General features: G+C 37.7%; 1 protein-coding gene across 1 annotated transcript; it reads right to left on the bottom strand.

Moving 5' to 3' along the window:
• Nucleotides 1–4,728: 4,728 nt before the first annotated feature.
• Nucleotides 4,729–36,083, bottom strand: LOC149164058 (transcription initiation factor IIF subunit alpha-like). The gene is made up of 9 exons (XM_089431943.1): nt 35,870–36,083; nt 35,435–35,593; nt 35,010–35,155; nt 34,454–34,815; nt 31,004–31,119; nt 28,170–28,304; nt 23,779–23,994; nt 23,341–23,565; nt 4,729–5,182 (listed from the first exon to the last, which is right to left on the bottom strand). Exons 1-9 carry the CDS (start codon nt 36,038–36,040, stop codon nt 5,093–5,095), a joined length of 1,620 nt encoding a protein of 539 aa, XP_089288069.1. The 5' UTR covers nt 36,041–36,083; the 3' UTR covers nt 4,729–5,092.
• Between the last annotated feature and the right edge of the window lie 24,975 nt (nt 36,084–61,058).

Raw genomic sequence — 61,058 nt, 5'->3', positions numbered from 1 at the left:
CATATTATTTTGCTCATAAATTTGACATAAAACCGAAAAATTTACATGTTACATCACAAACACCATAAAAAACTATGCCCATGACAAAAATGATGAACAATTGTTTTTAAATTATGAAGTTGAAACTAATACAACAAAACTAACTAATTCAACAACAGATCGGGCCATCAGGGAAGGAGGTGTTAGGCAAGTGTATGAAGTCACCTACATTGGGGGCCTATGAACACTTCAGAGTGGTAGGGTGGTGCTTGGGCGAGTTGTGGCTCACTAGGGTGTTGAGATATCCATTCAATTGATTACTGAAGAAACTAAGGCATTGGGGCGTCCTTCCAATGGGGACTAGAGAATAATGTTTTTCTAGAATTCTAGGAAGTTATTGTTTTCATTTCAGTTGGGGCTGAAGATTAAAAAAAATATTAGAAAAGCGCTTGGTAGTTTTTGACCTGGAGGGGGTTTTCAGCCTAAAATCCTTGTGCTTACTGTGTTATTTTATTTATTGTTATTACTGCATAAACATTAATAATAATTGAATATTAGCTAATGCTCTGAAAAGATTTAAAAGCGCTAATTGTTAAGGAACATTGATTCACCCACCCCACCCCCCCAAGTGTTTCCAACAATTGGAATCAAAGTTTGGTTTCTTCAATAGCAGTCTAACAACTGAAAGGAAATCATGGAGTATGCTAAGAACATAGTTCATTTGTTCAATGAAAATAACTATGCACTTCGAAGTGGAAGAATGCAAGTTCATTTGCTGGTGCAAGGATACGAAGTATGGGAAATCGTTGACAAAGGCTTCACACCAACCCAAGATGAACAAGGTAGGAAAAATATGGTATATGATGGAAAGGCTAAAGATCTTATTATCAGTGGGCTTATCGAATCTGTTTATCTTAATATATTGAGTTGCAAAACTGCTAAAGAGGTATTGGGCAAGCTTGAAAATATATATGTAGGTGACTCAAAGGTGAATGAAGCAAAGCTTCAAATTTTCAAGGCAAATTTGAGCAACCCAAAATGAGGGAAGATGAAGATATTAACCAAGTTGATTCATGACTTGGTCGGTTCGGCAACAAACTGGTCGGACTGACTGAGCCCGATATAAACCAATCTGACTCGTAAGCAGAATAAAGATTTAAAGAAAAAAAAGGGAAGAGTGTGAACTCCATTTTTTTTTGTTTTACTAAAGCCTAGCCCCTCTACCACGCCTATAAAGGTAACCCAACCCCCTCATATTTCCTTGCAGCTATCACCATTGCATTTGTGTGGAGTTTGTGAGTAGTTGGACTTGGTTTTTTTAGCAACATTGAGAAATTGGTTTTTGGAGCAACATTTTCCATTGTGTAGTTGGTTTTTGGAGAAGCGATAGTATTGTTTTGTTGTAGAAGCCAATTTTAGAGTCTCCTTGGTTATGTGTTTTTGTTCTAATCTCCATATAAAACATAATAAATGTATTGGGCAGTGCACTAGGTTTCATTTTGATATAATAGATATATTCATGAGCATATTTTGATCATATTTTGTCTTCTCTCTATTACTCTAATGTTTTCAGTTTGGAAACATGAATGAAAATCTTTAAAAATATGTTTTTCATTAAAAACTAAATATTTAATGTACTTTTTTATAAAGATAGAGCCATTGGAATCAACTAGTCCAAGACGATACCAAGTCGGAGTCTGAGTTAGAGTTAACCCTCAGCAGGATACGAATCTGAGTCTGAGTTTTAAAACATTGGTCCATGGTACACTGTATGGTTGACTGATTGACTAAAGTGGATTTCTATTCGAAAGATTGGGCCAACTAAGATGGCCCCAACTAGTTCAACAATTACCTACTATGTTTAAAAGTTACATATGGTGTAATGTATAAATACTTGGGGTTAATTTTGATTATCAAAGTTGACCGTATTTACAGAATATATATTACCAAAAAAAAATAGATCGTCACACACAAGTACATATAGATGATCTCTCGAGGCGCAAACCTATTTTTTGAGTGCAAAGCTTGATGAAAGGTTCGTAGCTCGAGAGATTTGATCCCTCTCGGCACTTGATAGATGTGGTGTTAAAATGGATCTAGGCTGGTTTTCAGTCGTGTGCAGTCATACAAAATTTGCTAAACATCTAATTATTTTGATCATTTTAAATATGCTAAATATGTCTAAGATTAATTTGGTCAATTTAATTTAAAATTTGCTTAGTTATCTCAATTTGTTGAGATGAAAGACTGTTAGTAACTTGAATGATGAAAAATGAGGAAATACAAATTTTGAGTGCAAAGTGTCAATGTAACAATTTTGATATATAGAAAATGTGAATACTAAGATATAGTCAATTACAAACAATAATCTGAAACTATTTTCTTCTACTGTTCCTATTGTCACACTTATTAGTTTTTCCATTTTCTCATATCAGTCATATGAAAAGATTAGTTGGAATCATAGGCCATTCAAATATTTAACTCGAGCTATTGTAATAAACGACATACCTTGTCTCTATTTCTCTCCAATATCAATAGTAGTTTTCTCGAAATTCAATCATTGTGACTTTAGGGTGTTAAACCCCAAATAATTTTCAATGGTAGTTATTTTCTATTACCGAGTTTAAATGCAAAGTAATTAACAATGTTGAATGATGGAAAATGGGAATAATAAGAATATACCAAATTATAAATATTTTATAGTTTCAAGAAGCAAACATTTTATTTAGGATGAAAATTCAAGTATTGTATTTATGGTTAAATATTTTTTATGTGCTTACACTGAGAAAGAATGTATATGTTTTGGGGGGAGAGACAAAGGGATAGAGACATATATGGGGGGGAAGGAGCAGAGAGAGAAGAAGAGAGAGGCAAAGACATGGAGGGAGAAAGAGATATAGATATGGAGAGAGAAATGTTAGAGAGAGAGAGAGAAGAGGAAAAGATATATATATATATATATATATGGAGAGAGAGTGTGTTTGTTTAGGGGCTGAGATAGAGAGATAAAGAAAGAGAGACAATGGGAGATATAGATATAGATGGAGGAGCTAGAGATGTGCTTACACTGAAATCAATGCACACTACTAATCTAATTACTTTGAAATTAATGAAATCAGAAATCAACATCTACACTAAAATCAATATATCTAGTGCAAAACAACAAATAGGTTTAGAAATCAACATCTATACTGAAATCAATGCATTTAGTGGAAGCAGTCAAATAGGATTAGAAATCAATATCTACACTGAAACCAATGAATCTAATGCAAGCAATCAAATATGAGTAGAAATCAACATCTATGCTAAAATCAATGCATCTAGTGCAAACGATCAAATAGGATTAGAAATCAATATCTACACTAAAGCCAATGCATCTTGTGCAAGCAATCAAATAAGAGTAGAAATCAACATCAACACTGAAATCAATACATCTAGTGTAAGGTATTATATAGAATTAAATCGATATCTACATTGAAATCAATGCATATAGTGCATCTGATCAAATAGGATTAGAAATCAACAATCACATTGAAAATCTTAAATATTCATGACTTTCTAGATCTAACTTCTATGTCTGTATTTGTCTTTGTGAGACTCTTTCTTCTTCCCTCTCTCCACTTTCCATTATGTGTCTACTTCCCTCCCCCTCTCTTTCTCTCTCTTCCCCTCCCTCTCCTCTGTCTCATTCTATCTACCTCTCCCTAACTTTCTCTATCTTTCTCTTCTTTCCTCTGCCCCCCTCCTATCTATATTTATACCTCCCTCCATCTCTCCTTATTTGTCTCTCTATCTCAACCCCCTAAACATATGTCACGCACTCTCTCTCTCTCTCCCCATATCTATCTATCTATATATCTATCTCTCCCTCTTCCTTTCCCTCTCTATCTCTTCCCCTTCTCTCTCTCTCTGACTCTCCATCTCTCCCTTGTCACTCCCTCTCCACCTTTCTCTCTCTATGTCTTTCTTCCCCTTCCAACTCTATCTCTCTCTCCCCCTCTCTCTCAAGTCCTCTCTCTCCCCTTCACAACATAAAATAATGTAAACTTTGAATACCACATTATATGTTATTGTCCATTTTGTGATACCCCTATAAACAATATTTTCAACAATTTTACTCAAGTATTTAGTGAAAGCTAATTTGTTTAAATAAAAATAATTTCAAAGTTACATAACCTTTTAATTAAAAGCAAAAACCCATGAACAACCGTCAACAGAAAATAACCATGGGGCTGTTACAACTCTGCCATTGTAGCATATAAATTGATATATTCAAAATCTCAGCTAGCACAATTAAAAGCAAAAACCCATGAACAACCCTCAATAGAAAATAACCATGGAACTGTTACAACTCTGCAATTGTAGCATATAAATTGATGTATTCAAAATCCTAGCTAGCACAATTAAAAGCAAAAACCCATGAACAACCGTCAATGGAAAATAACCATGGAGCTGTTACAACTCTGCAATTGTAGCATATAAATTGATATATTCAAAATCCTGTCTAGCACTGTCGCTTATTTTGAATCATTCTTATGTGGTGGATATTGAAGCAATACCAATTGATTCAATTTTGAAAAATCTAATTCTACCTTATTCACCTATTTGTAGTTTAAGAATCATGAATTGATTGTTTTTATAATTTTTCCCAAAACAAAATTCATAATAACATGAATTTAGCCTTGGTATTGAATCAGTAAGTTTGAATAAATAATAACATGAATTTAGCCTTGGTATTGAATCACTAAGTTTGAATAAAAAGTTGACATACAACTTCTAGTCCAAAACTCCAAAATTATATAATAGGCCAGAAATTTTTTAACTAACCTTCGACACTTAATTTCCTCATTTATCAATTTAAATTATAACTCTTAATTTTCTCATTTTATCATTTTAAATTCGAATAGCCTACCTTCTTGCAACTGGATAAACTTCCTTCGTAAATACTCAATAATACAAAATTCCATGAGATTGGGTTTTTAACTAAACCACAACGATTTGAGCAACACATTTTTCACATGAACGCTTCAGGCCAGACTACAAGAATACCGATAACATGTCACGTTGCTGTTTAAAAGTAATCGACCAAATTCCCGCAAAGCTACAACTTGCTTCATTTATCTCGCAACACAATAATGTCAGCACCATTTCTTTTTTGGATGCGAGAAATCTTCTTCACGACGGCAGCAAATGATGCCTTGTCCTGTATTACGAAAGGAACAAAAAGAACATATCAGATCTTAGACTTCTTCGATAGCCCCCTGTACCATGCTTTTAAAATTTGTAGTTCACATAAACAAAGAATTTATGCAATTGGATACACAAGTGTCAGCATTCATATCACTAATTGTTTACATATCGGTAGATTAAAAATCAGACCATGGAAAGCAGATTATGCACTAAAGAATCTAGTCTATAAACCTGGATACCTAAAACTGAAAACACCAATAAGAAGAGTCCCCTGCACCATGCTTTGACAATTTGTAATTCACACAAATAAAGAAACTATACAATTGGATATACATATTACAAACGTCAGAATCCATCTCACTAATTGTGTACATATGGGTAGTGTCTGTTAAAAATCAGACCATGGAAATCAGATTATGCACTATAGAATCTAGCCTACAAACATAGACACCTAAAACTAAAAACACCAATAAGAAGACCAAGCATGCTAATGAACTCTCACAACCACATTGTTGATTTTTGTATTAAATCCTGAAAAACAGTAAACTAAATGCTATAGCTCAGAACTAAACTCCCAAACCACAACAGAAGCGTTCCCTGCTTCTTTATGGACTTGGAATAAGAGACGGTACAATGAATCTTGACACATGATCTGTAAATAGTATTCTTATGGCCCATCAATATCTTCAACATGGATGCTCTGCAGAACTAAAAATGTTTAACATCTCCGAGAGTTGCCCAACGTTGGGGAGCAAGCCCACTGTCTTTGCAGTGCTCTTGGAAGAGCACTTTGTTTCAAATGTCAGTAATAATCATACTCTCTTCCTAATTTCAAACCCACCGCATACGAGAAGCAATTAATAACAAGATGCAACCAACGATTTCTATCAAACTAAAAAGAACATACTTCTTATTGCTCTCTTCTAAATAGAAAAGGCATGCTCTGCTTGTTTTTAATAACAAGACAACAGCACCAAACACAGTAAACATTTCCAGTCAAGAATTGATGAAAATCCCTGTCTGTGAGAGATCCTTGTTAATTCTTGAAAACCCAGCTACAGATTTGATGTTCAACAAATATTCACAGAACAGAAATGAAAGATGCTTCCTAAACTGATTTGTAACAGCAAAATCTATGGTTCTTAACTAGCATAAACAGCAGAAGCAAAACTCACAAAGCCAAACACACATAAAAGAATGACATAGATATACCCTGGAAACCCCAGTGTGGGGAAAACCAGCAAACGATGGGCTTCAATTCAGCTTTAGAAATTTAGTTTACAGCAGATCTTTACAACAGAAAATTGCTACAGCAATTTGTCCCAGCAAATCTAAGTCAAATCGACCCCTACACAGCACTGTACATCCCAGCAGTACAGCCCAGCAAATCAGCCTCTGTGCCCAACGAATTCCGGCCTGTACAACCCAGGAAACTCATGGTTGTATGGCCCCTTTTTCTTAACCTGCTCACTGATCTGATCTTGCCTGTATGCTACCCTAGTGTCTTGACCTGCTCTTTGCTGCTTTGACTGTCAAAACGTTCTTTCCAGCTGAATGGCCAAGCATGCCAATCGAATGATCTCCTCAACAGCTCGAACTCCTTTCATAAAGTGCTTAACACTAATCTCTAAATAGATGGATGGCTGAGATTTCATCTCATCTCTTGAGATCAAGGGATATAACTTAATGTGTCGTTGACCATTTCATTTTTCCAAAAAGGTGGCCAGTAAGTCAAATAATTAAATTAAATTGTTGTCTAAAGTCCTGAATTAGGGAATTAATTAAATAATCATTATAGGAGTTATCTGAGGTGGTTGGCTGTTTAGGAATTTCACTGCAGTTGACCGCAAGAGCCACAGGGCCGAAGTTTTACTGCAAGCTGACTGTTTGACCAACATTGATCTCTGAGCATTTTGGTTAGTTTAACCAACATTGACTTACTGCTGCTTTGACCAGGTTTTGACCAGTATTTGGATCTGTACTTGGCACAGATTTCTAGATAAATTGGATTTGTAAACCTTGCTAAAGAATGATTCCTCCTAAAGATAAGTTGTTGGGTTTTCTCGATTTCTAGATAAATTGGATTTGTAAACATTGCTAAAGAATGATTCCTCCGAAAGATAAGTTGTTGGGTTTTCTCCCAAGGTTGGGTTTCCCATGGTAAAAATATTGTCTCTATTGGGTGTGGTTTTCTTTCTATGATCCTTACTGCTTCTGCTACATTTACTGCTGATATTTTGTGTATAAGTACTCAATGATATCAGTGGCATGGAATAAGTTGATTGAAGATCATTGGGTAGTAATTATCAGATCAGAAAATTGTTTTCTACTGCTCACCTTGTAGAAAATACAACATAAAGTAGGGTCCATTGCCTCTGACCTGGAGGTGTCAATCTTCTTCCAATTGGTCACAAGTGGCATGGACATGGTTCTGCAATCCTACATCCTAAATCACTTCAAGATCTCAACTATGTACTTCCCTTACCCAAGGAAGATCTCTTCCTCTTTATGCCACACCTCCAAACTTTGAAAGTAATGCATCAAACCCAAATCCTCATCTCAAACTCTGATGCTAGGTCTCTCTTGCAGTTCGCTATGAGCCTCTCCGATCCTGTGAGAAACAAGTCATCAACATACAACCCCAGTATGAGAGGTTCTCCCCTCACCTGAATGTAATACAGGTTCAGGTCTGCCTCACTCTTGGTGAAGCCCACACTCTACAAGTAGTTGTCAATCTTGGGATACCATGCTCTAGGAGCCTGCTTGAGCCCATATAACACTTTCCTTAATTTGCAGAGGTGGGAATCCCTCTCATGTACCTCAAAACCCTCTGGCTGCTCAATGTAAATCTCTTCCTCAACAACACAATTGAAGAAGGTCGTCTTTACGACCATTTGGTGAATCCTCCATCACATCTCCATTGCAATAGAGATAATAGCCCTGAAGGATCAATGTTACACTAACCAGACCGGAATTCGCAGAACAGATAGGTACGACCGATTTAGGCCCAAACCGGTTCGGTTAGGGCTTTGGAACTGGAATATGCTAGTTTGGTACCAAACTGACCTATTTCACCAAACCAATCAGTTTAGGACCGGTTCCATGAAGTCCATCCCTACGCAGCCCAACTTAAAAAATTTCGAACTTTTTTTTTTTGGGTTTTCTCACTTCTAATTTGTCCCTAGGCCCCCCTAAACCTATTTAAACACACATGCACCGTCTTTTTCACTGACATGTAGTTGGCTACTACTTATATCCTATGTAATTTTGGATTTAATTGCTTATAAGTTAACTTTTTTCATTCATTACTAATTAGAAAAGCTTAAACAAATATTCGAAATTGATTGATGAAAACATTTTGGTTTTTTGAACTATGAATGTACCATTACACTACGAATTTTGAGGCAGATGGGGAGGTACTAGGGGGGCTGTATAAATGCATTTAGTGCATGGCCCCAGATCCCAAGACTCAAGATCAGATTCATAAGAAGTTCTTGAGTTTCAATGAGTACCGGTACTTTTAGCATTTCTATGGCTATACGAAATAGAGCAAGGGATTTCCTTTAGCATTTCTATGGCTATACGAAATAGAGCAAGGAATCCCCTAGGTAAGAATTGTTAAAATTTGCAAATTATTATATTTTTTTTAACACATGGTGAATCGGTAACTGCCAAGCCTAATTTATGGGAGATCCAGGATCAATCCTTGTAGCTGTCTGTATAACACCAAGAGTACATCCAACTACCTGCAAGTCGGATATTCTAAGATCCTATGATTTTAGCAAGAGCAAACTCACATGCCACCAAGGCAGGGGTGGGGAATCTATTCCTTGAGCCGCCACCACAGCAGGTCATTGTACTCAATGAGTTTTGAACTGCGGTCTCTTGAGCTTTGCCCAAGTAGACTTACAGCTAAACCACACATCACGGTACAAATTATTATATTACTAATTGTAATTTGCAATCATTCAATCCCAGTTTCAAAGTCATTTGCTATTACTTCTTTGCCTTCCACCCTTTTTGTAGCCTATTGGTGGCAAATGCCACCCATTGCAAAAATTTGCAATTCGAATATTGATCCAAACATGTAGTGCTTTAGGGTCTGAGCTGAATTGGAGTGTGTTTGAGCATATACACACTAAGAAGAGGAATCGTTTGGAGCAAAAGCAGTTGAATGACATGGTCTATGTTTAGTACAACCTTAGGTTGAGGCATAACCAATTGTTGAACAAAACCCTTGAATCAAGCAACAACCTTGGGTGACTTTAATCCAACATCAGAATGTATTATGGAGAGTTAGGCACCAACATTTGACAATGAAGACCTTTCTTGGTTGGACTTGGACCCACCTCCACAAGTTGTAGAGGAAAATATATCACAAGTACCACCTTCAGGGCCAAGGAAATCAAGTCATAATCCCATTGCAGACTTGGAGGCTACTCATTCTGCAGACGAGGATGAGGAGGAGGATGATTCTGATGATGAAAATTAGCACTTGTAGTTGTAGTAGTGTAGTATCATGCTATTTTAGACTATAGAATCCATTTAGATCCTGCTTCTTGATGTATTTTGGTTCAGTGATGTTTTGCACTAAGTGTTATTTTGGTTATATGCACTATTGCTTGCTATATAAATGAGAAAGTTTGCGTATAAATGATTTGGATTCATATGGATGAACATGAATATATATGTTTTTCTTTAAAATTTGAATATTTTGTGTTTTTGGTAAACTAGTTTTTTGGTTCAGTTTCGACCGACTCTCAATCCACAAGGTTTTATGGTTCAGTCACTGGTTCGATTCCAATAACATTATGATGGATGAACATGTTGAATTTTTCATAGAGAAATCTTATCTCATATGATCATCTTATGCCACATGATCATTAAGCAATTATACATAGAAAATCTCAACAACAATGCAATAATGATATTAAGATCATAAAGAGATAGCCAAGCATAAAAAGAGAAATTTTTCACCTGGGAAACCTAAACTAGGGAGAAAACCCAACAATCTTTTCTAGGATAAATTCTTTAGTTCAACAAGTTTACAATGTGATTTTCATAAGTCAATCTATGTCAACTTCGAGAGAAACTCAATGCTTGTTAAAACAGACCTCATAACTTCAATCTAGGCAGCATATCTAGTCTAATTCCTATAGGGCTTCAGCCCTTCCATAGATATAAGATAACAGTACTTCTAGGGCTCCAACCCTTCATAGATGCATGTTAACAGATCTTCATAGGGCTTTGTCTCTTCCATAGAAGTAAGGGAAAATCTGAGGCTTTTCGGCCTCCTACAAGCAGAACCTCAGCCTCTTATTTCTTTTCAACATCAGACAGAGAAACAACTTGATGACTTGCTCTTTATTCGTCCAACAGAGAAGTATAACACTTATAACTCGTCCTTTCTATATGACCCGTGGTTTCCTTGCTAATATTCACACTTGAGAGAGAAAGAATATGAGTTGTGTGTGTACAAATGAGGAGATCGATTGCCCTTTTATAGTGATTAAGGGTGTTTCCACAAGGAAAAGACCTTTGTGGCTCAAATACACTCAAAGATGCTGAAGACATATTGCTCCAAGGGGAACATTTTGTGAAAGTAAGAAGTCGAATAGGTACCAAGGGTACTTAGCTACTATGAGTACTATTGTTCAATCTAAGCCATGTACATTCTCACAAAGCCCTTAGGGAAGGTCAAATTCTTAGCCTTCCGAGAGAGAGCTTTGGGAGCTCCTGGTGTACTTCTTGGAGCTATGAACGACCATAGGGTGAGTGGTTCACCTTCCCCTATTAGTGCGCTATGTACAAGGTGAGTGGTTCACCTTCCCCTGTGATACCCCATGATGGTAGACATGTGTGTAGGGTTAGTGGTTTACCTTGCCCTACGATTGACATATGCATAGGATGAGTGGTTCACCTTCTCCTATGGCATATGAGCAAGATGAGCGATTCACCTTCTCCTGTTGATGTCCCAACAGACATCATACCCATGTAGTCCGGGACTCCTGGGAAGTACCTCTCATATGGCCAATGAGTTGGGAAAAGTGGATAGGGACCATAGCACTACCAATGGACGCATCATGTACTATCGTACTCCCATGTCTATGATGCATGGTGTTCAACAACTTGAGCTGGGATCAATTGAGATTCTACTTCTAAACTGACTTTTGTCAATGGAGAGTGGTAAGGTATTGTGACTCACTCGCGATCTATTCTTCTTCATTATTACATCATGGTTCAATAAAGCAAAGATGATACATGACAACAGGATGGCATGATGATCGATGACGACAAATGGATTGGCAGATGGAATTCTCCCTAGTTGAGAGGGAGTGTTAAAATTGGCAACTAGGGCTAAATTCCACCTTGGGACACCTCATTTGATGGAGATGATGATTGCATTAAATTCCTCTTTTCGAGAGGACCAAAATTGTTTAGGCCGACCACATCAACATGTAGGCTCAAGAAGCCCAATGGACGTGTCTCTTCACCCACAGTGAATTGTATAAATACAAGTGACCTCACACCTCATTTGGCATCATCATCACTCACACATTCTTCTCTCTCCTCTCATTGGTTCGTACAGCTATTGGGCAGCTCCTCTCTCTCACACGTGGCAAGAAGGATGAGTTTTCTGGGCTGAGTTGCAGGACCGAAAATTACAGGCAACAAACGAAGTTTGACCAGCATTGACCAAGGGGTTGTTGACTAGCTTTGACTGCCATTTTTGGAGGATCTTTTTTGTCTCTTTAGGCCGCATTTCTGCGCACAGAAATCGAGGGAATCTAGGCAGCTAGGATACCAGAAACGGCTGCCTGAAGGGCCAAAACGCCGTTTTACGTTTTGGATACGTATCCACCCCAGAAACGGCAAAAAACGGCCAAAAAACGTTTTGGGTGATTTGGAAACGTTTTGTTTTTTTTTCTAGCCGTTTTTTAGGCGTTTTCCTGAAAAAACCCTCTCCGTTTTAAAAAAACCAATACGTTTCAGCAAATTGCAAACTGCTATGCAATAAAGGACATGGATTGTTAAGGATGTGCTTTGGTCTTTTAGACATGAAAATTGGAAAGTACTATGTAAAAACTTAAAAGGCACATGAATTATCGAGAATGAGCTTTGGTCTGTTAGACCCAGAAATTGGAAACGCTTGTAGTTTTAAAAATCTGTTATTAAGATAGGACACTGTACAGTACAAGAACATGATCTGAAAGTAGTTTATGAAATGGCCCTCTGAAGATTTTAATGGATTGGTCACTGAAATGGGAAGAAGAGCTATGAAAGCACCCCAGATATCTTAAAGGTTATTTCAAAATTTTAAATTTTGAGATCAGTGCAACAATGCTTTGAAATGGCTCAAACATCCATGAAGAGGGAAATAGTTCATTTTGTTTTAGTAATAAATACATAGGCAAACCTGGATTAACAATGCTGGAATCAAAGGATTCCATGGCTTCATTCCATTATATCATAAAAGGACAAAGAATCAGAGGTTTTGCCATTTGGCATTATCTTCATCTTGGAAGTTGGAACATAGTTGACATGATACAGGCAGACACAAGCAAGACTGCCTCCCTTGGCTTTTAAGTTTTTACTGGAACTGTTTTGGTCTAGCACAAGATAGATTCAAAAAACGCAAGACTGATATCAAATATTACCCACAGTTCTTCCAAACAAATCCTCAGCCACCAATAACAGAGGTCTTGGGCAGCTTGAATGGCACAACAAGATGGGACTAAACCCCCTTTTTAGTAGCATATTGAACTCCAAAAATAGATTGGAACTGGGTCCTCAAAAGGACAAAACTCAGCCCATTTAAAATGGCAGAACTCAGCCCACAAAGCAGCGAACTCGACTAGCAAGTAATAAGAGGTAAACTCGGCCCAGATAACAAGATATATTTAGCTAGCAAAAAAGGAACCCTTGGCTTGATATGAGAAGGTAATCTCTGCCTCTTTGGAAAGTGAACACTGAAAACGTTGCTTCAATATGGCATATGTTGAAACTTGAATTGATGATGATAGATCATAGATGATACAGATAATTTAGATTCTGAAATATGAATGGTAATATGAATTTTTTATTTTTAATATATATATATATATATATATATATATATATATATATATATATATATTATGTGCCGTTTCCTGCCGTATCGTATCCAGATTTTTTGAAAATTTGCTGTATCCGTTTCAAACCCCGTACCCGTATCCGTTTTCTGGTAACTTAGCTAGGCAATTTGACTAGCATAGACATCAAGGTTGACTGCAATTACAACAATTTTTCTCTCCTTTGACCAAGTTTGATGAAGTTGTTTTGGGATGACTTTGAACTCTTGATCAAGCCGAGTTTGAGTGGGAAAGACCGAATTGTTTTGAAGATGATTTATTTTCGATTTGACTAGCGTTCACTTTTTGATTAGCGCTGAAGTTTGACTGCAAAAATTGATAGGATTGTTTTGACTTTGAATTGGGCAAGTCAATTTGACTTTTGTACTCTCTCTCTCTACTGAAATTTTGATATAATAATAAATAGAATTGATCAAAGGTTTTTCCCCACATTGAGGTTTTTCCCTGGCATCTGCCAAATATGGTGTCCTCTTGTCTTGGCTTGTCTTCCGCATTTTGTTTCACGTTCTATCTACTTTCACTGTCAATGTGATTAATGGTTAATGTGATTGCTACTGGAAATCTAAATTGAAATTGAAATTGATATTGGGTTGCTTAAGGAACATTAAAGTAATTGTGCTAAGCATAGAACATACCATTGTTAACTAAAATTAACAATTTATCAAACATGCAAGAGAGGGAAACAACTAATCAAATTTGTCACACGGCATGCAAGGGTCAATTAATTTTATCAAAATTACTCCAAGATGAAGCTGCTTAAGATTGTAAAAACTAGAATTGCTAGCTATTATATCACCTTTGGGCACCTATTTACGGTGAGACAAGCATTGGGTGCTATGGTGATGAGTGGTGCATGGGATGACAAGAGCATTGATATAGATGGTGTTAATGTAATGAAGAAGATGGTTATTGATAGTCATTTTTGCTCACAAGTTGGATATATTTTGCAATTCACCACGCCAATTTATCACGTGATCAAGTTTGTGGATTTAGATCAGCTAATAATTGGGGAGTTGTATGAACATATGGATAGCATGTTGGGATAGATTATACATTGATGAGCCTAGAGATGTCAACTTGTATAATTATATTCATTTAGAGGTGGAAAAACAAGGGGAAAAGCTAAACATTTCATACATGCCTTAACATATGTTCATACACATAAATATTATCATGTATCACAACTTTCATCACCAAAACCTAGTGGGGGGACCAAGGGAAAACCACACCAAGATCCAGAGGTTCAAGTTGGTCATATGAAAGCATTGGACAATTCAGTCCCTAATGAGTGTGACACCATACGAACACAGTTGAGCCATTACATCCATTACAATAGTGCCTTAGAACCAACAATGTAATCAAATATCAAGGGAATCTATCTTCTCTTGAGTGGTGGAACATGCATGGCAATGCTACCCCATATCTACAACATTTGGAAACATGGATGCTCTCACAGGTGGTGAACACTTCCGCGGAGAGGTGTTGGAGCACCTACAGTTTCATCCATAACGTCAAATGAAATTGGCTAAATGTAAACTAGGTAGGTAGATAGATGGTTTATGTTCACTACAACTAGTGATTGTCGCCCGATTATTGTAAGGAGGAAAAGACAAATAGAGTCTTGATGGTTTGGGACAAAAATTGGGAGGAGGATAATTTGGAGGATAGAGAGTTGTATTTGGAGTAATCAGAAGATGCACTAATGAATAGTGATGATCATGTTGAATGCCACCCCTATTCAATGCCATGGTGTCCATGTCCAAGACTCCACCTACAGCAGTAGGGTTTTCATCTTCAATTCCGCAACTTCCACTTCTATCTACTTAACTACCACAACATGAAGGCCCGCGCAACAATCGTGTTGGTGTAGGGAGACGAGAATAGTAGATAGACTCACTACTTTATTTGTCATAGACAATAAATTAGTGTTTCGAATTTGGACCTTTCGTCTGCCTACTTCAAGGCGTATATCGCCTATTTTGTAAACAACACTATTTGGTCATGTTGACATTGTTGGATAACCTATTTGAACACTAAGTTAATGATCTAGTATTTAATATATGCTTAAAATTATGTATGTTTGTTTGTAATCACTAGAACCAAGATGATTGATGCTCAAATAATTAATCGATAATGTACTGTGGATGTCATTTCTATTTTCATTGATGAAAAAATATGCATGTTTTCATATATTTTGAAACTAATTTGGCATTCTAGATGTTTCTTTAAATATAAATGAAATAATGTATTTATATATACATAGATATATATAACACACACACACACACACACACACACACACATATATATATATATGAAATTAGCCAAGTAGGATTATCTCAGGTGGTTGGGCAGAATGGTTGTTATCTTCCAACCCGAGTTCAAATACCCACTAGTGACATGATAAGCTATAATGCCTTGATAAATATTGTTGTATTGGCTTCGAGCCTTGTGAACTCTTAGGTGAGTATACCTATGGGCTAGCCTTAAAACCTGAAGGATGAAAAACAATTGGGAAGAGGTATTGTGAGAAGCATTGTGCAAGGGCATTATTGAGTCAACAGAAGTCAGGCAAAGAGCACATTGCTCCAAGGGCTAAAAGAATTGAAACTTATTGGCTTGTGGTGGAGGTAGTAGATTTTTCCCACATGAAACATATCAAGAATACAAGGGCACTGCTCACTTGCCCCTATTGCTTAGCCTTCATAATGAAGGTTGTATTAAAGAAGATAGAGAAGACCCAATATTACAAAACAGAACAATAAGCACTACTAAAGAAGACCCAATATTACAGAACAGAACAAGCACAATGCAAGAATGAACTTGGTTCTGAAGATAGAAGAGGTATCCAATTGTGACAGCATATTCCAAAACCAAATAGAATAAATGTTGAAATCCTTGTCCATTGCAAATGGAGTGAAGTATATCGCTGGCAATGAGTATAGCTTAACTAAACAAGAGGTGGTAAACCAAATTCAAGTGAGAGAGACATAGTAGGAACATAATAAATATCTTTAGAGTACATCTAATTTGGTCTTATTGCTAAGTGTTGAGAAGCCATTATTTTTCTAGTCCTCCTAAGTCTCCCGAAACATATTGAACTCCCCCATTGTCAAGGATTGGTCAAGATATCTACAACCTAGTTATCTATAAGAATGTATTAGATAACCATTGCTCCCTTCTAGACCTTGTCTCTAATGAATCAATACATGATCTCAATATGCTTGGATGGATCATGAAACATTGGATTCTAACCAGTGTTGTGAAAATCGCGATTTTTTCAGCTTGCCGATCAAATCGCGGTTTTTATACGAAAAAATCGCGCTTTTTGGAAAAAAAAATCGTGATTTTTGATTTTCACTGAAAAAATCGTGCGGGGTCTGGGCAACACGATTTTATAATTTTTGTTTTGGTTTTTCAGTTGCTCATTTGGACAGTGGCGTGCGCGGAGGGAAGAGGAGCTCTTGGAGAAGAGGGTTTTTACTATTTAGCCAAATCTAAGTGCTTAGAGGAGAAAATCAAGAGGAGACCACCGATTTCTCCATAGAAACGGTATGAGGATTAATTTTTTTTTTGTTTTCATTGTTTAAAAACATTGTTTTTGTATGTTTTTCATTGTTTTTGGTTGGGAAACTTGGTATGGGCACCATTTTTCTTTTGTTTTCAACTTTTCATTGTTTTTAAAAAAAAATTGTATTTCTTCATTGATTTGGGATGGGTAACTTGGTATGACTATGGGAACCAATTTTTTTTTTGTTTTCATTTTTTTTAAACATTGTTTATGTTTTTTCATTGTTTTTGGCATTTGCCATTTGGTTGGGTAACTTGGGTTTGGATTCTGGAATGGTTGGGTAATTTGTGTTTGAAACTTTGAAGTTTGAACTTTGGAATGGTTGTTTTAGGTCGGGTTATGGGTAACTTGGATTTTCATTGTACAATCATCAATCTAAAAATTAAAAATTAAAATACTAAATTGTAATTTGTAAATTTGTAACAATTAATTTTGTAAATGCTAAATTGTAATGCTAATCTGTATTTTCCCATAGGTTCACAACTGCACCAAAACACCATTCAAGACTTCAAGTTTGCAAATTCAAAGTTCAAAAACAAACATGCCAAGGAAATTGGATCCTTTCTGGGAATATGGTGAACCTAAAGCTCCGAATGATAGACAAAACTTGAGTTGCAAGTTGTGTGGAAAGGAGATATACGGGGGGGTGTACAGGTTGAAGTTTCACCTTGCACAAATCCCTGGACATGATGTGGGGCCCTGTATAAATACAAATGCTGAAATTATCCAAAGAGCCATGAGAGCATTGGAAGAATTAGAGCACACTAGAGAGGCCAAAGAAGAACTCAAAAGGCAACTAAAAAGGTCAGCTGAAGGAAGTGGGCCAAGTGGCACTGGTTCTACTGCAGCATCAGTCAATCTGGTAGCTGCATCATCATTTTTTGTTCCTCGAACCACACCTGGTTCACAACCATCTATCGGTTCAATGCTAAAAAGAACTGATAAAGAACAAGCTGACAGGTTGATGGCAAAATTTCTCCTCTGGAGTGATATTCCTTTCAGCGTTGTAAGGAATAATCCATTTTTCCAACCTACTGTTGATGCTATTGCCAGTGTTGGCCTGGGGTACAAAATCCCTTCTTATCATGATTTCAGAGGCCGGATTCTTCAAAATGAAAAGCGTGACTGCACCTAAAGATTGGAGGATTTTAGGGCATCATGGGCACAAACAGGATGCACTGTTATGTCAGATGGTTAGACTAACCAAAAGGGGAGAACCCTTAAAAACTTCTTGGTTAGTTGTCCCAAGGGGACTATGTTTATCAAATCTGTTGATGCATCTCATCAAATCAAAGATGCAAGAACTTTATGTGATTTGCTGGATGTGTTTATTTTAGAGGTGGGTGAACAACATGTTGTCCAAGTCATAACGGACAATGCTGCAAATTATGTTGCTGCTGGTAGAATGCTTATGGACAGGCATCCTACTTTATTTTGGACACCTTGTGTTGCCCATTGTATTGATTTGATGTTAGAGGACATAGGGAAAATTCCCTTTGTCAATGATATTGTTGACTCATCAAAAAGCATCACAAAATTTATATATAATCATACATCTGTGCTTAGCTTGATGAGAAGATTCACCAACAACAAAGAGTTGGTGCGCCCTGCCATTACATGGTTTGCCACGAATTTCATATCTCTTCAATCCCTCTTGAATTCTATGTGGGATGTGAAGAGAATGTTTCTTTCAGAGGAGTGGCGTGCTTTGTCAATGAGTCGCAAACCAGAAGGAGAGGTCGTATGCAGACTAGTTTCATACCAGGAAGACTTCTGGGCGGGAGTGTAGGAGGTGTGCGCCGTTACTGAACCTTTGGTAAAGGTTCTTCGGTTGGTTGATGGTGAGAAGCCCGCAATGGGCTATTTGTATGAAGCCATGGACAGGGCCAAAGAAGCCATTCAGGCCTAGTATGATGATAAGGGAGATGATGGGTTTTAGAAACAACTCCTTCTATGGGGAGTGATTGATGAGCGATGGAACAACACATTCCATTGTCCCATTCATGCTGCTGGGTTTTTCCTGAACCTTGCATTTTCTTATGCATGTGGGTTTAATTTTGATGATGAGATCATGGATGGATTCTTATCCTGTGTCCAGAAGATGGTGCGATCTCCAGAACAACAGATAGAGATCTCTAAACAAATTGAGACATATAAGATGGCAGGTGGCACATTTGGCTTTGAGATGGCTATCACTGATAGGACGATTAAAATGCCAAGTATTTTTTAGTTTGTAACTTTGTTTCAAATTTCATTGTCTCTTCAAATTCCATTTTTTTTCTTATGTTTATTTAAAATTTTATTTGTAATTTTGTTGTAGATGCATGGTGGAAAATGTATGGTGGCAAGGTACCCCTTTTGCAAAAGCTTGCCATTCGCATCCTCAGCCAAACATGCAGCTCCTCAGGATGTGAGCGCAACTGGAGTGTATTTGAAAAAATACACAACAAGAAGCGCAACAGGTTAACACTTAAACATTTAAAATATTGCAAATTTCCAAATAAATTTTTGAATTCATTAAACAATATTTTTTTATAATATTAATTATTAATTATTATTTCATGATCTTTGTATAGGTTGGAGTCCCAGTGACTTAATGACATGGTCTACGTCTACTACAATCTCCGATTGTGGGTGAGGCAACTTGAGAGGACACCTGATGTGGATGCCATCTCATTGGATGGGATTGACACCACTGCTGCATGGAGGGTTGAGGCCGAGAGGCCTCTCATAGATTCTACTGATGATTGGTTAGTGCAGGATATAGTGGAGGGGGAGGAGGAGGAGGAGCAGGAGGAGGAGTAGGTGGAGGAGGAGGAGGAGGAGGAGGAACAGGAGGAGGAGGTGACACCGCCTGCCCAGGCTACCACTGCCACTCCTATAGCTCCTACTTCTAGTTCTTCAACTTCTAGAGCACATCAGACTCCACTGTCATTTCCACCAGCACGGGCACCAACATCTACATCTAGAGGGAAAGGGAAAGCTGTGGCATTTTCTCGCAAGAGGGGCAGAGGAAATCAATAGGATTAGACTTTCATTTTATTGTATATGACATTATGACATGATGAGATACATTATCATATTTTTTGTTGATATTTTGAGGCTGAGTTGGGACTCAGGAGTCAGGACTTACTATTCAGGACATGATTCAATGTTATGTGTGATTTTAGCACTAGAAATGATATTAAACATCTTATATATTAGTTTTTTATCATATTTATGTGTCAATGTATTTATTTTATGTTGTAGGTGGTTTAGATATTAAAAAATTGAAAAAAAATGAATACTTTTGTACCAAACGATTTTTTCCCGATTTTTCCGTTTTTTTCCGATTCGTTCCCCGTGCCGATTTAATCCCGATTGCGCTTTTGACAACACTGATTCTAACAAAGTTTGATACATCTCTCGTTGTCATTATAAATCTTGATAGTGTCCAAAGTCTAATTGTCAATTCTCCTATAACTTGCAAAGCCAAATAGCTTCACAACTGGAAAATTCTGTTGCCATATACTATACCTTTGTTGACCTGAGTGCCCTTGAAGACTGAGAACCACACCTGAACCCCAAGACCACTTCCTGCTAAACAAAAGAACCACTTGAATCCCAACTAAAGCAACACCCTGAAATGCTTCTCTTGTCAATAACACTATCCACCCAACCAAAATCTATAGATCCATGTAGCTCCAACTCACCATCACCAACATACCTCAAACCAAAATCCATTATGCCCTTCAAGTACCAAAGCATTAGTTTTGCAAGGGTCCAATGAACTTGTCTACACTCCACCATGTATTAGGTCAAGGTGTAATATAAAACAAATGATGTTATTTACCAAATACACGAGGGAAACTATTAACTACCTGTACGCCATGCATCAACCAAATCTGAACCTAAATCAACAAATGACTTTAGATTTGATTCCATATGAATATCCATCATTTGAATATCTTCAAAATCTCAAATTCACACTTGCCTTGTCATATAAAAGCCCCACCTGGACTCAACCACACCTCCCAACCCCAAAAGAGTCAGTGAGCCAATCTCCTTCATATCAAATTCACTAACCAACTCTTCCTTACACCATGTAATGAGTTTCTTTGAAATACCTATAAATATAAAGATCACCTACATACATGACTAAAACAGAGAAATTATAATCAGCAACAAAATAGTAAAGATTGGAATATGCCTATATTTTGGTGAAACCCAAGCCTGAAAGATCCTCTTTGATCATGTAGTACCCTTCATTTGATGCTTATTTTAATCCATAAAGGGCCTAGCCTCCATTTGTATGCCTTCCTCCTGTTCCTAAAGTTTGTTGAAGGTTTTCGTGTTAGAGATCATATGTTTGGAGGCTCCACTATCCACACACCATCCAACACTAGACACGGTGTTAAAGGAAAGGCATGAGACCATGGAGAAGTATGTCTCAAGCTTGGATGAAAGCTAATCCACTTCGCCTTCTTCTCATGACACTGAGAAGGATAGTAACCACACTTCCAACACTTGAAACACCTGATGTAGCTCCTTCCCCTTACTAGAGGAACCCAAATATTCTTTCTTTCCTTAGTGACCCTTCCCATGTCCTCCTTTCTTGCTACCCTACTTCATCTTGCTAATGATGACAAAAATTTGCTCCTCCTCCATACCTACAACACTCTCCAGTCTCCTCTCCCCTTGGGCAAAGTTCTCCTATCACTTCTCAAAGGTGGAAATCTTTTCTCATGCACAAACCCCTCGAACAAAACACTATCAAGGGGATGCGAACCCATTCAAACCTGAGTGCTAGATCTTTACTCTTAACCTCATCCTCAATTGTTGCAAACTAATCATGCAGATCAATAATCTTCATCAGGCGACTATGGTATCTGTCTTGTTCATCCACACGGCTCTAAGCTTACTCAACAGCAGCATCACCTGATTGATGTTCTCACTCTGATATAGAGTGCCTTGAGCATTAAACATCTCCTTATCCATGGCATTTTCAGCAATGTTAAGGATCGAGTAATCCTCCACCTGTCATTCTTATGTTGACCCAAATTCAAGACTTTGAAAAAATTCAAAGAAGCTCTAAGTAATACTGCAAAAATCAATTTGATTATAACTTGATTAGGAAGATAACATCATAGCTCTAAGATTTGTTCTTCAATACCAACCTCTCTCCCAATCTAATCAATCTTTAAGACCAATCAAATCGCAGTTCATGCTCCTCCAACATTTTTACCCGACACTTCCACAGGAAGAAGTTCAGAGGAATCTGTTTTTGTATCTAACACTAAATGTAGCCATACTGCTGTTCGTGGAACACACTGCTAGACAAAACAGAACAGCAACCTAAAATTAACCTATCAAAAATCTGCAGTGCTTTTCTCAAGCATGGATCTAGGGGCCCTCACCCCTGAAGCCTCACTCCCTATCCCAGGTAGAAGACCTCCTATCCATATATAGATTCATAGAAGGCTTCAGCAAATACACTAATAACATATCAAAAATCACACGATGGTAAGCAGATTTTGCAGCCTATAATCTAGCAGAAAGTCCTATATAACTGAAAACATTAATTAAAATTATAGCCATAGAGTACTAACCTACAAACACACTGATGATAATAAGTACAACAAACATGCTAATCTGAACTCTCAAAACAGCATCATTGATATTTGTATTCAATCCTAGAAACAGTAAACTAAATGTTGTAGCTCAAAATTAAACACTCGAACCACCGCGATGGTGCAACCTGTTTTTCCTTTACAGACTAGGAAGAAGAGAGGGTACAATAAATCTGGACAGATGCACAGCAGTGCCTCAATGAAGAATATCAAACCTATCATCAGAGCACCTTCCTCACATGGATAGAAGAGCAAAATAAAGTGCACCTCTACTGGAGATGATCTAAGGCAACCAAGCATGCATCCTCCTAGAGAGATGTGCCAAGCATGTCATCTAAACCCTTCATGCATCCTCCTAGAGAGATGTGCCAAGCATGCCATCTAAACCCTTACTGCTAAATAAAGAAAAGTGGCTAAACTGGAAATAAACTTAGGGTGACAAATCCATGCATAAACTTAAACAGTAAACTAAATAAAGCGTAACTCAAAATTACAGCTTAACTACTAAATAAAGAAAAGCATATAAACTGGAAATGATCTTTGGATGGCACATGCATGCTTAAACTTTAGCATGCATGTGCTCCCCATCTCGACGCCCCCCCGATACATGTTCCCACACTCTCATTACTGCTATACAGAACAACTGAATGATGGCAACTGTTGCTGTTGTCTATTCTGCTGAAAGAAGGGTGTAGTAGCTGGAAGACAGTCCAAGCCACACAGGTAAAGCTAACAGTGTCATGAGCCTATGATGACATAATCAAGAGGGCTTAAAATGAAAGTGCAGCCTTATTTCAACCATTGCTTTGTTTAAAAGTAAACTTTTTAATGAAAGGTGGCATGAATATGTAATACATACATCCGGGGTCTTAAGTCTGGGCAAAAATTTTGCTACAAGTTCCTTGGTTGTGACTGGAGCCGTTTGCCGTAAAGCAGTCCGTATTTCTTCCTCTGTCACTGCTCCTGTTGCTTGTGCACCAACAGCCTTGTTAGAGGCTGGTGGTGCCTGCTTTGCAGAAGATGAAACCTTTTTTGATGGTTTACTTTCCTCTTTAACAGTGGATGGTGCAGTGGACTTTGAATCCTGTCAACAAAAAAGAGAGTTCAAAATAGATCAGGCATTATTGCAAAAAGGATGGTGCAGTGAACTTTGAATCCTTTCACAAACAAAGAAAGTTCAAATAGATCAGGTATTATAGCAAAAAGGCATCTATTGATTCTCAAATGAGCAAAAATCACAGGGAAAAGCTCCAAAGGCACTCCCAAAGTTATGAATCTTGCCAACATAATCACTTACCTCTGTTTTCAATTTCTTTGTAGATCTAGCTCCACTTGATTTTACATCATCGCTGCCAGACTTCCTTTTTCCTTTCTGCGATTTTGCTGTGGTTGGTGTGGCATTGGAAGATGCTGAAGTCTTTTCTTTAGTGAGAGTGGTCTCTATAGGCTCCTCTTTTGGAATGTCTTTCTGCTTAGGGGCCAAGACTGGCGAAAGACCTATCTCATCATCTACCTGCCCCACAAAAATAAATGATGAAAGAAATATCAGTCAGTACAACCTAAATAAACATGGGAAGAAGCAATAACTCTGCACAGAAGTCATTACATACCAGATAAAGCACAACATTTTCATCGTTCAGTGTTTGAAATTTCGAGATGTTCCAAAATGAAAATTTAAGCTAGTCAATTCACCATATGGATGAGTGCTTGGGCAATCCAATCTAAAGTTTGGTTGTTAGGCAGCCAAAGATGGATTGCCTAGGAAGCAAAACAAGGATTATGTAACTATATTCTTTATCCTGCAGGTTTAGCACATTAATTATCTCTGTTGATGAGTGATCGGAGAAACCAGATTAAGCATTCAAAGGCAAAAATCATTTTATGACTAGATGAATATGTTTTGAGGAAATTTCTCATCAAATAATGAAAATATCCAGTAAAAATGCTATAATTCCATTCTCCTCCCCAATTTATTTTGAAATCTGTGCTCACTTTTGGTGGCTTTTATTGAATAAACCCAGTGCTGTCATGGAAGTACTGTCTTACAAACATGGGAGTAACTTCTCAAGAGTCAAGACCATAATATGTTTCATCTTCCAAATGCTGTTTCAATATATTTTGTATTGTGAATGTTTATAAATACTCTCTGGCAACAAATGACTCAAGGAGTTACACTAGTGTGCTGAAAATGCAAATACGTGGTTTACACTCCGTAACGCAAAACAGCATTTGCCCCCATTGCAGAAAAGTTAAAAACAAGCATCATTTCATTATTTGAGATTTATTTTTGCAAAGTCATGGTTGCAAAGATAGACATGACTTTCTATTTTTAGAAATTCGCTTTAGAAAGGTCATAAACGAAATTTTATTCAAAGGAAATTCATCTCACTGCTGCCAATTTTCAACAATATGCTTTAGCATTATGTTCCAATATTGCAAACATCCAAATCAGGATAAAATTGGAAAGGGTGAGGAAAACCAAAATATCATAAAAATCGTGAAAATATCGTCAAAATTAAGATACCACCAAAAATCAGTAAAATTTGGCAAACATCGGCTATGGCAGCCAAAAAATCACGATTTTGCAATTTTTTTGCCATAGGATTCCGGATATTTGCAACATTGGTATTAACTGCATATGAATTTTCCATATCAACCTTTCAAATATAATGTCTTCGTCGAATTAATTGGCCAAGGGAGGGCGTAGTAGGCTATTTAACCCATTGTTGCGAAAATCGCGATTTTATCAGAAAATCGCGATTTTTTGAGTTTTTTTACGCAAATTTTTTTCACAAAAAATCGTGATAACTAGAAAAAATCACAATTTTTACAAAAAAAATCACGATTTTTGGGAAAAAATCTTTGGTAAATATATATATATATATATATATTTTCCCAAGGATGTTTTTGATGAGGAGGAGCAACAGGAGGAGGTGACACAACCTACCCAAGCTACCCCTGTCACCAGTAGAGGATGTGATCTACCTCCTGTAGCTCCTAGTTCTTCAGCTTCTAGAACACAGCGGAGTCCACTATCAACTCCACCGGTATCTACATCTAGAGGGGCAGAGGAAATCGGTAGTATTAGACTTTAGTTATTTGGTTCATTTCATTGTATATGACATTATGACTCATGATATGAGATATATTATTATATTTTTTGTTGATATTTTGAGGGTGAGTTGTGATTCAGGAGTCAGACTTACTATTCAGGGCATGATTCACTGTTATGTGTGATGTAGCACTAGAAATGATATTACACATCTTATATATTAGTTCTTTTATCATATTTATGTGTCAATGTATTTATTTTATGTTGTAGATGCTTTAGATATTAAAAAAATTGAAAAAAAAAAATATTTTTGTATGTTACAATCTTTCCCAATTTTTACCAATTTTTTCCCGATTTTTGCAATTTTTTCCCATTTTTTCCCCTCGCCGATAATATCCCCATAACAATTACTGCAACATTGATTTAACCCCATAGGCCATAGTCATTTATAAAGGGGGGGAGGGACCCACTATTTGATGTTAGATAATTTGGGGCAAATGGAGGGAAACTTGTTAGCCACTCAAACTTGAAATTAGGAGGAAGAACTCCAAAGGGAATCTATAAAAATGAGAGAGGAGATTCATTGTGAGCATCATGGATTGTTGTTCTTTCTGATATTTGGGCTGAGGCTTTTGGAGAGTTTTAAGACCTCTTTCTTTCTGATTGGTTTCAGTGGTGAAAGATTCCACCCTAGCCAATCCTTCAGCCTTTCTGGTTACAGGGCTAAATTCTGATTGAAGATCATCTTCTGAGGCAAAGCCGAGGCTGGAATCTTCACTTCTGAGGTAGCAAGGGTTGGAAGAACCTATTCTGAGGCAGTGAGACAGTTCTGAGGCACATGAAGGCTGAATCTGAGGAAGCCAAGCTGGATAAGTCAATTCTGAGTCAGTGGATCATTGTTTCTGAGGCAGTGAGGAGATTAGAGTCCACTCTCTGTGGCAGAGAGGCTTCAATCACCCTTTTGAGGTAGTGGATCAGTGCTCTGAGGCAGCGAAGAGATTAAAGTCCATTCTCTGTGGCAGCGAGGCTAAAATCATCCCAGTAAAGCAGCAGATCAATGCTCTTTGGCAGTGAGAAGATTAGAGTCCGTTATCTGTGGCAGCAAGGCCAAAATCATCCCTGTGAGGCAGCAGATCAGTACTCTGTGGCAGCAAGGAGGTTAGAGACCCATTCTCTGTGGCAGCAAGGTTGGGATCCCCCTTTCTGAGACAGCAGAGGGTGTATCTAGGGCTGCGGGAGAACCATACAGGCCTGTCTGAGGTAAAACCAATTCCCTGTGACAGCAAGAGACTAATTCTGAGGCCATGGGCGGCAGAAAAGGGGTCAAACAGAGGGCCGCAAGGTTCAGGGAGGTGACAGCTGATTGGGACTGAAGCCACTTGAGCAAATACAGTTCGGAGCAGCCAGCCCAGCTAATTCTAGGCAGCAAGTGGCTAAGGGAGTCACTCAGGAAGCTGAGATCGTATACTGTTGAATTGGCTTTACTTGTATTATTGTTGGTGAAATCAACTATACATTGTTTACACTGTTTGTGCATTCAACAGCATCTCTGTTTGAAAAATTGAAAATCTAATGTCATACTGGTATAGAATACAATTTTGTCATGTGCTCTTTTCAACCCTAAGGGTAATTTTCCAAAAAGGGATATTACATCAAACCACACTCAGGTGATCCAAAAGGTCAATATGGAAAATTCAAACGCGGCTAATCCTGAAGCATATTCCTCAAATATGTGATTAAACAGAAAATACTTTTAGTCAGCTTCCTAATTAAAGCTTTCAATGTGCTATAAGAATAGTCTATGAAACAACATAGCTGCACTGACTATTCCTATCCACAATGGCCCCTTATATCATCATACCAGAAATTGCATCGAGAAAATTATCAAAATCTATGTGCGCGGTGGAATGTAGTTTTGTTTAGGAGATTATAAAAAAAGAATGGTCCACCGTAGAAAGAGATATCTTGAACAAAATCATCAAGGACCAGTTACAAACTATAAAAAGAAACTACATATTATCATAATACAGGCTGCATAGAAGCAGTTGACTGGGAACTAGCTATGTCAGTGAAAGCGGATTGTCTGATTAATAAATAAAAAAGGTGATAAATGAACAATTACATGATGAAGAGGAAGAAAGACATGGAAATCCATTTCAGAAAAGTTCAAGCAATCTTTGACACCTAAGAAAAGATTTGCTTCCATAATGCCTAGAAGTCTGCAATCGTTGCACATTGAACTAAAGCTTATCCTATCTACCAATGCAGTAACATGGTAGGCCTACAAAGTGTGTCAATTTGTCATGCAGTAAAACTAATAATGGACATTTATAATGGGGAAAAAACCAAAAAATAATGATAATATAGAACTTGCTGAATGACAGTAACGAAGAGGTCGTGAAAATATTTTACTCATCGTAGTTGTTACTGAAAAGAAATATCCCAAGATCATAAATATAGATTATATTGTAATTATAGCAGTTGACATACATCACTATCGCAATTTCTTGTGTCCCTTCTTTATTTTGATGAGTTGATAAAAGTAGGAAAAAAAGCATCAGTATTACAGCTAACTTCACAATATCCAAATTTCACACAGAAAGATCAAAACACTCAAATGGGAAGAGTAAGCATACATCTTCATACTCATCATCGTCTTCATCAGATTCATTTGCAGATCGTTTTCCCAGCAACTTCTTTAACTCCTTTCCAGATTTGCTCAGACCTTCACCGCCTTCTTCATTACCCTCACCATCCTCATCTTCATCATCCTGCAGTATCAAAAAGAATAATAATTGTAAATACAAAATAAAAACGTGATTGAAATATCCTTCGTCCATGTCAGTCGGATTGGAAAACATAAATTTCCTGGAACAAAAGTAAAGTAGTGAAAGATCAGTCACTTGAAAATTCATAGACATCAAAAAACACTGTAGTCGTACAATAACTATAGACAGTCATTAATGAACCTCATTTTTGTTGATTTTGGTAACTATGGTCAGTCTTCATGATGTATATTTGAGTCATTTATGTATTTGTAAGCATGTTCTTCATGCTAACAAAAAGAAAAATATTTTTGAGCCATGTCCCTTTTGGACTTTAAAAAAAAATTGGCTTCAAAAATAAATGTTGGCCTACTAGTCAAGTCGGCCTCATCAAGAATTCAAGTCGGCTCCAAGTAAACCTATAAAAAGGCTCTATATTCATCCATGAGAACTCACACTCAGAGGTAGTAAAGTTTGAGGTCTGAGGCAGCCAGTGAAGGGGAATCGAAGGCAGCAAAGATCAGAGATCTGAGGTATTGAAGAAGGGTATATCTGAGACAGCGAATTCTGAGGTCTGAAACAGCCAGTGAAGGGCATATTCTGAGCTATGAAGTGTCATCTATGAGGTCTAGTAGAGCAGCATTTCTGAGGCAAGAAGAGAGTATGCTTTTGGGCAAGATTGTCTTGACTAGGAGGATGGACCATGGACCATGTTTTACCTAGTTATTGACTATGATGTATCTCTGTTGAATTGAAGATTTCTCTATTGAAAAGGTTGCTGGGATTTTCCTCTCAGTGGGTTTTCCCAGGTAAAATATTGTGTTCTTGTGTGGACTGTCTCTTTATTATTCTACTAGCATTTTGTTTACTGTTAAAATTCTCTGTGCAATTACTTTATGATGGATAATAAATGCAAGGAAAGACTAACTTGAGATTAGATCAGAAGAAGTAATTGTCTGTTTAGAGGATCCTTTAAAAATCAACATGGTATCAGAGCTTGGTGAAAGAGCAGTCCTGAAGGAGAAATTGTTCTTGCCCTGGTCAACATCTACTTTCAAAAGGAGATGGAAGTAGTCCAAGATGCTTAATCAACAATGACAACAAGAATTTTGCTCTTGTGAGCAAGGGCGAAGCGGATAAGGGATTCAACAAAGGGTGTAAGTCCTAGGAGGAAAAGAAGGACATGTTGAAGATCAAGTGTTATGGTTGTCACGAGTTTGGCCATTACCACAGCAATTGCCCGCACAAGAAGAAAGGTGACAAGAAGGGTGAGAAGCAGACAGCGCAGTCGTAGATGAGCTTTCTAGACGGACAGAGGATGAGTTTGCACTCATCGCTTGCAGCAGAAGTCCATGAGAGTTGTGGCATAGTGGATTGGGCCATGGAGTACTCAAGGTGACAGGGGTTCCAAATGCGAGCATGGAGCACAATGGTGTACAACGTAGCACACCTTCCTCACTAAGAGGGACTGTTGGTTGATGTAACTCAAACAGGGGTTCTAAGGGAGGTCGTGAGCCTTCCAACGGTAAGATCAACTTGAAGAAAGGGAATATTTTGTCAAACCTTTGCCAAGGTTTGGCAAGCAATATTGTAATATTTATCAATTGCAGAATTTGTTGAAGATTAACAAAACTCTCAGATCTGAAGAACTGGTTTTCTCTTTGAGATTTTTCCAAGGATGTTTTGTCCGAAAATATTCTGTCCATTTTGTGATTGGTTTTCTATCAGTTTCCACAATTTATTTTTGTGAATACTGCAATCATGTATTTATTCAATATTTGCAGTTTAATAATTTTGCTCAAAATTAAATACATTGGATAATTACTAGTTGATTGCAATAAGCAATATTTTTATCGATTTTTCACAAGTTGTCTAATGGGGAGAAAATTTCTCCTATGGGTTTCCCACTCTTTGGTGGGTAACAGGACCAATACTACCCACCAAAAAAATGGATCAATTCCAAATAGAGGCTAAAAAGAGAGCTCCAATACACAATACCAGTATGAACATCCACAAAAAGGGTTGGAAACAACCTCTTAAAAGGATGTTCCAGAAGTAAAACTAATACAGACACCCAAAAGATCTTCTGAACCAGCCAAAAATCACTCCAAAATAAATCAGCAGAAAAGCCCTATTGCTAGGCATTCAAGACTGTGCAAAATCCTCCAAATCAGCACATAAAATGGGGTCAAGACAGCACTATAAAGGATACCCTTCTGCAGCAAACAAAACCACCAAAACAATGCCAAAAACCCATAGGTTGGGCTCAATCTTCCATTTTAAATTCTGACCACTGAACAAACAGCCCAGAAGAAAACCCTAAAACGTGCAATAAACAGAGACAATAAGACCTCAAGGGTAGAAAACTCCATTGCAAAGGGCCATGAACTCCAGTGCAAGAATGAGAACTACAAACGTAGCAGCAAGGAAGAGAACTTGAGAAGGTATTTTTCCAATAATGTGTCAGGATGTTAGAGCGAGACAGATCAAAATTAAAGAAAATTTCCTTTGATTTGCATGATCTCATGTATAAGTAACAAAACAAACTAAGTTTTTTTATCATAACTTATAAGGGTGTCTAACCAGCTTCATAGCAGGTTAAACAATAAACAGATTACTTAGTTACCGGATATAACCAAACAACATTTGCAACTATCAAATAAAACCTAGTATATCACAAGCAAATCATCTGAATACAATCATACCTGATTGATCTCGGGTGGGGCTGGAAGTTCAGGAGCTAAATCTTCTCTCTCGGCAGGATCATTTCCAACTGCTTCATCATCATCTGTAAATACTTCTTCGTGCTCCCAATCATCTCCTGCAAGTTAAATGACCATTCTCAGAGAAAAGCAAGCACTATTTAGTATTGAGTAGTTAGGTATAGTCTATAGTTGGGCCCCAAAAATTTTTAGGAGATGGCAATGCATCACAATGTGATGTTGAATTCTTGTCTGTGAAAAGAATATGTATACATAGTTTTTAGAATAAACTTACTCGAGAACTATACCCTACTTTTATGTCGAACCATTTTAGTTTATATTTGTATTAATCATAATACCTTTGGCATAGCTTGTGTCAAACCGTTATACTTGTTTCCAATGATCCATAACAAATTACAAATTACAGATCTTAAACAAAGATATTCAATTGGTACAAATGATGTGCAGGCATTGCAAAGTTCCATCTTCCAAATGGCTGTTTGATTATTTTTCCAAACAAAAGTATGTTATGCACTGCAGTGTCCATCTTCATAAGACCAGATAAATCATAAATAATTCCAATTTGCAATCACAAAGGATGATCCAGTTTTATGTTGCCTTCCCATGTCATGCTATGTTACCAGAAACGAGAAACGGGAAACGAAACGAGAAACGACAACGGTTCGAGAAACGTAGTTTGGAGGTTTCGCATTCAAAAAACGAGAGAGAAAAAACAACAAAAATATGAAAAACACAAATTTAATATAAATTTTCAATATAGTTTCAACTAGATTTACAGCCAGATTTAAATAAAAAATTAAATAAATTGAATACCGTTTATCTCACATACTAATGCTTAACAAATTGACCATTAAATATATGTCTTTTGTTTCTTATGCCTTCTGCTAATTATTGTTAAGCATTAAATATATGTCTTATGTTTCTTATGCCTTCTGCTAATTATGGTTTATGTGTGGAAATTTCAAAAAATTGTATATATATGTCACCCAAGACCAAAATATACCTATCGGAGAGAAACAAGAAGTAAAATCTACAATTGAATGTAGACTTCTTAAACCATATATGGAATTATGTTTAAGCTATGAGTTTTACCCATATATATTAATGCAGAGATTAACTTAAAATTAATGCAGAGATTAACTTGTTTTCAAAAAGGGAAATCGACCTAGGTGGTATCTGGTCTTCAATTGCTATTAGGAGTGCTAGTAGTTCTCAGTTTGATGAGCTTAGTGAAGCTCTACTCTTCAGGTTTCTTTGTGAATGATGCAAACAACTGCAAACACTTTTCCAAACTCTTTTCCAAACTCCAAGACATTAAAAAAAAGTAGAGGCAATTCACAATATGATAGAAAAATCCTTAGATGAGATGCATGGCGAAGGATCCGAAGGCCCAAAGACAGTCGAATCAGAGCGTTTGAAATTCAGCACAGCTCTTGCAGAAATTCTCGTCCCTGTGGATTCTATTAAAATTTGGTGCATTTGGTACTTCATTGGTAAACATATGCTTCATTGCAGGAATCTATGAACACACAGGAAGGGAATTTGGTACCTGAAATTTTTAAATAAATATATGCAAAGAGCAAAAAAAAACAGAGCTGAGAACGAACTCTAAAGAAACAAATTACAACGAACTGAGCTCTGGAAAAATACAGGTTAACAAAAACGGCCGTAGAAAACGGTGTTTCCCGTGCCGTTGTGTTTCTTGTGCGTTTTTTTCCGGGAACGGTGGCTACCGTCCCGTTTCTGGTAACACAGATGTCATGACTGGCTGCTTCATCATCCCCAAGAATTTTTAGCAGATGGCAATGCATCTCAATGTGCTCTGGAAATCTTGTCTGTGGAACGAATATCATACATAGTTTTTAGACTAGATCAAGAACCTACTACAGAACAATACCCTACTTTTACGTTGAATCATTTTAGTTTACACACGCATTAATCATAATAACTATGGTGTAGCTTGTGTCAAACTCTTATACTTGTTTCCATCTTCCAAATGGCTATTTGATTATTTAATTCCAAACAAAAGTATCTTATGAACTGCAATGTCCATCTTCACAAAAGCACATACAGCAAAAACAATTACAATTTACTATCGCGAAAGATGGTCCAGCTTTATGTTGCCTTCCCATGTCATGAGCGGCTGTTTCATCATTTCAATCCAAAGCCACTCATGACATGGTTTCATCGTTTCAATCCAATGCATGAATTTTACAAGAACTGCAATGTCTTTGGAAGAGTATGCCCCTTGTAGTAGCTATTTTTAGAAAATTATTGTTTTAATGGATGATTCACATATAGGTGACTTTGCCCTCGGCAAACTTGACAACTACCTTGATTTGGTTGGTGTACTCAATACGAATAATGAAATTTCAATAAGGAAAAAGGGTGACAAGTTAGAAAAATATACGCCAGCAGAAAACTGTGGATATACAGGACAGTTTGTAAGACTCTCTACACCTATCAGAAACATAATAGGAGATTGATTCCAAGTTGAGTCCCCAGTAAGCATGTGGTTGCAAATTTCCATCCAAAAGAAAGCTCAGCATTAACCACCCAGTCACCATTGTGAATGCAACATTGGAGAAAAAAGGTACCTCTTGCAGGACAGCTGTACATTCAAAAAAGTGTGGAGATTCACCACAATAGAAGACAAGGGCAGTCTTCAAATAAACATCGAATGGGAGGAACAGGTCATAAAAAGCAATTCAGAAAGTTGAAGAAGGATGCTGAATAACAGGGATTCTTTGCAAAAGCTGCAAAGCTAGTCTCAATGAGGGTGAACCTTAATTAGCTAAAGAATTAGTTAGTAGGCCTCTGTTGTGCAGGTTTCAGGCTATGCATACATGCTAATAATAATATAGAGAAGAATTAAAAACTCAAGAAAGCATCTCATTCTCCTTTATTTGAGAAAAAATCTTTTCAACAGTTTTTATATTACATCTTACAATCTTGATGACAATATTTAGTTATCTCCTTATCAGTATTATGCATACAATTTCACCAAATAACTGCAATAAGAAAGTGTAAATTTTATCTTTTAGGTTTCTGCAATCTTCATACGTGTATAGATTATCTTCCGGATTCATCGCATTAGGTCACTTGTTGCTCGACGTTTCGAACCATCAACGGTAGTTCATCTTCAAGATGTGAAAAAATATGTGGAAAACTGATCTTATTATTTAATTTAATAAATAGATGTAAGAGATACATTGCCCACAGATATTATTAATCTATTAGTTCATTATTAAATTTTTAATCTGTAATTTTAATTATATTCTACTTTAATTGTTTAATTATATATTTTTGTTGTTTTTAATTATGTTTTAGTTTAAAAAGTTTTTTAATTTTTTTTTTTACCTCATCAACCAAATTGGAAAAACTTTTAAAAACTTAAAGTATTCCTGATAAAGCTACCATAGTGGGACTTACCTCTCTCTACTTCATCATCACCCAAATCGACATCACCACCCCTTGTCCCTTCCTCATCATCATCACCTTTTATATTTAGACCGAGCCTACTTTTTCTCGCCTCTTCTTCATCCTCATCTTCCTCTCCTCTATCAGAAACAACAGTATCATCATCATCATCATCCTTTTTGCGTCTACCCCCACCCCCACCGCCGCCACCACCTTCAAACTTATCTACTTCACCAAATGCAGCAGCACCATTGTTTGCTGCTTTCATCATCCATCTTTGAAACCCATCAGCAGTCTTCTTACGGTTTTTCATTTTCTCCTCAGCTTCCTCCAAAGTAAGCTGCTTATACTGAGCCACTTTATTGAAGTTATACCTGTCAAAAAATAGTTCCAATTATAAACATAGATGTAGATCTAAATTGCCAATGAAAAATGGAATGTTGAACCATCACCGTATCCATGTGAAATCTGTATTAGAATTCCCTAATATACAATTCTTAGAAAGGTTGAAGTTCAACCAAAAGCAGATGTATGATGAGTACAAAAAGACTATAACATTAATTCATACCATGAGCCAGCAGGAATGGCAAGAAACTCCTTCCCGTGCTTCATCAATAGGTAGTAAGTTGCATGCTGTGCACCTTCAAGTTGGCCCTGATATTGTTGCTGACCTGTCTCATCCTCCAATATCCACGGCTTATTTTTGTACTTTTCCTGAACCAATATAATATAGAAGATATATCAAACATAAGCACCTCACAGTGCAAAATGTCAAAACCTATTTCTAGAGAAGTAGACACCTTTTCAGTGCAACAGTGAGATGTATAACTCAACAAATCCAAAGTGCATTATTATACCACTAAAACAATTCTGTTTCTATTCATATTGGCAGGGAAAAACATCCTTGGAGTCACTAATAATCAAAGACTTTCATCAAATCTTGTGGCGAAGGGGGCTACTAAAAATGAAATTGGATAAGGTAAAAAGTGTTACCCGTAAAGCATCTGTCAACTGCCGACCTTTTAGACCTTCTTTGTGTAGAGACCACTTAGCTTCGGAACCTTTCTTCTTAGAAAAAGCAGGTAAACCTTGAACAAATCTTCCAATGAAATAACTTTTATCACTGATGTTACTTGGCCGGACATTATATTCCTGCATATGATTCACAAGAAATGTAACCAAAGTTGAAAAAATAGCTTCCAAAGATCAATCAACCTTAATTTATAAGGTACACGTATGTCCTTCGAAAGTATAAAGAAGCAAAGACAAAGTTTTCAACCACTTTCGATCTTGCATAGAAAAGATAGCGGATTCAACATTAAATGCTTGTGGAAACTGTATGAAATATTTATGCTAAAAGTGTTAGCTGCAGGAAAGATTTCTATTGGACCACAGAAAAATCTTCCTATAGAATGACATCTATCTTACACGAATTAAGCGTGTGACTGGGACTCCACATTCAGAGCAAGCTACTTGAGTCTCTGCCATAGATTTTCCACAAGCCAGGCATAGCGTCATATGTTTACAGTTGCTTCCATATAAATCTGATGCAGTCCCACAGCCGCTGCATGATGATTTAAGCACAAGGTCCCCCGACATGACAGCTTTGACAACGACTAGCCACAAAAAGTAGAATTAACAGAAATTCTGAAACATGAGAAATGAATGACAAGAATGAGACATTTGAACTCCAAAATGGGTTATATCTCACATATAGGTAAAAAAGACTCTAGAAGTTCTCACAGCCATCATATCTCCTTGATGAGTTAAACAAAATTATAAAAGACCAAAAAGGTGGCCAACATCTTGACACTGAACAGCTATGGTCTGCATCCAAAGAGTTGAAGAGGTTATTTTACAGTCCACCTATACAACAGAGTACTCTCAGGCAAGATGCAATTTTTTTGACAGTAGTCTGCTCTTGTCTTGCTTGGCCTTGTTGATGTAACGATGGATTTCTATGTACCCTATCAATAAAAAATGACTGCAAGGCAATGGCATAACACCGTACATGTGTAAACAAGAGACACATTTCCTTTAAGAAGATCAACAACTATAACACAGTAATCAAAACTACAGTCAAAACATGATTTAGTAGAGTTTGTAACAAAATCTGCATATGCTCGGCTTGCACTGACATTCTGTTCAAACATTACAGTAATAAATAAATAAGCGAACAAATAAACAGGCAACTAATATAGGTCAAACACGGACAACAACCTCCACGACAATTACCCAGCGAAACATCGCCCAAAAATAGTGCAAACAAATGCTGCACTTTTTGAATTTACACCACCACAATACATGCATCCGCAATCAGACTGGTCCCTTGTACAATGTTTAAAGCAGACTCGACGTCGTCCTTTTCCTGGATGACTTAAAATGCATGTTATGTAACAGATAAAATAACCCGGCCCGTCAAATCTCAATGGTTAATTCAGTATTATTAAATTCAGTAGTAATGTAAAACTAAACGCTAGCATTTTTAGACTCGTTCTAGAATTCACGATATTTATCCTTGCAGTCTCACTGAAAATTTCATGAATGCTTCCATTAACACCGAATTTCGCTCCGTCGTTCATCTCAACATAAATCTATAACGCATTTACTGAGCATATTTCATGATCATCAAAAACGTAAAATTATTTTTAAAGCCTTAATTAAACTTGCACACCATTGGACGTATATGTTAGTTGCGGCCAGAAATTTCCAGCATTACATTAATGTCATGACGTTAATTCCTGCGAGGTAGAATTCCTGCGGAGGTAGATGACAGATAACGACACTGTCTATCTATTTTTCCCAACTTGACCAATCATCCATAAACAACAACCTGCAATCTATAGACATGATCCATATATCTAAAAATAAAACACTTTTCAACTTCGAATTCATCCCAAAAATACGACTCATAAAACATCCTAACATATGCCGTTAAACATTCGGCAATAGGAAATAGTTCAGCCAGTACCTGGTGAAGGTTCAATACGAAAACCTCCCAGAGAAATCAAATCTCAATCCCACTTGCGAGGAGAGCAGAGTTTCAGGGATAAGAGAAATAAGGAATTGTATTAGAAGAAAACTTTTCTTAGATCTTTGGTTTTATATATTTCTTAGGAACTAGAAAAGGGCACTAGTGGAGTTTTTGATGGCCAAGAGTTAACGAACCTGTCATAGGGCATTAAATGCATAGTTACATGCATATTTGATAACCCAATAACACGACATTATTTTTTATTTATCTAGTCACCTGACCAGCGTGTTATAGGGATATCGAGTATACACGTAACCAAGTCTTTAATGCCTTATGGCCAGGGCTCTTACCATCTTTGATAAGCATAATGCCCTTATCGGTGCTTTCTTCTTTTACGCTATCGAGGAATTACCAATAGGATGATAAATAATATAATTAATTAATTAAAAATTTATTTTTAATTAAAAATTATTTTTAATTACGTTGATAATTATGTTTATAATTTTTATTACACCAATAAACGTGTTTGTATAGAAAAGATATCCGATTTTATTGGATATTGGGTTTATTTCCAAAATATATTTTAAAAATATATCATTTTTGTAATCGTTAAATAAAACGTTTTGTTTAAATTTATTAATGGTTAAATAAAAAGTTGTTATTAAAATTTATTAATCAAGGAATTACCAATAATTTTTATGGAATGGTAAAATAATATAATTAATTAATTAATTTTTTTTTTAATTACATTGATAAATATGTTTATAAATTTTTATTACATTAATAAATGTATTTGTATGGAAAGGATGTTTGGTTTTAAAAGATATTGCGTCTATTAAATATTTTTTTAATAATTATTAAATAGAAAGTTGTTATTTAATTTATTAATGGTTAAATAAAAAGTTGTTATTAAAATTATTAAGTTATTTGTATTTTATAAATGAGAATATGTGATATTTTTTTGTTATTAAAAGGTTTTTTTTAGTTATGTAGTTGACTTCTAACTTTAAAATTTGTATTTTTTTAATGGGTTGTCACAATTTTCTTTCTTATTTATCTTGCTAGCTCAAACTCCGTACTCATTGACAATTTAATTGATATGACTATTCTAATTTAAGAATTAAAAAAATAAAGTTATAATTGTAGGGAAAATTTTAGGAGTTAACCATGATATTCTTAACCCATGGTATTCTTCTCTAATGTGGCTTATTTAAGGTTAATAATTAAATTAACCTAAATCTATCTTAACTCGGGATCTACCAAATGTGGAGAGGGATCAAATATCTTTTTACTCTAAAAGAGGTTTGTACCTCAAGAGAGAGATTTGATTCCAAGTTAAGATTGATCTAAACTAGTATTTAAAATAGGAAAAGTGTTTGGGGTTTTTTGGCTTTTTATAACATGGAAAAATAAATATAAATATAAAATATAAAATATAAAATAAAGTGGTTATAGAGAAGTTTCATGTTGAGCTTAACTAGTTAAAAGTTTGTTTTACTAAATTAACAACCCAAAATTTAAAGACATGTTGCATTTCTTTACAAATCTCATTATATGGTAATTAATAATGATTCTCGTTACTAATTGACTACTAAATTGTGGTATGTTTTGCTATTTTTTTTGTAAGCTTGGTAGGACCTTCTTCATTTATTCATCAAAAAAGGCGATTACATCCTTGATCAAATAGTATGGTGGCCTCAATATGCCCAGTGGGAAAATTCTTTACTCCGAAAAAATCTCAAATGATTAACAATTGTTTATATCCATTGAATGCTTCACAAACAGTGTTATGTTCTAAAAACATAGGTGGACTTCTATTTCATAAATACACAATTGCACGTATAGCTTTAGACTACAAGCTATTAGGGTGATTCTTATCTTTCAACATGCTTCAAGCACACTCTACTATGGTTATGTTCGTTATCTTAGCCACACCATTTGCTGAGGGGTATGTGGAATTATGCATTGTTTTCAAATTCCATTCACTGTTTACTACTTTAAGAATTCTCTTGAAGTGTGTGTATCTCCTTGATTTGATATAAAGAAATTTATATGTTTACTTGTATGCTTTTTTTTTGTCCACCATATTTCTAAACTCATTGAATTATTTAAAAACATCATTTTTCTTTCTTAAAAAACAAACCATGTGAACCTAGTTCTATCATCAATGAACATAAGGAAATAGGAGGTTTCCCCAAGTGATTTAGTTTGCATTAGTCCACACACATAAATATGCACTAATTTAATAAAATATCTTTTCTATTTATATCTCCTCATTAGAAACTTGTTCCTGTGTTTTCCTAGTGCACAACCATTACATTTGACATGCTCATTCCGAAAAGATGGAAGAACTTTCACCTTATCTTTAATTCAATAAAACTATGCCTTTGAGATTTAAATGGCCATACCTCAAGTTCTATAGTTATTATATGTTGGAAATACCTTTTTCATTGATGTAAAAGACAAAGGGAGACTACAAATGCCCAAGATAAATATTGTAAAATGAAGGCAATTGGAAATATTGTTTGTATACCCAATTTTTTTCTTGATGCCCAATTTATATACCCTATATTTGAAGGATTTTTTACTATAAATACCTAGATATGAATCATAATATACATGGTTGAATATATTATTCTGATATCTTTCTGATGGTGTATAACACTCCCTATAACTCCATGGGAATGATGAGATATAAAATATTTTGTCAGGCCGGTCCAACTGGAAAGTATAGGTCATCCCAACTAGTTTTACAAGCTAGACCCACAAATTAATGTAGAAACACTAGAAATAAAGGATATATGAGTGCATTTGAAGTCTAAGAAATAAGAGATTTGATGTGCACAACAAAATCCGGGGAATACTCTTGGGGTCTTAAATGCAGAGGAAAAATGTGATTTGTGGAGTGAATGAGACATCTTGGAATTTTTGTTATAACTTTTCTTTTGGGATGTTTCAAACCATGAAAATTATAGGCGATAAATGGGATATCTTCAACCACCTGTGTTATTAAACTTAAAATTTGGTTCATTCTAATTTCATAGATATGATCTAGGGAAGTTAGAGTTCTTGAATGCTTCTAAAATCGATTTCACTTAGGCAAACTTGGAATTTTTTTTATAATTGTCTTTTTGGGATGACATTTGATATTGTAAAAATTAAAGAAGACAAAGTCAAGATCTTCATGTACCAATGGTAGAAATTTTAGACTCTAGTTCACTAAAATTTTGGAGATATGCTCTAAGGAAGTGAGGGTTCTAAAATATGCTTCGAAAGGTCAGCTTGACATTTTTGCTATAATTTATTTTTGATGTGTTTTAAAATGTGAATATAGAATATATATAGACGAGATATCTAAGTACTTGTGGAAAAAATTCGATACCTTTTCACTACAATTCCAGAGATATTATTTGAGGAAGTTAGGGTTATTGAATGCTCCCAAAATATGCTTCAAACAAGTGAGCTTGACATTTTCATTATGTAGAAATTTTGAATAATTTAACACATATTCAACAGAGATTATCCTGATCATGTACTATTGCGGAATACATACACAATACATAAGCTCCTCTACGTTGATCATCAATATAGCAGCATCAATAACAATAAAACATCAAGAGCATTCACACATTAACACAGTATGTAACCTGGGGAAAGCATCTCGCTAAAAACCCCATACTATTTGTATATTAATGATTGAGACCATGTAACATTACAAAGTACAATGCTTATCACAAGGAATCCAGTACCAGCTCCACCTGTTACACACAATACAACTCAGATATGATCTCCAAATCTATTCCACTGCTTGCCTGCCTCCACTGCTCAATACCTGCTCAAGAACTGATGAGAATGGCTTACCAAACTCGTATTTCACCTCAAAATAATCACTCACACTTTGTTGGACGTGAGCAAAGGCTACAATACTGGGCAAATACGCGAGCAAACTCATTGGCATACTCAATCCCTTGATTGTGCAAGATCTGGTGCACAACTATAGTCACAACTGATAGCAATATGATTCTCTACCACCTGTCCCTGTTGAACTGAACATGCACTGACATGCAAGTGAGTTAACTGATGTATTCATTAGTTGCATCATGAGTTAATAATTATTTTAACAACTCATCATTAGTCTATTTGCAGTTAGACTAATTACAACTAGTTTAACTAAGTCAAACTGAACACAACTCCATCAACTCCACAATCAACTCCACCAAACTCAACTGATTGAGTTCTAACTGAAGTCATGCATGCAACAACTCAACTGACTCATAAGAAAAGCGTATTTCCTTATGACAGCTGCATGTGCCACCTCTGTAGCTCAAACTGAAGTGCTCCAAGAGAATAAGATCAAGTTTATAGTCCAAATATTATGATGAGACAATAATATTTGACTTTTCTATTTTTGACAGCCAGTCTAAAAATAGACTTTGATCACTCACACTGTGATCACTCACACTTTGATCAAAAATAGAAGTCCATCTATTTTTCCCAACTTGACCAATCATCCATAAACAACAACCTGCAATCCATAGACATGATCCATATGTCTAAAAATAGACATAGTCTAAAAATAGACTTGCGCCAAAAATAGCCTGTGGGCCCACTTAGTGAAGGCGACTCTTTTCACTAAGATCCATCATCTTGTTGCAATCTCAACACTCCCTCTCGACAAGATATGGATTATCAGCAACCCCTATCCTGCCTCGGTGGTACTCGAATTTGCTCCTGGTGAGAGCCTTCGTCAGAATATCAGCATCTTGATCCTTCGTTGGAATGTACGCAAGTAACATGATCCTCCGCTGCACACAATCTCTGATATGATGGTACCTGATGTCAATATGTTTAGATCTATCATGAAATACAGGATTAGCTGAGAGTTTAATGCAACTCTGGTTATCACAGTAAATCAGAGTAGGATCCAAATGAGAACCGAACAAACCAACCAGGATCTTCCTCATCCATATAACCTCGCATGCATCCAAACTTGCTGCCATATACTCGACCTCCGCTAAACTGAGTGCCACGGATTTTTGCTTCCTGCTGTACCAAGAAACTGTTGTCAATCCGATACTAAAGACCCCTCCTGATGTGCTCTTTCTGTCCGTTGGGCTCCCTGTCCAATCTGCATCCGTGAAGCCACATAGCTTCACCTCATCCTCTTGTCTGTACCACAAACCATATCCCGATGTGCCTCTCAAGTAGCGCAATGCATGCTTGCCCACCTTCCAGAAGAGCTTGGTAGGCTTAACCATAGCTTGTGAAAGCTGGTTAACTGCATAGCATATATCGGGTCGTGTATTGACCAAATACATCAACGACCCCACCAATTGTCGATAAACAGTGGCATCCACTTCTTCTCCCGAAGTGGCATCCTCCTTCCTCCAACCTCCAGGAAGAGGAGTATCAACAGGCTTGCAACCATGCATGTTGAACTTCTCCAGTATCTACCGAGCATACTTTCCCTGAGAAACAAACAATCCACCACTGCGCTGCCATATTTCCAATCCTAGGAAATAGTGAAGGAGGCCCAAGTCCTTCATCTCAAACTCTGTAGCAAGATCCTTCTTGCATGACAGTATCAACAACTCATCACCCGTTAGAATCAAATCATCAACATACAGTACAATGATAAGCAACTTACCCTAAACCACAATCTGGTAAAGGTTAGGATCCGCCTCGCTCTTGGAGAATCCAAGTCCTGTGAAATAGCTGTCTATCCATGTGTACCAAGCACGTGGTGCTTGCTTCAACCCATACAGCGCTCTCTTGAGCCTGCACACATGCGACTCACTGCTGAAGACCTCAAAGCCTTCGGGCTGCTCAATGTACACCTCCTCCTCAATGACTCCGTTGAGGAACACAGTCTTCACATCCATTTGATGAATGTGCCATCCCATCTGCGTTGAGAGAGTAAGAATCGTCCATATGGAAGAATACCTTGTGACAGGTGCAAAGGTCTCCTCATAATCAATCCCCTCAATCTGTGAAAAGCCTCGGGCAACAAATCTTGCATTGTACTTCTCCACACTCCCGTCAGCTGCCTGCTTAACTTTGTAGATCCATCTCGAACCCACCACTGATTTCCCTTCCGGTCTAGGAACAATCTCCCATGCACTGTTTCTGACAATAGAATCATACTCTTCCACCATGGCGTCTACCCATGCGGGATCCTCCACAGCTTCCTCGAAAGAGGATGGCTCAGTCACAACACACTTGCTCATAAGAGCCATGTATCCAGTGTACCGATCAGGTGACTGTCTCTGCCTGCGTTGGGCTGTAGGTGGTCCTACAACTTTCTCTGCATCTTGAGCCAGTCGCTCAGCTTCTGTTAAGCGCTTTCGCCCTCTGATGGTTGGCGCTGCATGAGTGGTCTCTTCCACTCCATGAACCTCATCCTATGGCTGATCCACATCCTGAAGCTCATCCTTAGGAACTAATAGCTCCTCATCTGCATGCAAGTGTAGCTCCCTCTCAAGCGAACACTTCATGGCTTTCTCCTCTTGAAATTTTATATCCCGTCGCACAACAGTTTTACCACTGTCTGGCAAATACACACGATAGTTGTGGGGCGTATCAGTGTACCCCACAAATATCCCAACCTCAGCGGTCGGCTCCAGCTTCTTCCTGGCATCCTTCGTCACATGCATGTAAACGTTAGCACCAAAAATCCTCAAATGAGAAAGATCAGGCTTCTTACCAGAATAAGCCTCCTCAGGTGTACTCATGCCAAGTATCCTATGAGGACAACGGTTCTGCACATAAACTGTTGTATTGCATGCTTCCGCCCACAAGTGAAGGGGTAGGCCCTGATCATGCAACATTGCCCATGCAACACCCACGATCATTCTGTTCTTTCGATCAGCTACCCCGTTCTGCTGTGGGTTATGGGGAGCTATGAGCTCTCTACGAATCCCTTATGCCTTGCAGAAATCCTTGAACTCGTCCGAGATGTATTCACCACCATTATCGCTCCTAAGAGCCTTCACCTTCTTCCCCGACTCCTTCTCGACCAGTGCTTTGAATTCACAGAACTTTGAATATGTCTCGCTCTTCTTCTGCATGAAGAAGATCTAGCACTTACGAGAGAAATCATCAACAAAAATCACATAATACACGTGTTTTGCTGTCGAAGCAACTGAGAAAGGTCCACACACGTCTGTGTGAATTCTCTCAAGGATCGTCGTGGCGCGACTGTCCTTCTCGTGAAAGGTGGCTTTCACAAACTTCCCCAAAGTACAACCCTTGCACTGATCTGAATGCGCAAGTGTGCCTTTAGGAAGCCCTGTAGTGATCTGCTGCAGTATCTTCAAGGCTCCATGGTGAAGGTGACCCAATCTCCTGTGCCACAACTCGCCATCATCCCGGCTCACCAATCCTTCTGCCTTGCTTGCCATTGCTGCGCATCCATCTACATGCAACTGATAAAGGTTCCTCACTCGAACCCCTATCTTCCAGGTCTCACCAGTTGTCTTGCTGCGCAGGAAAGCCTTTCCCTCGCTGAAAACAACATCATACCCCTTGTCTTCTAACATCGCCACTGAGATAAGATTCTTCTTCAATCCTGGAACATGCATGACTTCCTTCAATACGAAGGGTTTACCAGACTCCCTCTCAAAGGAAATGGTACCGATACTAGTCGCACTGTATCTACCATCATCGCCCATCTCGATGTGCACTCCAAGATCTTTGTCCTCCAGATCAGAGAACAAATCTTTATCTCCCGTCATGTGAAAAGACGCACCACTGTCCAAGAACCACACGGATCCCATCAAACTTGAAACCAAGCATGCGATCAATGAAAAACTAAGCTCAAACTGAGAAGCTAAGGCCTCTCCCCCTGCAGATCCAACAACTTGCTTGTTCTTCTTCTTCTGCGGACAATTTGTGGCATAGTGTCCGTGCTGGTGACAGTGAAAACACTTCACCTTGGACATATCCTGCTTCTTGCCTTTCGCACCAGACTGAGAAGCTTTCTTGCTCTTCCCTTTCTTTGCTTTGGCAGCCAAAGCACAATTCTCTTCATCAGCTCCCTTTGACGAAGATCCGTCCCTGGTACTCCGCCTGATCTCCTCCTGCACAAGATCTGACCATAGTCTTTCCCATCCTGGCAATTTCTCCCGACCATTAACAGAGTCCTGATAGGAATGCCAACTCTTCGGAAGACCAAGGAGAGCCATGTTCACCAAGTCCTCATCATCGACAGTAGCCCCCACACTTCCCAGCTCATCTCGACACTGAGTGAACTTCGTGAGATACTTGGGAATACTGTCACCCTTCTCACATTTGATGTTTTTGAGTTTATCTTTGAGCGCCAGCTTCCTCTGATCGCTCTTGCTTTGGAATAATTCTGTTGATGATTTCCACATCAAATATGGAGTAGCCTTTCCATGGAGGCTGGACATAATGTGATCCTTCACGCCCTCCAACAAAATCCTTCGACATTTTGCGATCTTCTTTTACCAAGCATCAGCTTGAGTAGCATCAGTAGGCTTTGGGATATCCGTATCTTTGAACTCCTTCAGCCCGTTATCATCCAATACTGCCTCCATCCTGTCCTTCCATGCAATATAGTTTGAGCTTCCCTCAAGAGCATACTCCAATCGCAATCCGTTGAAAGACATTGTTGCGTTGTCACCAAGAAAAAATACTGCTGCAAATTCGAATTCCACCAGCAACCAACTCAACCGCCTTGGATCTAAGATTTGTGAGAACACAATATTTCTCGTACAGAGATTGACTGTATGGGCATTCACCAGATATCTCACCTTCCAAAAGAAGGATGAATCCAGAGGCTACCTAGCCCGATTACAGACTTTGCCTGAAGAAATAGAATGTAAACACTTCCTGAATAGTAGATTTGATGATCAACAGCTCTGATACCATGTAGAAATTTTGAATAATTTAACACATATTCAACAGAGATTATCCTGATCATGTACTATTGCGGAATACATACACAATACATAAGCTCCTCTACGTTGATCACCAATATAGCAGCATCAATAACAATAAAACATCAAGAGCATTCACACATTAACACAGTATGTAACCCGGGGAAAGCATCTCGCTAAAAACCCCACACTATCTGTATATTAATGATTGAGACCATGTAACATTACAAAGTACAATGCTTATCACAAGCAATCCAGTACCAGCTCCACCTGTTACACACAATACAACTCAGATCTGATCTCCAAATCTATTCCACTGCTTGCCTGCCTCCACTGCTCAATACCTGCTCAAGAACTGATGAGAATGGCTTACCAAACTTGTATTTCACCTCAAAATAATCACTCACACTTTGTTGGACGTGAGCAAAGGCTACAATACTGGGCAAATACGTGAGCAAAATCATTGGCATACTCAATCCCTTGATTGTGCAAGATCTGATGCACAACTATAGTCACAACTGATAGCAATCTGATTCTCTACCACCTGTCCCTGTTGAAATGAACATGCACTGACATGCAACTGAGTTAACTGATGTATTCATTAGTTGCATCATGAGTTAATAATTAGTTTAACAACTCATCATTAGTCTATTTGCAGTTAGACTAATTACAACTAGTTTAATTAAGTCAAACTGAACACAACTCCATCAACTCCACAATCAACTCCACCAAACTCAACTGATTGAATTCTAACTGAAGTCATGCATGCAACAACTCAACTGACTCATAAGAAAAGCGTATTTCCTTCTGACAGCTGCATGTGCCACCTCTGTAGCTCAAACTGAAGTGCTCCAAGAGAATAAGATCAAGTTTATAGTCCAAATATTATTATGAGACAATAATATTTGACTTTTCTATTTTTGACAGCCAGTCTAAAAATAGACTTTGATCACTCACACTGTGATCACTCACACTGTGATCACTCACACTTTGATCAAAAATAGAAGTCCATCTATTTTTCCCAACTTGACCAATCATCCATAAACAACAACCTGCAATCCATAGACATGATCCATATGTCTAAAAATAAAACACTTTTCAGCTTCGAATTCATCCCAAAAATGCAACTCATAAAACATCCTAACATATGCCGTTAAACATTCGGCAATAGGAAATAGTTCAGCCAGTACCTGCTGAAGGTTCAATACGAAAACCTCCCAGAGAAATCAAATCTCAATCCCACTTGCGAGGAGAGCAGAGTTTCAGGGATAAGAGAAATAAGGAATTGTATTAGAAGAAAACTTTTCTTAGATCTTTGGCTTTATATATCTCTTAGGAACTAGAAAAGGGAACTAGTGGAGTCTTTGATGGGTAAGAGAGTTTTTGATGGGTAAGAGCTAACGAATCTGTCATAAGGCATTAAATGCTTGGTTACATGCATATTTGATAACCCGATAACATATCGTCATTATTTTTTATTTATCTAGTCACCGAACCAGCGTGTTATAAGGATATCGAGTATGCACGTAACCAAACATTTAATACCTTATAGCGGGGCTCTTGCCATCCTTGATAAGCATAATTTCCTTATCGATGCTTTCTTCTTTTACGCTATCGAGGAATTACCAATAGTTTTTATGGGATGATAAATAATATAATTAATTAATTAAAAAATAATTTTTAATTACGTTGATAATTATGTTTATAATTTTTATTACACCCATAAACGTGTTTGTATAGAAAAGATATCCGATTTTATTGGATATTGGGTTTATTTCCAAAATATATTTTAAAAATATATCATTTTTGTAATCGTTAAATAAAAAGTTTTGTTTAAATTTATTAATGGTTAAATAAAAAGTTGTTATTAAAATTTATTAATCTAGGAATTACCAATAATTTTTATGGAATGATAAAATAATATAATTAATTAATTAAAAAATATATATATATTTTTTAATTACATTGATAAATGTGTTTATAATTTTTTATTACATTAATAAATGTATTTGTATGGAAAGGATGTTCGGTTTTAAAAGATATGGGTTTATTTTCAAAATATATTTTAATATATATATATATATATATATATATATATATATATATATATTAAATAAAAAGTTATTATTAAATTTATTAATGGTTAAATACAAAGTTGTTATTAAAATTATTAAATTATTTGTATTTTATAAATGAGGATATCTGATATTTTTTGTTATTAAAAGGTTTTTTTAGTTATGTAGTTGACTTCTAACTTTAAAATTTGTATTTTTTTTAAACAGGTCGCCAAAATTGTCTTTCTTATTTATCTTGCTATCTCAAACTCCGTTCTCATCAACAATTTAATTGATATGACTATTCTAATTTAAGAATTAAAAAAATAAAGCTATAATTGTAGGGAAAATTTTAGGAGTTAACCATGATATTCTTAACCCATGGTTTTTTCCCATGGTATTCTTCTCTAATGTGGCTTATTTAAGGTTAATAATTAAATCAACTTAAATCTATCTTAACTCGGGATCTACCAAATGTGGAGAGGGATCAAATATATTTTTACTCTAAAAGAGGTTTGTACCTCAAGAGAGAGATTTGATTCCAAGTTAAGATTGATCTAAACTAGTATTTGAAATAGGAAAAGTGTTTGGGGTTTTTTGGCTTTTTATAACTTGGAAAATAAATATAAATATAAATATAAAATATAAAATAAAGTGGTTATAGATAAGTTTCATGTTGAGTTTGACTAGTTAAAAGTTTGTTTTAACTAAATTAACAACCCAAAATTTAAAGACATGTTGCATTTCTTTACAAATCTCATTATATGGTAATTAATAATGATTCTCCTAGTTACTAATTGACTACTAAATTGTAGTATGTTTTGCTAATTTTTTTGTAAGCTTGGTAGGACCTTCTTCATTTATTCATCAAAAAAGGCGATTACATCCTTGATCAAATAGTATGGTGGCCTCAATATGCCCAGTGGGAAAATTCTTTACTCCGAAAAAATCTCAAATGATTAACAATTGTTTATATCCATTGAATGCTTCACAAACAGTTTTATGTTCTAAAAACATAGGTGGACTTCTATTTCATAAATACACAAGTGCACGTATAGCTTTAGACTACAAGCTATTAGGGTGATTCTTATCTTTCAACATGCTTCAGGCACACTCTACTATGGTTATGTTCGTTATCTTAGCCACACCATTTGCTGAGGGGTATGTGGAATTATGCATCGTTTTCAAATTCCATTCACTCTTTACTACTTTAAGAATTCTCTTGAAGTGTGTGTATCTCCTTGATTTGATATAAAGAAATTTATATGTTTACTTGTATGCTTTTTTTTGTCCACCATATTTCTAAACTCATTGAATTATTTAAAAACATCAATTTTCTTTCTTAAAAAATAAACCATGTGAACCTAGTTCTATCATCAATGAACATAAGGAAATAGGAAGTTTCCCCAAGTGATTTAGTTTGCATTAGTCCACACACATAAATATGCACTAATTTAATAAAATATCTTTTTATTTATATCTCCTCATTAGAAACTTGTTCCTACGTTTTCCTAGTGAACAACCATTACATTTGACATGCTCATTCCTAAAAGATGGAAGAACTTTCACCTTATCTTTAATTCGATAAAACTATGCCTTTGAGATTTAAATGGCCATACCTCAAGTTCTATAGTTATTATATGTTGGAAATACCTTTTTCATTGATGTAAAAGACAAAGGGAGACTACAAATGTCCAAGATAAATATTGTAAGATGAAGACAATTGGAAATATTGTTTGTATACCCAATTTTTTTCTTGATGCCCAATTTATATACCCTATATTTGAAGGATTTTTTACTATAAATACCTAGATATGAATCATAATATACATGGTTGAATATATTATTCTAATATCTTTCTGATGGTGTATAACACTCCCTATAACTCCATGGGAATGATGAGATATAAAATATTTTGTCAGGCCGGTCCAACTCGAAAGTACAGGTCATCCCAACTAGTTTTACAAGCTAGACCCACAAATTAATGTAGAAACACTAGAAATAAAGGATATATGAGTGCATTTAAAGTCTAAGAAATAAGAGATTTGATGTGCACAACAAAATCTGGGGAATACTCTTGGGGTCTTAAATGCAGAGGAAAAATGTGATTTGTGGAGTGAATGAGACATCTTGGAATTTTTGTTATAACTTTTCTTTTGGGATGTTTCAACCATGAAAATTATAGGCGATAAATGGGATATCTTCAACCACCTGTGTTATTAAAGTTAAAATTTGGTTCATTCTAATTTCATAGATATGATCTAGGGAAGTTAGAGTTCTTGAATGCTTCTGAAATCGATTTCACTTAGGCCAACTTGGAATTTTTTTTATAATTGTCTTTTTGGGATGACATTTGATATTGTAAAAATTAAAGAAGACAAAGTCAAGATCTTCATGTACCAATGGTAGAAATTTTAGACTCTAGTTCACTATAATTTTGGAGATATGCTCTAAGGAAGTGAGGGTTCCTAAAATATGCTTCGAAAGGTCAGCTTGACATTTTTGCTATAATTTATTTTTGATGTGTTTTAAAATGTGAAATATGGAATATATATAGACGAGATATCTAAGTACTTGTGGAAAAAATTTCATACCTTAGTTCACTACAATTCCAGAGATATTATTTGAGGAAGTTAGGGTTATTGAATGCTCCCAAAATATGCTTCAAACAAGTGAGCTTGACATTTTCATTATAACATTTTTTTATGTGTTTCAGAGTGTGAACTATAGAGGAGACAAAGGCAAGATATCTAGGTACATGTGGTAGACATTTTAGACCTTGGTTCACTATAATTTAAAAAATGTGCTCTAAGGAAATTAGGGTTCTTGAATGCTCCTGAAATATGCTTCAAATATGTTAGCGTGGAATTTTCATTATAAATTTTCTCTAAGATGTCTAAGATTGTGAAATATAGAGGATACATAAGAGAGATATCTAGATACATGTGGTAGAACTTTTAGACTTTGGTTACTTATAATTTCGAATATATTCCCTATGGAAGTTAGGGTTACTGAATAGTCATAAAATTAGCTTCAAGCTGGTCGATTTGGCATTTTTTGCTATAACTTATTTTATGGGATTTTCTAGACCATGGTTTTTTTAATTAATTAATTAATTTTATTATTATTATTATTTTATATATATATTTGAGGCAACATACATGAGTGAATCAAATAAAAATTTCATAATCAGATTTGCAAAATTGGATAAGTGGTATTTTTTATAAGTTTTTTCCTGGGAAGAGGCACAAAAAAAAAGTTTGCCAAGAAACAAATATGTTGAAGGAAGAAGCATCAAGCACATCTAGTGAAGATAGAAGAAGCTAATAAACCTAGTGAAGGATGAAGCAGCTAGCAAACCAAGTGAAGGCAAGAGTAGTAAGAAGACTTATTGGTAGGATGGTTCCTATGAATATATTGCATTAGAGGGAATTAATGTCTCTTGTGGGTTATAGTCTACAATTCTTGCAATAGAGGGGATTGGTGTCTCTTGTAAGCTAGTTCCTACAAATCTTACAACAAAGGGAATTAGTGTCTCATATAGGTTGGTGCCTACAAATATTGCAATAGGGGGTATTGGTGTGTCCTGTGGGTTGGTTCCTACAAATATTGTAGTGGGGGGGAATCGATGTCTCATGTAATTTGATGCCTAAAAATATTGCAGTTGGGGGATTGGTGTCTCTTATATGTTGGTGACTACAATTATTATAGCAGGGAGGATTAGAGTCTCCTATAGTTTGGTGCCTATAAATATTGTAGTAGGGGTGATTAGTGTTTCCTAGAGGTTGTTTCCTACAAATCTTGTAGCAAAGTGATCTAGGTGGCTCTAGAAATGCTTAAGTTTCAGAAGTGGCTTTCGAAAAGCTCAAAAATAGAAGTCATTGGATTGAAGTGGAACTAGGTTTAGATCAAATATCTCGACACAATATTTCCAACGGTACGAACAAAACCTCAATCTGAGTTCATATGTGAAAGTTATGGCTGGTCCAACTTTTGGTCAAACTAAGCCCATTAGCAGCACTAATGGGGCAACAATTTGGCATCCTACAGTGAGAGATTCCAGTGGTCGAAAAAGGAGAATTTGTTGCCTACTTAATTTTCCTAATGACCCCTAAAATATGATGGTTGGTTTTAAAGTTTGGTATTAAAAGAAAATTATTAAAAAAATAGGGGGGCAGGCCACCAACCCTCCAACCCCTCCACAAACCATATGACATTAAAGTTTAAAAAATCCAAAAGGTTGGAAAGTGGTCAAACCCCACCAACCCACATACATTAACCGTAATGAATAAAGGGCAAATGGCCACGAAATATATGTAATACCCAATGACTATATGCCAACAGTGAGACCAGGGGATTTGAAACTGCCTGTCAAAAAAGGCAGTCTCATAACCACTTGTAAATGACGACCCAAACACAACCACGGAGGAGCCATAACAAGGGATCCCACGGGTTGCAACCTGGGACCTTCCCAACCAAAATTATAATTTTGATGCCGCCAACCAACAAGCCGTTCAACCATGTGTTGGGAATTTTGCTCAACAATCACTATATAAGCCTCAACCATTTGCTCGATGGGAGGGAAGAGGGAGAGATCCTAACAATGGACAAGGAGGTGGAACTGAGAGCATGCCCTAGGCCAGATCTACGCCCAAGCAGGTATGATTTTCAAGAAATATTACTAGGGAATCTTGGGAGAATGTTTTTGCAAGGAATCTTGAAGGAATCTAAAAGATTCGTTAGAGCTCCAAAATTCACCTGCTCATAATAGGGTCAAGTTTATAGTCATTTGACACAATTTCTCTCCATGAATTCAATGGTGATATCCATTTCTACAGTTTAGCTTTGAATTTTCAGACCATTGCATGAGATAGAGGTATAAGGGTCATCTATGTAATTGATTTCAATTTATTTCTACTGCCATTTAATGAAAGATGCCTCCCCACATTGAGTAGGGACTAGAGACGTAGCCCACATTGGGTGAACTCTGTCATCAAATTGTCTTGTGCCTTTGCTATCATGGTTTGTTTTTTATTTCCGCTTCTTTTCATGTGTTTATGTTACTTGGTTACATGCTCTTTTAAATGTAATTATGTATGCATCCATGAAGTAAAAGATTTGCATCAAGTTTGGTATCGGAGCAGGTGTTCTTGATGCGAGTTGCATGAGTGAATGCTAACCAGGAACAAGCTCCAAATAGGAGAAGGAAAACTTAAATCCTTTGATCGCGAAGCAGGGTGTGTAACACAAAGATGGAACATGGCAGATGAGGAAGATCAAATGGAGGAAGAGAGAAATTATCACAAGATATTATTCACCATGGCAGAGAAAGTTGACAAGTTGTTTGCAAAATATGAGAAGACAATCAAGCCCGAGAAGAAAGAAACAGATGATCATGCCTCGGTAAATCATGAAGGTGGAAGAGGAGAACCTCTTGAATCACCCTCTAGTGATAATTATTCTTCTTTTTCTTCTCATAATTCTCATAGGCATCATAAGGATGCATCTAAGAAGCCATTTTTTAACCTAGATGTAAAGTTTGATTTGCCCACATATAATGGAGAATGTAGCGCAGAGAAATTAAACAATTGGATCAGACAGTTCGAGGTTTATTTCTAGATTTAGTAGATCGAGGAGGATGAGGCCAAGATCCAATTTGCATCTCTTCTACTGAGTGGCACCGCGCTTGTTTGGTGGGAGAGAAAATTGCAGAAAGGCAGTAAAAACTATGGTAATCTCCTTTCTTCTTGGTCCAATTTTGTTTCTGCATTAAAAGATTAGTTTTATCCTTTGGGTTATCGACAAAAGGCTTTAATGGAATGGTAATATTTGAGATAAGGAAAGGGTCAAAATGTACAAAGCTTCACATAAGATTTTAGAAAACAAGCTTTGAATTTGGGGATTTCACTTGATTGACCATAAACTGTAACAAACTATATTGGTGCTTTACATAGTTACATCAAATATTCTTTGTTGTTGTTTGAACCTAATACTATTGATGTTGCCAGTGTGAAGGCCATTTACCTTGAAAGAAGGGGCAAGAATGACAGAGAAGATCAACCCAAGAAATCATCTTTCAAACCTCATAATGGAAATTTTAAAGGAAAAGGCAAGGGAAAGGACAAGAAGGAAGCTACAACCAAGAAGGAGGAAGGAACAAAGCCATATTACACACATTGCAAGAAGGAAGGAACAATTCCATCTTGCAAACTAGTGGGCTCCAGTATTGTAGCAATAATGCTACAACTTCTGGAGCTTCCTATCTCTAATTTTATCAACTCGGTAGTTCGTACAAACTTGGAAGCGACGGTGCTATATGCACAAGTACTAGCTCTTGTCGCAGCTGTCACTTGGTCAGCTGGCACAAGTCTGCTAGGGCTCAAGCCAACTTCTATATGCTCACAGAAGAAGCTTTATGAATGATGGACGAAATCTAACTCAAAGGAGACTAGTCTATTTGCAGAAAGAAACTGAAAGCCAACAAAGCATGAAAACCCTAGTAAACCCTAATTTGACTAGCTAGGCCCTTACAATGCAAAACTGTGAATGAAACTACTACCAATAATGCCATTACTTGTAGTGAGCTGAAATACATGCATCTAAGCTACTTGCATCTGAAAAGACATGTTTTTGTATTTTTTCATTAAGTGGTTGGATTTATTGTGATGATGCTTTTGATTAGGGTTTGGTTGTGCAGGAGCGGTTTGAATGGAAGGAAAGCATGGGCAAGATCAGGATGGCTAGGGGAGGTCCCAGAGGGTCTCTAGCATCAGTCCACAGAAGTCTACCACGTTTGGATGCTCAGCAACCGAGTTTGCAGGCTTCTACAGGAAGTCTGCAGGGGATCCTACAGGAAACTCAGAGGTTCTACAGGAAGTCTGTGCAATTCTACAGGATGTTCGATCGTGGGAGTTTTGGGAGATGGTGTAGTGTTGGAGTGGTGTGGGAGTATAGGTGAGATGGAGATGGAACTGGTGATGGCTCAGGAGCAGAGAAGACAGATGGAGAAAGAGTGCATGCAGTGGGTTGATGGCTGGAAGGATGGGATCAACGAAAGGTTAAGCAAATGGAGCTATGTGAGTAATGGGAGAGCTGGAAGGTAAACGAGCTGAACAGAGGTCGGTTGAGTGGCTTCAGGTGTGGTTGAAAAGAAGAGGAAGGTAATGGAATGGTGTGGAGCAGTGTAGATGAAACAAATTGTCTATGAATGTCATCAAAAACGAGAACTCTTTAACCTATGTTAACTGTGCTATTTTGAACTAATGAACAGCAGTGCAATTTGTGAAAGAAACTCGTGCATGGAAGTGGAATGGAGAAGTAATGATCAAGACCAAAGTGCATGGATGGATCTACGACTAGCGTAACTGTTGCAGCTGCATGAACGTGAGAAGAACTGTGTTTCTTTTTGGTGGTTGATATGGACTGCACCCCAATCCCTAAGCATAGATGACAGTGATCTCTAACAACCTTTTCCTGGAGCTCCTGTGTATTACAAACCTCCTATCAAATCTAAGCAAATGAAAGCAAAGTAACCATAAGCTAATCCTACTCAATCACACAAAAACTAAATCAGCAGAATGTAAATTCGAATTGCATGTCAGAGTAAAGAAACAAAGTGCTGGAACGAAAGGCAAATAACATTACAACACCGAGGAGATCTATTGCTCTCAGGTTGGGCCCTAACCTGAGAGCTATAGATCCCTTAGAAACTCAGAATGAGATCACAATCTGCCTGCCTTTATTCATAACCAAAAATATGATGTCATGCCAAAACTGGCTTACAAAAAGAACCAACACCGAGCTGTAGCTCGTACTTCCAAATTACAAGAGTAATGCAAAAGTTCAAAAAAACTCCCATCAAAGGCTATGGCCTCAGTATTTATGCAAAATGATAGTCCAACAGGTTTCCTTGATTTGTGGAGCTCGACTGTCCAACTGAAGGTTAAATTGCTGATCCTGTAGAACAGTCGTAACTGCTGTTCCTGTAGAACAGTTGGCTGCCTCTAAACTCGGTGGGGAGATTGGTTGGAGCTCGGAGCTATGGTGGGAATCACGAGGAAGGTCCCCAAGACTGTGGACATCCTCTCCTAAAAACCAGCAGTGCCGCCTTACTGTCTCCTTGTCTCCTTTCTCGTGGTCTTTGCTCCCTTTTAATGCCAAAAACCTGAAATCATCATGTATTAGTCACGTAGATAGAATGCCTACCCTTCTTCCTACAAACAACACGAATAAACCAAGAAATGAATGCATAAGCAATAAAAAATGAATGGTTTGAGCAGAGCAAGTAGGCCAAATGAGCCCAAATTGTACCAAAAATTGGGGCTCATCATCACCCCCCAGCTAAACTATTTGCTCATCCTTGAGCAACTTTTCTCTGGCTCCTCGTCTTTGGCCGAGAACTAGAGCCCGGAGCATGCTTTTCCTTTCCTGTTTTTGGCGGCCCTGCCTTTTCTGCCCCTGGTGGTGACGAAGGTGGTGCTTCTTCCCCCTTTTCCATTTCCTTGAGCCGGGCTTCGGAAGGCGATTGGCCTATTTTTCGTGTCCAGGAAGTTATTTTTGGGCTTCCCTTCTCGGGGGTGGCTGATGTTTTAGAGGGGGTTCTTGCACTGGGTGAAGTAGGGACATCCCCTAAAATGGTTTGGCTGCTGGGTGGAGGTTGTGGCTTGCCCGTGGTTATCCTCTTGCTTCTCCTAGCTTCAGATGGTAGAGGGGTCTCCCTCTCTCTCTTCTCCTTCGGCTTTGGAGGTGTACTGAGGGCGGCCAGCGCCGCTGCTGCCTCCTTTTCGAGAATACCAGCCTTCTCTTTCTTGCGTTTTTCTCTCTCAGAGCTCCTTGTAGAGGGCCCCTCCTTTTTAGATTTCGGGCTTCCTGTAGAAGACCCTGCTTTGCCCACTTCCGGGCCTCCTGTAGAAGATTCTTTCTTTCCCGATTTTGGGCTTCCTGTAGAAGACCCGGTATTAGCCACTCTCGGGCTTCCTGTAGAAGCCCCTACTTTGGTAATCTTCGGGCTTCCTGTAGAAGACCCTTTCTCTGTCTTCAGGCTTCCTGTAGGAGCCTGTTTCTCAATGACTTTCGGGCTTCCTGTAGAAGCCCTTTTTTCCAATTTCGGGCTTCCTGTAGAAGCCCTTGTCTCTGTCTTCGGGCTTCCTGTAGAAGCCTGTTCCTGCGATTTCGGGCTTCCTGTAGAAGCCTTTGTCTCTGTTTTTGGGCTTCCTGTAGAAGCCTGTTTCTCAACGATTTTCGGGCTTCCTGTAGAAGCCTTTGTCTTTGTTTTCGGGCTTCCTGTAGAAGCCTGTTTCTGCTTTCCTGTAGACACAGGTGTCTCCACCTTTGCTTGCTTGCCTGCCTGAGTTTTGCTTTTTGCTTTGGTTGCAGGTGCTGTTGAGGTACTTGGGCTGACGTGGACCACCTCAGCTTTGTCCATTCTGCTCTTCATCCTCTTTTCTCTTGCTGACAAGATAGGTGTGCCACCTTTTTCTTTGTCCTCCTTTTCCTCATGCTTCTTCCTTTGTTCTTTCTTCTGTACTGTGGTCGGGGTCTTCTGGCCTTCTTCTCTCTGTCCCTCAGCCACTGCTTCTTGTTCCTCACTGCTGGAGGAACCCGTTTCTTCGATCAACATTTTAATGTCCCCATCTTTTGTCAAATTCTGGAAGGATTCCCATGAGAGGGGAACCTTATATGAATGCAGCGCATCCTCCACAAGAAGCTTGATCAACCCATGGTGGGCTATCTGATCTGGTATGCCCTCTTTTAGCTTTATGGCACACTCCATTAGAGACTGCAATAGGAAATAAGGGATGCTCAGTTTTTGTTCTACAGGAAGATCAATCCGGTGCCTCAATTCAGTGAGCAGCCGAAAGTGATATGCATACACGATGCTAAAACGGCCTTCACAAGTGATATATTTCATGATTTGCAAACTGACTTCATTCCATGGTGGCAACAGGCTCGTTCTTCGCACCCCATTTTTGTCCTCCGAGAATTCTTTCTCAGGTGGGAAGAATTCTTTCTTTGCCTGCTGGCTCAGCTTTCTTTCTTCCTTATCCCACGACAAGTTCTGTGATCCGACTGATATGTTGCGGGGTGAGCTTGAGCCTTAGGCCTTTGAAGTTCACTGTGGCCAGTGTCTGGGATTTCGGCTTCAGAGCCTGCAAGAATTCTTCGGCCACTTCATCATCGTAACCCTGCAGCTTATCACAAAAATACATCCATTGTGCTCGTGTGAAGAGCTCTACCACTGCCTGGTTTTCCCTTAATTTGGTTGAATCAGTGGGTTCCCGTCTTATAAACCCACCCGGCATGATGAACACGGTTGTTTTAACTAAAGGTGGCAAATGCGAAAGAGATTTGGTCTATTGAGACAGAGCATGCACATAATCCACAAAATTCAACACAGTCTACTTATACTGACATCCTGTAGAACGACAGTATAGGCACAACAAACAACAATTTCACCGATATCTTTATGACCAGACTGTGGACGAGGATCTTGCCACTCTTACTAACCAGTTGCATGAAGAGTTCAGGGTTACCTCTTTAATTGGCCACCTTTTTTCGTGAGGCACCCGCTTCCCTGTAGAAGACTGCGTTCCTGTAGAGACTGCGTTCCTGTAGAGACTGCGTTCCTGTAGAAACTGTGTTCCTGTAGGAGCAGTGCGCAATTTTCGGGGAGGACTGTAGTTGGCCTGCGCTCGAGGTGTGCTTCACCGGCGTTCTGGTAGCCAAAAGCTCGGCGTATCAAAGTGCAGAGGAGATCAGAATAGCCACTCGAGTTTGAAGTGGTGGTTGATAAATGCATGCGCATAATCTAGCCGATTAGATTTTGAATCGGCGCAATCCGTGGCGCGGGGGGTGAGCTGTCCCCGCCGGACCGTTGGGCGACGTCATCCATCATTCGCCTGCGTATTCACTTGCTGCCGCATCCATTCCCACAGATCTACCGCCGCCTTTTTCTGTTAAACTCATTGCTTCCGACGGGAGTGTTCTCACGTGCGTGCCGCTCATTCTCTTTGTCGTGGCCGCCACCCAATCATCCAATTACACCATAACTAGCCGACGTGGCCAGTCGACTGGCCATACGGTCGCTCAACCATTCACTTTTACGATGTGCAAACAATTCAAGGTAAAATTCATGCGATTTGATGGAAGGAAGGGTCGAGACACTTACCTACGTGGCTACACGCGATTTTTCCAGTTTTGGACGATGGTGAGTGGATTTACCTGCTGCATGCGAACTTACACAGACCCGGAGGCTCGTGGTTACAGGCTGCCGACGATGGAGTGGATGCTTTGGTTGCATGCGCCCGCGTTTCATTGCAGATGGCGGTGCTGTGAATGGTATCCACTCTAGCAGGTTTAACTGTTACAGGATCCCCGCGGGGTGTCTCGTAACAGTTCTTCCTCCTTGGGTGTATGCTACACGACGGAGGATCTGGCCTTTCGATCACGTTCCCGGAGCTTCTGATGCCTGTGGTATGAGATCTCAGCACTTGTTTATCTTCGAAAATGGCTTTTCCCGCGAGAACTCATCGATCTGCTTTGTTGGTGCAGGGAACTTGGTTGCATGTCGACAAGGATGGTGGAGCAAGGTGACAGCAATGTGCAAGGGTGCCAACAGAGGCTTGCATGCATCCAAACCAATCCGTAGTCGCTAGATCTCCTTTTAAGATGAATTCTGGGCCGTCCCAAACTTCTACAGGAAGTTTCCTGTAGAACACAGAGCTTCCTGTAGAAAGTTCGGGCTTCCTGTAGAAAGTCTGCACTTTCCTGTAGAAAATCCGCGTCTTCCTGTAGAAAGACTGCATCTTCCTGTAGAGGACTCAAACCATGATAAAATTGCACATACCTTGAAAAAACATGGGTACCCTTGGAGGAGGTGCTGGTGAGGTCTCTTGACAGCATGATAAGGACCCTTGGCTTTGAGTTGAAGGGCTTCCTCTCCTCCATAGAACATCTGCAACCTGCATGCAATTTTACCATATTTTGCTTATTGTTTTTTTTCTTTTTTTTCTCTTTTTTTGAAAGATAACAGGGGCGCCTCAAAGAGGTTTTCACCCGTGCCATCTGCCCTGAGCGCCTCAGAGAGGTTTTCACTCAAGGATCTTTTTCAAACCTTTTCTCTTTTTTTTTTTTTGAAAGACAATAGGGGCGCCTCAATGAGGTTTTCACCCCTACCACCTGCCTTGGGCGCCTCAGAGAGGTTTTCACCCAAGGATCTTTATTATTATTATTATTATTATAATAATAATAATAATAATAATTATTATTATTATAATAATAATTATTATTATTATTAATTTTTTTTTTTATATATATATACCTCAGGGTATGCCAGAAGCAGAGGCAGAACCCCTCTCTAGGACCAATACAGATTTCTCCATAGTTTTGATGAACTCTTGTCTTAAGAGAGGTCTCCTGTAGATCTTCAATCGATGCCCATTGACAAGCATGGGAATGGCTTCCTCATCAATGGTTCGAATGAGGACAGATCCATTGTCATGGCATTTTTCCACTGCATATGGTCCTAGCCATCTGGTTCTCATCTTCCCCTTGAAATCTTTGTATCTGGAGTCATACAACAAAGCCCAATCTCCCGGCTGAAATTGCTTGTCATGGAGATGTTGGTCATGCCACACCTTTCTCTGAAGTTGAACCACTTCTGAGTGAAGGAGGGCCTGCATTCGGTGCTCATC

Source organism: Pinus tabuliformis, chromosome 5_1 (assembly GCF_031772625.1).
Source record: "Pinus tabuliformis cultivar Carrire ecotype Pingquan chromosome 5_1, CPIR1, whole genome shotgun sequence".
Lineage (NCBI taxonomy): Eukaryota > Viridiplantae > Streptophyta > Pinopsida > Pinales > Pinaceae > Pinus > Pinus tabuliformis.
The sequence above is the reverse complement of the archived record's forward strand: the minus strand, read 5'-3'. Positions and strand labels throughout refer to the sequence as shown.

Coding starts and splice junctions, on each gene's coding strand:
- LOC149164058 (XM_089431943.1), bottom strand. CDS start 36,040: ATGTCGGGGGACCTTGTGCTTAAATCATCATGCAGCGGCTGTGGGACT. Junction 35,156..35,434: donor AGTTGACAGATGCTTTACGG/GTAACACTTTTT, acceptor ATATTGGTTCAG/GAAAAGTACAAAAATAAGCC. Junction 5,183..23,340: donor CCAGACTTAAGACCCCGGAT/GTATGTATTACA, acceptor TTCGTAATACAG/GACAAGGCATCATTTGCTGC.